The sequence below is a fragment of the Gordionus sp. m RMFG-2023 genome, chromosome 3 (genome assembly GCF_954871325.1).
Source record: "Gordionus sp. m RMFG-2023 chromosome 3, tfGorSpeb1-WG-v2, whole genome shotgun sequence".
Lineage (NCBI taxonomy): Eukaryota > Metazoa > Nematomorpha > Gordioida > Chordodea > Parachordodidae > Gordionus > Gordionus sp. m RMFG-2023.
In genome coordinates, this window is record NC_088777.1 from 17151873 (window position 1) to 17223961 (window position 72089).

At 26.7% G+C, this 72089-nt stretch overlaps 4 protein-coding genes and 1 long non-coding RNA gene across 5 annotated transcripts; 4 read left to right on the forward strand and 1 right to left on the reverse strand.

Annotated features, from left to right (window-relative positions):
- Positions 1-3508: 3508 nt before the first annotated feature.
- On the reverse strand, positions 3509-3756 carry LOC135926436 (uncharacterized). Its single transcript, XR_010571872.1, has 3 exons — positions 3725-3756; positions 3615-3677; positions 3509-3575 (listed from the first exon to the last, which is right to left on the reverse strand). It is a non-coding gene; the product is annotated as an uncharacterized LOC135926436 (long non-coding RNA).
- Positions 3757-8758: 5002 nt separating this feature from the next.
- On the forward strand, positions 8759-18925 carry LOC135926768 (uncharacterized). The gene is made up of 7 exons (XM_065462699.1): positions 8759-8803; positions 8854-8926; positions 8969-9139; positions 16170-16344; positions 16871-16970; positions 17942-18082; positions 18762-18925. Exons 5-7 carry the CDS (start codon positions 16952-16954, stop codon positions 18923-18925), a joined length of 324 nt encoding a protein of 107 aa, XP_065318771.1. The 5' UTR covers positions 8759-8803; positions 8854-8926; positions 8969-9139; positions 16170-16344; positions 16871-16951.
- A 17664-nt stretch (positions 18926-36589) lies between these two features.
- LOC135926769 (purine nucleoside phosphorylase 1-like) lies at positions 36590-44749 on the forward strand. The gene is made up of 7 exons (XM_065462701.1): positions 36590-36615; positions 36663-36865; positions 36913-37016; positions 40154-40329; positions 42583-42767; positions 43645-43785; positions 44604-44749. The coding sequence occupies exons 1-7, from the start codon at positions 36590-36592 to the stop codon at positions 44747-44749; spliced, it is 981 nt and encodes a 326-aa protein (XP_065318773.1).
- An 8756-nt stretch (positions 44750-53505) lies between these two features.
- On the forward strand, positions 53506-60784 carry LOC135926770 (purine nucleoside phosphorylase 1-like). The gene is made up of 7 exons (XM_065462702.1): positions 53506-53543; positions 53581-53780; positions 53823-53926; positions 55076-55251; positions 57698-57882; positions 59911-60051; positions 60633-60784. The coding sequence occupies exons 1-7, from the start codon at positions 53506-53508 to the stop codon at positions 60782-60784; spliced, it is 996 nt and encodes a 331-aa protein (XP_065318774.1).
- Positions 60785-66267: 5483 nt separating this feature from the next.
- LOC135926771 (uncharacterized) lies at positions 66268-68584 on the forward strand. The gene is made up of 4 exons (XM_065462703.1): positions 66268-66346; positions 67147-67466; positions 67582-68281; positions 68394-68584. The coding sequence occupies exons 1-4, from the start codon at positions 66268-66270 to the stop codon at positions 68582-68584; spliced, it is 1290 nt and encodes a 429-aa protein (XP_065318775.1).
- Positions 68585-72089: the final 3505 nt, after the last annotated feature.

Below are 72089 nucleotides of genomic sequence, written 5' to 3' on the forward strand. Positions count from 1 at the left end.
ATTAATTCATACATATGCCTCAATTGTTAATGTTTTTAAAAACCCCATAAGGAAATATAATTCTAAGCAACTAACATTAACAAAAGGTCATGAAACTAATATAACTCTCTTTTACCATTATAGACAAAGTTTTATAGAATGGACTAATAAGGAAAAATTTATAGGCCTAACCAAATAACAACTCTTGTAGAAGAGAATATAAACGACCAATCCAAATCATAAAACTATATGGTGGTTATAGCTTCCTCTTAGATGACTTGATGGAAGCTAGATAAGTAATCGAGAAAATTATTGTGAGATATTAAATTTCTAAAAGATTATCTTCCATTTTTAATCCTATATAAACTACTGGACAGTTGATCATTGTTGCTCATCTTAATTATGCAATCATATGCTCTCAGCAGCTGTAGTAATAATCTTAAATTACATAGCCACACAAATAATAGATGCTGGTTAATTTGCAGTCATAGCCATGACATACACGATGTTAATTCATATCAAAATCTAGTATGTTAGATATATTGATAAAGCAAAAACACCTAAAATCCTGGAAGAAATTATGAAAATATATTGAAGCCTTGAGTTATTTACAATTTAAGTGTGCCAAATTAGAAATAAATAATTTGGGAGCTAGAAAATAAGTACCATAGTGATATGATGAAAGCAATTAAGATCTTATATATTATTGTATTGTCAATGTATTCAAATATTTTTAATTAAATTTTTCAGAAACTTTGGTCATATCAAAAGAAAGCATTTACTGTTTTTTTCTGATTTTTTCCTATCTCAAAAAGAATTTTTTTATAAGCACCATGTCTTTTAGCTAATTTTGGATATGAAAAAAAATTTATAAAATAAATATTAAACGATATATTTACTCGCAGATACTAACGCCTAAAATTGCATTTCAAAAATTATAAGGTTAAATTATATATAAAATAAGTTCTCTACGCCGGCTAGTCAATATTGCATATTCATCTATAATGTGATCTATAGGAATGGTATTAATAATATTTTTTTCTATGCTCAATAGAGCCAACGAATTTAATCGTTCCTGACCCATTGTCGATCGAAGATATGTTTTCACCCGTTTTAATGCTGAAAACGATCTTTCACATGAGCAGGAATTAAAAGGTATAGTTAACGCAATTTTAAGGCAATTAAATATACGAGGGAATATATCTATGGGTAAGATTTTTATCAAATCTATTATTGATTTACACGTAGATTCGTGTTTTTTATTATAGGTTAAAATATAAGCCTTTAATATTATGTATTCTTCCATTGGATCAGGAAGATTATAATGTAAGATAAATGGTTTAATGATATCATTATTTAAAAAAAGGGGGGAGGAGGGATGTAAAGCATTTATAGCTATTAAAATATCTGTGTTTTCTTGGCAAAATCTTTTTTTAATTCATTTATCATAATATCCAAAATTGGATAAAAGACATGACACTTATAAAAAGTTTCTGTTTAATCAGAATGATTAGAAGAAACATTATCATCTATTTGAATATAATTATTCAAAATGGTAGAAGGTATATTTGCTCTTTTATTTGTTATTTTTATATTATATAAATTGCAAAATTTATTTACTTCGGTAAATAATGAAGAAAAATACAAATTACATCTTAAATTTGACAAAGAACTGATAAGAGACTCAATAAGAGCCAATGCTGTTGATATGTCCGAATCTGATTTTTGCAAAAAAATAGAAATATTGGAACACATAGATAATAATTTTCGGAATATAAACATACACATAATTGTATCATATTGTAAAAGAATATATAAAATTCCCTTTGCTTTCACCACATCACCATGGTCTATATTTTCTAGATAAGAAATAATTGCAAGGAAAGTCATTTTTACTGCCTCTATAGTTCTAATATGGGATCCCCAACGTGTAGAACTCAAGGCATCAATATTTTTGGATTTTAACCCTAATCTTAATTGCAAATCAAGAAATTTATTGTGATGGATAACAGATATTGAGAAAAAAGCATGAATACCTTCTAATACATTAAAAAACTTTCTAGATTGAGGTACTGATTTGCAGGCAGAGATCAGTACAAGGTTGAGTTTATGCGCATAGCAGTGCACATATATAGCCATTTTGTGATATGGCGATATCTTTCCTGGACTCCTGAAAGATGCCCTTTCATAACACTTGCACCATCATATGCTTGAGCAACTCAAATTGCATTTATGGAATTGTTGTTTAAGGTTGTTATTAATGTCTTCGTTAATGACTCTGCATCTAAGTCTTCAACTTTTTGAAAAGATATAAAAGATTCCTTTGGTGTTTTTTATTATCAACATATCTAACACATATACTAAATTGCTCATATGAGCTAACATCACGAGTGTCATCAGCCATGACAGCAAAATTGCCTGCCTCCCTTATTTCTGATTCTATGTACTTTACGATTAAGTTTCCAGCTGCAGATAGCATTTGATTTTGTGATTGAGGTGAGCAATAATGAGCATTGCCTGGTGGTTTATATGCTATTAAAAATGGATCATACTCTTTCAAACAGTTTAATATTTCACAATAATTTCCTTGATTATTGCTTGTCTTACTTTCATAATGACCTCTAAGGGGAAGTTCCAACTTACCACATAGTATTATAATTTTGAATAATCGTTTCAAATATTCTCTTCTTTCAAGTATTGTTGATTTAGTTAGAGCTATAAATTTTTCTTTAATGGTGCCTTCTATCAAAGATTGTTTAAAATGGTTCCAGAGAATTACATTCGTTGCATGACCATTTGTTGCTCCGTGAGTTGTTAAGTATTCTTTTACCTAATTTTTAATAACTTTGATTAAAAAGTTATCCTTTTTGAGGTTGAGTGGGAAAATTACGACAAGGAAAACAAAAAATAGAGTTTCTGGTTATGCTATATTCAATCCAGGGAAAGGATTTGTACCACTGAGTTTGAAAGCATCCTTTATCTTTACCCATTCCAATATATGGATAGGCACCTAATATAGGTTGCATAGGACCAGTTGTTTTAGTACCCAGATCTAATTCTTCTGAAAAAAGTGATAAAAATTAATAAATGAATTAAAATATTATTGGTTTTAGAAAATTATGACAAATATTATATATTTGAAGAAAAACATTGTTAAAATAAAAATAATACTTGTATAAGCTCTTCTAAAAAAGTGACAAATATTAATATAAAAATTAAAATATTATTGCTTTTATGAAAATTATGACAAATATTATATATTTGAAGAAAAATATTGTTAAAATGAAAAAAATACTTGAATAGTTGTTATTTTTAGATTGGACCAAACGTATAGCTTCTATTATTTTATAAATAAATATAAAATATCTTATAAACAAATTAATTTACTTATTTTCTTTCCTTCTGTATCTACATTATTTATAATCATGTCATTCACAATACTTTCTTCATTATTTAATAAATCTAAATAAGGTTAATTTTAAAATGTATTTCATCAAATGTAATTTGTTGTAATAAAACTTCTTTATCCAATATACCTTTATATTTACTGCTATCAAGAATCTGGCATGTTGTAGTATCCTTTTCAGAATCCATGCCTAAAATTTTATATTTAATTATATTTAAAAAATTAATACATTCAGAGATATCTGTACATTGGATCTCACATATATCTTCAGATTGAGCCACACATAGTGCTTCTATTATTTTATAAATAAAATATCTTATATATAAATTAATTTTTTACCTATTTTCTTTCCTTCTGTACTTACGTTATTTACAATCATGTCATTCACAATACTTTCTTCATTATTCAATGAATCTAAATAAGATTAATTTTAAAATGTATTTCTTTTCAGTGTATTTATTTTTGTAAATATAATATATAAAAAGTAATATTCCATATTATAGTATCCATTTTTCAAAAATATATATAAATAAGCAAACTATTCTAAATTTATTTAGCATTTTTATTAAAATATAGTTTATTATTAAGTTAGGATAAACAAATAAATATATAATTATCAAATTATGAAATTATGAAAGAATGATTGAGTAAACAATTTAGCCAATATTATCTTTATTAATGTAAAAAGAATAATAGTGTATGATTTTTTAAGATATTGACTATTTATATAGAAAATATTTACTATGTTTTATTTAGCTAATATTTTGACATCACCTTATGTGATTATAATAGAAAAATTTTAAAAAAATTTCCCATTTCTAGTGTCCTACTCCTGAAAGGTGAAAATTTATTAAAAAGCAATTTTTGCTTAACTTGAAAACTAAAGAAATCAATATTGTTTAATACTTTGGTGAAAAATGACTTAAATAGAAATTCTATAGAAATTCTATAGAAATTAGGCAAATTTGGGAGGAAATAGGAAAAACATATAACTTCAATTATGATCAAGTGAAAAAGAAACCTTCCATTAAAATAGATAATTAACTAATAAATTTTTATTTTTTAAAACTTAAATGTCCAAAGTGTTTTGTTATTAATTTGTGAAAATTTTAAGGATTTTTTCAAAACATTTTGGACACAGACTTATATATAAATTTATTTACCTATTTTCTTTCTTTTAACATTTTTGTTTTCAATATTTATATCTTTTAAAACTACAATTAATCGTCTTTCAACTAAATCAAAGTTTGAATTTTAAAAACTGTATAAAAAATACTTTGTTCATCACCAGCTTTGTTATTGAATCCTCTTCTTTGGTCCTCAAGATTATTGCTACTTTTATCTTTAGTTTTTTTCATAAAGTCTTTAATGCTTAAATTTTTAAATCGCAGTCATTTTATTTAAATAGTGATTTTAAACTCGGCTTACAATATTAAATTTGTTAATTTTCAATTAATAAATCTTTATATTTATTTAATTAGGGTTATATAATAATTTAATTAATAAGAATCAATTAAACTTCAACTGTTAATGCTAAATTGATATTTAAACATTATTCATGGTATTGATATTTTATTTTTAACAAAGAATTTGATTGCAAGCTGACATAGTGAAAATATAATTTATATGTATTAATCTAATCTAATAAAATTTAGATAGTCTTATTAATTTTTAAATAATAAAATTAAATCTATATATTACTTAATAGAATTATAATAAACAGGGGACAATCAAAAAAAGTTCTTTTTAGTTTAAGGGGATATTAAGGAACCATTAAAAAAATTTTTATTTTGCTTCAGGGGGCTATTCAAATTTTTCAGGGGGCTTGAGCCCCTGCGCCCCCCCCCCTAGTGACGCCACTGGTTAATATGTAAATCAATATTAAGTGCTTTATCTATATGATTTCATAACTGTTAATTTATTATATTTGTTCAATTTTTTTTTAAATCTTGAACCTGGCTAGAAGGCGCGTACCAAGCAGGAAAGAGAGGGAGAGAAATCCCCCCTCCCTTTCCCCCTCCCATAGAAGATTAAAAAATATATATAAAGTTTTACTGAATTGGGAATTGCTATCAAAAATTAATATTAATTTAAATATTTATTCCTTGTTTTTATTTTACGAAAATTTAAATTTTATTTTCTTTCATTTTTTTTAAACCTTAAACATTGATGGATATCAGAAATTTTTCAATCAAAATAAATTTTTATTTAATTTATCTCTACTAATAACTACGATTAGGCAAAACTTATAGATTTTATGAAATGTTCAGATATCCAAATAGACCATATTTGCGGATTAAAATTATTTCTGAGACTTCTTGTGAAGAAACTTCAAAAACATGATCGATAAAATGGAGCCTATGATGCGGTTACCGAATTTTTGGATCTAGAAATGTTGCAGATTTTTATCATGGATTTGACTGAGTAAGAGCGAATTTTATTATATCACAACTTGGAAATTAACAGATAATATCAACCAAGAGGCGAAATTATATGATTTTGAAGTTCGCAATTAACTTTCATTTAGGCAAACCAAAATTAAAATGAGGATTCCTATAAAATAACCGTTTTCTTCCACTTTTAAATAAATTTTTGTCCCAAATCAATGAATGATATCGATTGAATGGACTTTAATATACATCGAGATCTAATCCACAACTAATTTCTAATAAATTTTTAATGCCCTCCCCCCCAAAAAAATAGCATTTCAATATAAAAAAATTACCCCCTCCCCCCTTAGAAAATTCCTGGCTGTGCGCCTACCGAATTGAATTCTAGTATTTTATAGTCTACAAATTAAATTATAATCTTAAAATAAGTGTTACTCGATTAGCCGATTTTTTATAATGGCTAACTCATGGCAGAAAAATATTGCCCAAAATTTTGTCAATAGGTGTCCAATTCTTTGTATCTATGACTTAATTTCCAGTTTTTTAAAATCGGCTCAAATCGAACCGTTCTATTAAAAAAAATGCTTTTCGAAAAAATATTATTTTAATTTATAAAAAAAATATACAAACGAAATATTATTTTAATTTCTAAAAAAAGTTAATAAAAACTTAAAAATTTTAAAAAGTATATTGCCTTGTCTCACGTATTTAATTATCCTTTCAAGTATAAACAATGTGTTTTATAAGATATTAGATCGAATTCAATTCATTTCTTAATAAAAGCTATAAAATCTTATCTTTACGTAAAAAAAATTGATAGTTTTGAGTCGTCAGTGGCCTAGTCAGTTCGTGAGGGTATCACAATCCGATATTTCTGGGTTCTCATAGTATCTTTTTTTTCTAAAGCCAACTAGGTGGTTCCGTCCGTGATATATAGTAGATCGGACTCGACCACGTGATTTCGTTAATATGTATTAAGGTACAAGGTGTTATTGCATTTTAATAAATTTTGATCCTTGTTTTGTAATATATCATTACCCAAAATGTAAGTAGAATCCAGGAACTAGAAATTATTATTAATAACAATGAATTTACATATTAGAAACTATTATCACTTTATATTTATATGCACTTCAAATTTAACATATTAAATATCAAAGTTATTTATACTAGAGATCTGCAAAGTTCGGCCCGGCCCGTACCCGGCCCGAGTCCGAACGGGCTTCGGGTCGGGCTCGGGGATAATTCTATATAAAATAATCGGGTTCGGGCCGGGTCCGGGTTCGGACCTTGGAAATTTTATTAAATATATCTAAATTTATCAATTTTATATTGAATTTTTTATGTAAAATAAAAATTTTTGATTTAATTTATTGAAATTAAACGCTATATAACATATGTCTTTTATTTTAAGTAATTATAAAAATTAATTTATATATTTAAATAATATCGGGCCGGTTCGGTAAATTTTTTAAAAATAAATTCCGGGTTCGGGCCGGGCTGTCAAAACTTTTTAAAAAAATTTCGGGTTCGGGCCGGGCCGGCAAAACTTTTTAAAAAATTTCGGGTTCGGGCCGGACCGGCAAAACTTTTTAAAAAAATTTCGGGCAGGGCCGGGCTTGAAAAATTAGGCCCGATGCAGATCACTGATTTATACCCCCCCCCCCCCCCAAACAAAAAAATAAATATTTGGAAACATTTATTTTTGTCAAGTCATTTCTATTTATTATTTTTAAACTATTTATAAAATTGTAATTAAAAATTGAAAATGGTTATGGAAAATGGAACTAATATTCCCAAGTAAAATAATTAAATTTTTATTTATTTCTTCATTTTCCATCATTTAAAGCTGTATGTGCACGGTAGATAAAGACATTGCATACAACGAGATATCGGGCATAACAGATCAAATTAAAAAATGCTTACCTCCAGATTTTATTCCGACTGTTGGAATTATCACTGGAACAGGGTTAGATACCATCACATCGCGAATAACAGACAGTGTAACTATCCCTTCCCAGAGTATTAAGGGTCTTAAATTTAGCAAAGGTTTAGCCAAATTAAAAAAAAATCTTTAAAAATATTTTTATTAGTTGTAGGTCATTCAAATATGATAGTCGCGGGAAAAATAGGCTCTCATAAGGTTGTGTGTTTCGTAGGACGGTGTCATTTTTATGAAGTATAGTTTTATTTGGTTATACAATATCTATGAAATATTTTCATAAACTTTTTTATGTATTATCTCACAAAAACATACATTGCCAAAATTAATAGAAAAATTTAAAAATTTCTCTATTTTTTACTCCAAATTCTATATTTCTTAGAATTTTATATTTCCTGTATTTTTATGCCTAAATTTTAGTGAGCCTATTTTTAAAAAAGGCTAACTCCATTTTTTAGCTAAAAGTATTTGCCTAGGCTTCGAAATTTAACTAATAAAAATACCTAAACCTTGGTACCTTCTGTAAACAAAATCTCAGGTTTGAGTAATATTTTTCTGAATAAAATTGAGTTAGCCTGTAGAAAAATCTGCTCAAAACGAGCCGTTTAACCACACTACAAAATTTATAAAATGTAAAACAGATATTAAGAAAATTAGATTTACTTTTTATTACCAAAATCTAAAAAATCGATTATATTTTCTATATTTTTTTTTCGCCATTTACGCCAAAAAATAAAAAAAACTATTTTTTACGCCAAAATCAATAAAATTAAATAAATTATTTTTTTTAATAAAAACATTTAGGATTTTGAACAATCATTGTGAGTTATAGATATCAATACCCGGGCCGTATTTTGTTTTATAATATACCCGGGTCTTATAAAAAATTTTTTAGAAATACTCGGGCTGGACTTAATAAAAATTTGTAAATACCCGGGCCGAGTCAAATATTTTAAATCGCCATTATCTATAAAAATTAAAAATAAATGAAATATATTTAAAAATTGTGTATGAGAACAATATGTCACATTCATCATTTATCATATTTCCTATTTCAATTTTTTCGATCCATAGAAAATATTTCTAGTAAAATATTATTCAAATTGATTAGTCAACTAATCATTATTTTATTTTAGGTAATTTTCAATCAAATTAAAAGCAACAAAGATACACTCAATATTTAAAATATAAGGGAAAAATTTATTTCAGGTAATATCATTTTATCTTTCTTTTTCTCTGTCCTAAATTCAGGCTATTACGTATGTTGCAGGGAGAGGGCGCCAATGACTGATGCTTATATAAAAAACTAAATTACAAGAGGAACAGGAAATAATGGAATTAGCATCGACCAATCGAATTAAAAGTGTGGTAATTCAAACTCATTCCTTTTACAACAAATGGGGATATAAGATCATTTGAAAAGTTATATTATATGGATTTCATATTTTTTGAAAAGGATCCGTAAAGTGCCTAATAGGTATATTTTAATTTTTTAAAATACCAAGGCCGTAGAAAAAATTACATACCCTGACCGAATTTGTTTTTAAAGAAATCTGGTGGGTTGGAGGGGGAATTTTTTTTAGAAAATTCAGGTCTGGGCAGAAAATTTGTTTTTTTTTAAATCTGGACCGGCCATGAAAATGGTACCTTTCCAGGTCTCTGAAGATATCCTTATATATATATGCAGGGATAAAAAAATACTGTTTTTCGGGGGAATAGATTTTTTTCGTTTTTGAAAATATTTTTTTATAAATATTTTTTGAAATACAAATAATAGACAATCAAGTATTCATGAATTCTTTCATTGAAATCTATATAAACTTTATCAACTCCGTCATCGGTTAGAAGTTTGCCCGATTCTCTGTTTCGTAACTGAATGTTGGAATATTTAGTAAAAGAACTGCCATATTTTGAAGATGGGCCACACTATCTCCATTATATTTTTACTGAATGACACGTCAATGAGTAACACGTCCTCTCATAAGCTGATAGCAAATATTCCAGTTTTAGCTAGCAAATATTTCAGTATTTGCTCATACATTGTAATATTTTAGCCCAAACAAAGGAAATTTCTACTGCTCCAATTATATCTATAATAAAAGGTCTTGACTCTACTATTTGAATATTTATCAATCTGTTACCAATTTCTTTTAGATCTGGAAGATATATCAAGAGCATATTATTGCTAACTATAATGATTTTATTGTCTCACTTATGTTCGAATTAGTAAAATAGTGCAAAGATTTCTTAGATTTTCAAGTCGGTATGCATAGGTTCGTCTTTTTCAAAAAATTTAGATCAAAATTTTCTTATCTCAAAATGTTAATTCTTCGGTAGCATCAACAAGTAGATAGCTCTGAGTTCATTTTTATAATACAAATCCAGTAACTGAAATGAGCGTTTTATTTCATTGGGATTTGAAAATCAAATAAACAGTTCCCCATGGCATAGGTGTATACTTTTTAGAGAAATGATTTTGCCATGTCATCACTTCTGTTGATCTTCTAATTCATTTTGGTAGATGATAATTCCAAAAATAGTTTACCAGTTTTGCACTTTTGGTACAGACTTTTTATTCTTGAATTCAATCAATTTTATATCCAATCCTTACATAGCAAATGCACGCCATTAGCATATGCCCAATAAAAAAAAATATGGGGATAATAATGATAATGTCTGTTAGACGCATTGGTGGTAATCACAACTTGGTTTTACCCAGTTCTTTTATTATATCTAACAATTTTTACCAATAAACTATCATATGGAAATTACTAGTTACATGATTTTATGAAAAATAGGTCTAAATGTTGATCTTTGCCCAGAAACTGGAAGTTTTTATCAACAATATTTTTTTTTACATTTTCGTGATATTAGCCAAATATTTTTTATTTTCTATTATGTAGGATGATAAATGCTCGAGCAGAAAATGATGGTATTTTACTTTGAACATCCTAAGCATGCACTTCGACCCCTTGCCATCTTGTTCACAAAATTCAATACAACCAATAATTCTTTTCTTACCTCTTTATCATCATCAAATAAATTTTGCACGAAAAGTTATTAAAATTCGCCGATGTCATAAGTATTAAACAGATTGCAGATGTCAAGGATCATCTTGCATACTGGCTATATACAGAAAATATTCCGTTTAATATGCTAGAAGGCAAATACATCAAAGATTTTATGGCTAATCTTCGACAAGCTTTTTAAAAGTACTTGCTCTTAAGGATTAAAATTCTTGCTTATATTGGATCGTGCTGCCACAAAATCTAGAATGAATATTGAACATTTTGGTCAAAATCACAAAAATGTAAAGAAATATAGAAAATATTTGGCCAAAATGACAGAATATACTTTAATCTGCTACTTGAGGAAGAAATGTCTTTTGAACAAAATTTACATAAATTTCCAATATTTCCCTATTTTCCATAATAAAAATTTGTCATATATATTACATGATGAGATTTGTAACTCAATATATTTTAATTTAAAAAGGAGTAACAAAATTTAGAAATTAAATATTAAATTAAATATATTTGCTATTTTAAATAAAAATTAATAAAATTTTAGTTATAAAAATAATAGTTATTTTTTAAAAAAATTTGCATCGTATTTAACATTCTTACTCACTCAATTTTTACCGAAATATATTATAATATTTTTGCATGTTAAATAATAAAGTTTTTGTTATCATATGAAAATAATAGCTAGATTTAAAAAAGTTTCTATTGTTTCCTAAATGTGTGGTATTGTATTTTTTTCCGTTTTTTTTTTTTCAATATTTTTTTGTTACCTTTTTAAATATTTTTTCATTGTTTTTTTTTGTTTTATTTTTCATTTCTATATATATATCAGAGACCTGCTGGCCCGATCATAAGCCCGTATCTGATTTTAATTTTTTTAAATATTTTCGGGGCAGGTCTAAAAAATTATTTTTAAGATACATTGTCGGGCCTAAAAAATTATTTTAAGATACCCGGGCCGGGCCTAAACATTTTTTTTATAAAATACCCGAGCCGGGCCGATCCTTATATTTTATAACCAAATATTTTAAACAGCCATTATTATTTATAAATATTTTAAAAAAATATCATATTTTTAAAAACCGGCCGGGCCGGTGTTGAAATAAATAAAACCTGGGCCAGGGTGCAAACCTTTGCAGTCTCTGATATATATATCGTATTAGGATCAGAGATCTTCATGGACCGGGCAGGCCCGCGGCCCGCAGGCCCATACCCGGCCTATAATATCATATTTTCATGGGCTAGGTATGGGCGTAATATCATATTTTCTAGCGGATCTGGGCCGGGCCTGAGTTTTAAAATTTTTTAATGGGCTTGGGACTAAAATTATTAAATTTAAATTTAGATTATTTATAAGAGTTGCTAATTTAATGAAATATTGCCTTTTTTTCTTTTAATAATAATAAATTTTTGGAAAAAGGTAATAGTAATCGAGTTTGAAACGGTACAAATCGGGTAGAAATCAATCCCGTTTTAAAAATTTGAAAAATCTCAAATTTTGAATATTGTGGTGGGGGGGGGCTAACTTCACGCTATAATATAAGGTTTAAAATTTGATTTCCGAAATAAATAATGAAGATAAAGCTTAATTTGAGGCATCATTAGGAAGAGAAAAAAATTCTCTACCGTTGTGCGTTATTTTTAAAAATAAATGTTGAGTGTTTTTTATTTTTGGCGCCATTTCTTTAACGGTCAATAGCTGGAAAACGTTAATGGTACAAATCGAGTTTGAAACGGTACAAATCGGATACAAATCAATCCCGTTTTAAAAATTTGAAAAATCTCATATTTTGAATATTGGGGGGGGGGGCTAACTTCACGCTATAATATAAGGGTTTAAATTTGATTTCCGAAATAAATAATGAAGATAAAGCTTAATTTGAGGCATCATTAGGAAGAGAAATAAATTCTCTACCGTTGTACGTTAAAAAAGATTTTAAAAAAATAAATTTTGAATGTTTTTTATTTTTGGCGCCATATCTTTAACGGTCAATAGCTAGAAAACGGTGATGGTACAAATCGAGTTTGAAACGGTACAAATCGGTACAAATCGGGTACATATCAATCCCGTTTTAAAAATTTGAAAAATCTCAAATTTTGAATATAGGGGGGGGGGGGGGCTAACTTCACGCTATAATATAAGGTTTAAAATTTGATTTCCGAAATAAATAATGAAGATAAAGCTTAATTTGAGGCATCATTAGGAAGAGAAAAAAATTCTCTACCGTTGTACGTTAGAAAATTTTTTAAAAAAATAAATGTTGAGTGTTTTTTATTTTTGGCACCATATCTTTAACGGTCAATAGCTGGAAAACGGTAATGGTACAAATCGAGTTTGAAACGGTACAAATCGGTACAAATCGGGTACATATCAATCCCGTTTTAAAAATTTGAAAAATCTCAAATTTTGAATATTGGGGGGGGGGCTAACTTTACGCTATAATATAAGGTTTAAAATTTGATTTCCGAAATAAATAATGAAGATAAAGCTTAATTTGAGGCATTAGGAAGAGAAGGGGGGGGGCTAACTTCACGCTATAATATAAGGTTTAAAATTTGATTTCCGAAATAAATAATGAAGATAAAGCTTAATTTGAGGCATCATTAGGAAAGAAAAATTCTCTACCGTTGTACGTTAGAAAATTTTTAAAAATAAATGCGAGTGTTTTTTATTTTGGCACCATATCTTTAACGGTCAATAGCTGAAAACGGTAATGGTACAAATCGAGTTTGAAACGGTACAAATCGGGTACATATCAATCCCGTTTTAAAAATTTGAAAAATCTTAAATTTTGAATATTGGGGGGGGGGGGCTAACTTCACGCTATAATATAAGGGTTTAAATTTGATTTCCGAAATAAATAATGAAGATAAAGCTTAATTTGAGGCATCATTAGGAAGAGAAATAAATTCTCTACCGTTGTACGTTAAAAAAGATTTAAAAAAAATAAATTTTGAATGTTTTTTATTTTTGGCGCCATATCTTTAACGGTCAATAGCTAGAAAACGGTGATGGTACAAATCGAGTTTGAAACGGTACAAATCGGTACAAATCGGGTACATATCAATCCCGTTTTAAAAATTTGAAAAATCTCAAATTTTGAATATTGGGGGGGGGGCTAACTTCACGCTATAATATAAGGTTTAAAATTTGATTTCCGAAATAAATAATGAAGATAAAGCTTAATTTGAGGCATCGTTAGGAAGAGAAAAAAATTCTCTACCGTTGTACGTTAGAAAAATTTTTAAAAAAATAAATGTTGAGTGTTTTTTATTTTTGGCGCCATATTTTCAACGGTCAATAGCTAGAAAACGGTGATAGTACAAATCGAACTGAAAACGGTACAAATCGGTACAAATCATTCTCTATCGACCTATTCACTTTTTATTTTTAAGTTCAAAAGTTGGGGGGCTGTCGTGAAGTTGACTCCCTTTGTTCTTTGAATATCTCAAAAACGGTGATGGTACAAATCGAACTGAAAACGGTAAAAATCGGGTACTAATCACACCAACTGATAAACCATTGAAAATCAAAAATAGCGGGGCCAACTTCACGGACCTACATTTTTCAATGAACATAAATCAAATTTAAATATCAAATAATTTAAAATAACTATTTTTACTTAATAATATTGAGAAAAAAATATTTACTAACTTATTACAACTTAAATTTTATTTTTCAATTGCTAAATTTAACAAATATATCTATAAAAGGGCGTTAAATGCATAAATATAAATATATCATCTTAGGATACCAGAATGAGAATTGGTTAGCGTTTTTTTTATATTTGGGTGTAAATACAAGTGACATTTAATTAATGAGTAGGTTTAGAATCGAAAAATAATAGAAAATTTTTAGGGCGCATATTGCTGGCGTTATTGATCAAAATCCTTCATTTTTAGTTTATACGTCTATACTTAGGTGTTAAGCATTATCCTAAAAAATATTTTGAAAATATTATGATTTGACGACCGTATTTGGTAGTAATATTAATTGAAAAATGTTCATTTTTGTGTAATTTATCTATAAATACGTGTAAAACATTATCCCAGAAAATATTTCAAAAATATCGTGATTTGACCGATAAGCGATTTGAAACCAACCCAATGACTATATACTGCATTGCTGGGGTTATCCATGGAAAATTCTTTATTTTTGGTTTCACGTGTACATATACTTGGTAAGCATTGTCCTAAAAAATATTTTGAAAATATTATGATTTGACCGAATGCCGAGCTCAAAACCGACAACTTACTAAATATTCGATCGACCGAATTTGGTAGTAATATTAATTGAAAAATGTTCAATTTTGTTTTATTTATCTATAAATACGTGTAAAACATTATCCCAAAAAATAATGAAAATATCGTGATTTGATTTGACCGATAACCGATTTGAAACCGAAATACTGCATTGCTGGCGTTATCCATGGAAAATTTTTTATTTTTAATTTATACGTGTACATTAATGTGTAAGCATTATCCTAAAAAATATTTTGAAAATATTATGATTTGACCGAATGCCGAGCACAAAACCGACCACTTATTAAATATTCGATCGACTCAATTTGGTAGTAATATTAATTGAAAAATATTCAATTTTGTTTTATTAATTTATAAATAAAACATTATCCCAAGAAATATTTTAAAAATATCATGATTTGACTGATAAACGATTTGAAACAGGCCCAATGACTAAATATTGCATTGCTGGCGTTAACCAAGGAAAATTCTTTATTTTTGGTTTAAGGTGTTAAGCATTATCCTAAAAAATATTTTGAAAATATCATGATTGATCGAATGCCGTGCTCAAAACCGACCACTTACTAAATATTCGATGAAATTTGATAATAATATTAATTGAAAAGTTCATTTTTGTTAATTGCTTTTTAGCAATGCATTTTAGCAATGCAGTTTAGCAATGCATTAGTCATACCCGTCTAGAAGTGACCAATTCAAAATATACATAAGTAAAATGATTAACCATTCATTAACAAATTTCAGAGAATCGTGTTTTCCACCAAAATTAAAACAATATGAGAATAAAAATATTGTTTTTCTGGGTATTTAATTTATAAGTATCATGTGCACATGCTAAAACTAATTCTACCAAAAAATTTGTAACCAATTTGGCGAAGCTAGGACTAAAAGAAGGATTAAAAAAGGAAAATTAAAATAATTATAGATATTAAATATATGTAGTATAGTTGTGTAATGGCTATAAATTGGTTAATTCGTGTCGATTTACAAGTGTTTCCCTAAGAAATAAGCTAAGTACTCAGGTACAAGTTAATTTACTTATGTTTTATTCAAATATAAGCACCAAGTTCATCTAACTAAAATTTAGGTAAGCGTCTAAAAATAGATTAATTACCAAAATTTAATACATCGAAACGATTATAAATGTAAAAAATACATTAAAATAAAAGGTTACAATGCCGGTAAGAATTATGAAATTACTCGGAGTTAAATATTTATTCGAACAAATTGTTGTGGAGGAGTCAATCCATCCTATAATTTGGGCGACGTAATTGTTATTAAAGATCACGTTAATTTAGTCGGCTTGGCTGGGCACAATCCTCTGGTAGGAGAAAATGATGACCGGTAATATTTTATAATGTCAAATATATAACGAGGAACATTTTATTTTTAGTTGGTTCAGATAGAAATTGTAAGTGATATGTACTAAACATTTACTTAACCTGATTATATTCTAAAAATTATAATGCAAATATTTATAATAATTTGCTCTAACTTCACTTATAAATCTAGTAACGACACTGTCACCTTGGTTACAAACTAACCCAAAAAATAGCTTGTTGAGTTAATCTTAAATGATTATTTTTTAAATGATCGACGATATAGGCAATTTGCTAAAATTATTGCGATTTATAATAATAAACTGATTAACAAAGGTAAAAAAAATACTAAGTTACAAAAATATTCTATAAATAACAGAGAATTCTTAAATTTACATTTTGTCATCGAAATAATTTTAACACTTTAAATGAATGACCATGATAATATATCTACCAAAAATAACATAGATGGGGAACTAGATTTCCGCATTTATTCAATGCGTATGATTTCGATCTTCGAATGAAAATTGCTAAAGTATGTAAAAAATTAGATTATCCATACAGAGAAGGGGTTTATTGTATGAACACTGGACCTACTTATCAAGCCAAAGCGGAAGGAGGTATGCCTTAAGATGGGCGTAGATTTAGTTGGTAATTAAATATATTTAATATTTTTGCTGATATTATCCTTTTATTGTCAAATTTAATATAAAATTAATTAACCTTTTTATTTATTAAGAATAATATCGCGTTTTAGCGCATTATACTTGATTACTTATTTGGTTTATACATGTTTTGGAAAATATAAAAAATATATATTATTTTCCTCAAAATAAACATTTAAAAAGCTCAATAACTCTAAGAACTTTGTTTAATAAAAAGATCTCTTGATTGCGTTATCAGCTTTTACACGGGCAGAATTTATTTAAACTTTATGTTATAAAAAAATATCTTTTGATTGAATTGTTTATAATCACTGTGGGTCTTGGAATATTAAAAAATTTTCTAAACTATTCAACATAAATATCTCGAGATAAATAAAACCTTAAATTATCGAAGAAATTTTGATATTATATTTACTATATGTCAGGGTTAAACCGAAGCGGAATAAGATATTTTTATGTAATATAAACTTTGAATTATAAGTTATGAAGTTATGGTTCTTAGATTTGACCGATTTCACACTCTGTATATATAATTATTAATAATATTTAAAATAAATAAATTTAATCTTATTTTTGTTTTTTTGTAAGATTTTGAAGAGGTCAAGAGGGGAATTGGAATTTATTAGTTTTTTTATAGATAAAAATAATATTGTTAAAATTTTATAACGCCTTGAACGCAGAAAAGAGTCTAAACTAGAACTAACTGATATATATTTCAGCAAAACTGTGATAGAACAAGATTACAACTTTATAGGGGTAAATCACTCCATTTCTGACGTAAACATTGTGTTATCATTGAAATGTTTCGGTTTAAGACTGAACTAGGACGAAGTCTTTGTTTAGCTAATTATACTTATAATGCGTAATTTACACTATTTTAATTTCTGATCGGAAAAATTTTTTTACATTAAATGATTTATTCTATAATAATAATTTTTATTTAAAAATGTTTACAAGGGATGAGCACTTTACCCGAAGTCACAGTGGCTGCTCATTGCGGAATGAAAGTTTGCGCTTTTAGTGTGATTGCTTCAGCAATCAAATATGATGAATTCTCTTATGAAATACTAAAAGATGACGGGGACGATAAAACCAAAAGTATAACATATTACTAACTTCTTAATTTTCCACGTAGCATTTAATAATCAGATAGAGTTATGTAATTTATAAGAAGTTATTCATTGTATAATTCCTAAATAATGCTATTCAATTCTAAAATGTTATTTTTTTTTTCGGTAAATATTGAGTAAATGTATATAATATTTTAGTTTTATCATTAATTACTCGAGTTTAATTTTATTTAATCAAAAATTAATTGCGAATATCAATTCAGATTAATCGAATAAATAATTAGCATTCTAATATTATTCATTAGAGATTCGTTCTAACGAATATTATTCCGAACATTTTTAAATCTTTTGTTCTCCTTCACTAATAATAGAAAAATATAATTCTATAATGCCAAGAAATTTGAATTATTATTAGATTGAATATATTTAGTGACGGCCAAGGACCATAGACCGATATCCAATGAATGGATCAATTTTTTAAGTACTTCGAAACTTTCATACATTTTGTAAGTATAGCACTACTATAAGGGTCAGGATAATGTTATCATTTAAAAATTGTATTCTAATACGAATATTAACGAATCACTTAACAATCTAAAATAATTTATTAGAATATTCGTTAAGGATCACTTATTCTAAATTAAATATATGTTTAAAATTAATTATAAACCTTTAATTATATTTTATTATTTTAAAACATGAAATAGATGATGGTTCATCAAAGAACACCAACGAATATAAAGTGACTAAAAATTTGGTATCTATTGACCATGTAAAGTCTGGTAAAAAGGGTGGTGAAATTTTGGGACAAATCATTAATGATGTCTCGATTAATATAATATTTTGTCATTTCGTCGTTGTCATATTTTGATCTTTTTGAATTAGATTCTTGAAAAGTCATAGTTTGTTATAATTTTAAATGCAAATTATTTAATCAATGTAGTTATAGATAAATATTTAATTTACTGTTGATTTCAAATTATATGATAAATAAAATTCGAAAATTATAGTCCAGAATTGTGTGATTTTTCAGGGCCCTCTAACATGGGGGGGGGATTATAAATCAATTGCTTCTTTTTTAAGGTTTTGGACCTTGGGATACCTTTTTGTCCACCCCCTTTCCGCTTAAAATTATAAAAAAAATTGATGAATCTAATTAAAATTCTTTCAATAAAAATTAGACAATACACATTTAAATGCAAAAATTTTACAATTAAAAAAAAATAACTGATATTCAGAGTTGGGCAGTACCGTGAATACTTGTATTTAAGATACAAGATCCTTTTGTATCTTGTACTCAGTTTGGCATTTTTAATAAGATACTAGTATCTGTATATAAGATCCTTTATTCTGAAAAGAATCTTGTATCTTTTTCATTTTCATTTTCTTGACAAAAGATACAGATACAGATTCTTTTTAATATTCATGTTTAAAATTTTACATATCACAGTATATATCTTATTTTCTTCGAGAATCTTATATTTATTTCTTTATTTTTTTTCGCCATATTTTAAATATAATGACAATCAAAATTAGCTGGAAAATTTCCAACTTATATTAAGGTAGATAGATAAAAAATAACATCACCAAAACGAAATAAGTTAAGATTATATTAATGTAACTCAATAGAATATCATTACCAATTTTATGTAATATTTTTTAATTTGTAGGATGATTAACACTCATGTTAATGAAATTTAAATTATGGAAATTAGTTCCTTTGAATCAAATCCCAATCTTAAAATTTTATATGGAAATTTTTTAAAAATAAGTTAATAAAGACAATGAACATGATAGACGTAAAACCTTTATATACAAAAAATGATAAAGGTTTAAACACAAATTTTGTTAAATATAGTAAAGTATATTATTTATGAGTTGTTAAAAGGGATATAGGTTATCTTAAAAATTAAAGTTTACAATATTGTTTACCTTTATTAAAAGCTGCACAATGGGCAGAAAATGAAAATATTTTCTTATGTTTTAAATATAATGAGGCGTTTTTGACATCAATATCACATTAAGAACGATTGAGTCAGATGATAAAAAAGATACTTTTGAAATATATTATTAAAAGAAGCCCTAAATGTAGTATCAGGTATATAATCAATCTCAAACTATAACAAATAGATTTAACATCTATAAAGAAAATGATGATTATTTTCATAGGTGAAACAAATGTTATTGAACTGGATGTTTTAAATTATATTAAAGGAAGTCGAATTACATTATAAATGCTTAATTATTATCCATCCATTAAGAAAATTTGTAATAAATATATTACTACAATACCTTTATCAGCTATAATTGAAAGTTTATTTAGTTTTGAAACAATATTAAGTACTCCGAAATGGCAAAGGTCTAATGTAAATTATTTGAAAAATTTGATTATCTTATAAAATAATGAATCTATTTTAAATAATCTTTTGCAAATTAATACAACTTCCATTAAAAATACTAGTCTCCCTTCCCTATCTATGCTTAGAATGGGCTATTATATATTAAAATGCTTGATTATTATAATTACATCATTAGATATTTTATTAATTATAATGGGTAAGATGTAAGCTTGGAAACACGAGTATGAACAAGGACGCAGGTTCAATCCTGGTAAGAACCATAAAAACTTTCAAGTTTTTCTTCGATGACTGATGTGTAAAGAGATATGGTATGATAAATTTCGGAGCTTAGAGATGACACCCCGGTCACTGACAGGCCTGGACAGCCGGGTTCTAAGGATACCTGTCCAATAAACAAAATGAAGAAAACAAATGGAAATATGAATATGAAAGATAGGGCGTTCCCTCCAAGCGACGCGTTGGGTGTAGACCTCCATCCTGTGAAAAGTAAAGTAAAGGTCAAAGCAAAGAAAACAAGATTAGCAAGTTTGAATATTGGGACGCTTAAAGGTAAGACGAGAGAATTGGCATCAATGTTGAACAAGAGAAAAGTTGATATAGCGTGCATACAAAGACGAAATGGAAAGGTCAGAAGACTTTAATGATTGGAGATGGGTATAAATTGTACTATAATGGAATTGTTAGTAATAGGAACGGTGTCGGCATCATATCCTCAGTCAAGATCTAACCTCCTCAGTTGTAGAAGTCAACAGGATCTCTGATAGACTAATGAAGATAAAACTCTGCATTGGTCAATCAATACTACACATCCTTTCATTATATGCTCCTCAAACGGGTTGCAAGGAAGAAGAGAAAGATGATTTTAGAGCTATCCTCGATGAAGCTATAATGGAAATCCCTAAAGATGACCTAGTCATAATTGGTGGTGACTTAAATGCGCATGTGGGGAAAGCAAGATATAGCTACAAAAGGCATCATGGTGGTTTTGGATATGGAGAAAGAAATGATGAAGGAGAGCATATAATGAAATTTGCGCAAGCTTTCGACCTTGCCTTAACCAACACCTACTATAGGAAAAAGGATAGTCATTTAATAACATACGAAAGTGGTACAAGTAAAACACAGATAGATTACATACTAATCTCTCGCAGAAGATTAAAAGATGTAATAGACTGCAAAGTCATCCCAGGAGAAGATATAGCCGCACAACACAAGCTACTAGTCATGGATTTACACATCTCAAATAAATCCACTCAAAACAAGATAAAACTGGAGACAGATGCCTTTGCAATCAATGCAAACATTGAAACAATAGATTCCTCACAAGTCAGTGAAAAAATGTGGACTGACCTTTCATCCAGATTAATAGACACTGCCAAATCGACACTAGGCTTGACAAGAGGAGGCAACAAATCATACAAAGAACTATGGTGGTGGAATGAAGAGGTACAAACCACTATACAGGAGAAAAAAGCCCTTTATAAAATATGGTACAAATCCAAAAACGCAGATGACAAGACAAGATACAAAAAATCCAAGAGATTAGCTACAAAGGCGGTTGCTAGAGCCATATGGCATACGATGACATGTACGAAGATCTACATACCAAAGAAGGGCAAAATAAAATATACAGATTAGCCAAACAATGAGAAAAGAACTCTAGGGATAAAAACGGAGCTCCGAAAGTAATCAAAAATAAAGATGGGAAATTGATAATAAAGGAAAAAGAAATAATGAGTAGGTGGAGAGAATATTTTGAAAAATACAGGGAAAAGAACAAAAAGCTACACATGGTCTTTCTCGATCTAGAAAAGGCATTTGATAGAATCCTAAGAAAACTTATCTGGTGGGCGCTACGCCACAAAAATGTTCCCGAAAAATATATAAGAATAATACAGGATATGTATATGGGCCATACAACAATGGTCCGTAGCACAACAGGTACTTCAGCAGGCTTCACAATAGCCGAAGGAGTTTATCAAGGGTCGGCTCTCAGCCCACTTCTCTTCATTACAGTAATAGATGTATTAGCACAGTCTATACCTCAAACAGTCCCATGGAATATGATATTTGCAGATGATATTGTGATACTTGCCGAATCTAAGGATGAAATGAAAGAAAGACTAGTGAGTTGGATAAATATCCTAGAAACGCACGGATTAAAAGTAAATAGAGAAAAGACGGAGTATATGGTGATAGGAGGAGATGAAACAGAGAGTATTGATATAAATGAATGGCAGATATCGGCAATTGAAAGCTGCAAATATTTGGGCTCCACTATACAAACAAACAGCACAATAGAAAAAGAGATAAAGAGTAAGATTAATCAAGGGTGGCTAAAGTGGAGATCATTATCTGGAGTGCTATTTAATAAAAGAATCCCACACAAATTAAAGGGAAAAATTTACAGTTCCATAATACAACCAACTATTCTATATAGTTCGGAAACATGGCCAACCATAGAATCAGACGAGAGAAGTCTACAAGATGAGAATGCTGAGGATGATTGCTGGGGTAACAAGAAAGGATAAAGTGCGCAGTACAAGAATACTAAGTAGTTTAAAGGTAGTGCCCATTAAGACTAAGTTAATGGTAAACAGACTTAGGTGGTATGGGCACACAATGAGAAGGCCTATGAACTACATAGGAAATAAAGTTAAGAGTTTGGAAGTGATGGGCAAACGTAAAAGAGGAAGGCCAAAACTTCAATGGGGCCATAAAGTTAGAGCCAATATAAAGAAGTATAAATTAGATAAAAGAGATTGTATTAATAACATAAAGTGGAGAGAGATGTTGAAGGAGCTTACCACCAGAAAAGGTGAAAGCTAAAGAGAAAAAAAAAAAATTGTAAATATTCATTATTATATGAGTATGTTATGTTCTTCATAAATAAATAATAAAAACTGTAAACTACTCTAATTTAATTGATAATGTTAATTTAAAAGTATCTTGTATTTAAGATACTCTGATTAGTCAAGAGATACAAATATCTTTTATCTTGTATCTTTTTGATATTTTGAAAAAGATACAAATATCTGTGTCTAAGATTCATTTTTCCACAAAGAATCTGTATCTAGATTCTTTTTCCGGAGTACCTGCCCAACTCTGAAGACATTGATCCTTCCATTTGTTTTTGGCATAGAAAAATTTTATAGAATTTATTGGGGTTTAATTCAGGGACGAGAACACTCTTTCTAAAAAAATGGGTTCGGGTTTGGGGTTGGGTTCAGTGAAAAATCTCTGAACCCGGTTCGAGTTCAGGTGGGTTCAGGGTTCGGAGAGACTTATTAAAATTAGTTAAAATAACAGAAACATAATTTTTTTTTTTTAATTTATTTTAATTAAATAATTTATCATCATAATTATAATACTACAATACAATTTAAAAAATTACTAAATATAACAAAATTAGTTACATAAAAAAATGATAAAAAAATATTTTTTTAAAATTAATACATAAATTTTTTAAAATTAAAAAAAAAACTTGAACCCTGAACCCTAAATTTTAAAAAAGGGTTTGGGTTCAGCGAAACATTGAGGGTTAGAGATGGTTCGGGTCAAAGAACGCTACTTTTAAAAGTAGCGCGCTACCGCTATCGCTATATGTTAAAAACTAGCGCGCTACCGCTATCGCTATTTGTCAAAAAAAGTAGCTCGCTTTTAGCTACTATTTTTTAATAAGCTACTTTTTATACAAAAAATTTACAAACATATTTTTTATTTTTTGCTTATAATGTTATTGTATAGTAAATATATAAAAATCAACATTTATAAATATTAAAATATAGTTAGTTTTGATTATAAAAAAATTTATGTAATAAAAATAAATATTTATGGTAATTTGTTGCATTTTAATAATAAAATCATTTCAATATTATCATCCCCAAGTAGTGTTGTTAAAACGCCGCGAGTCGCGACCCCGACCCAAAGCTCGGGTCGTTTTATTCGACTCCGACTCAATGTTTGGGTCGTTTTTTTCGACTTCGACCCGAGTTCAAGCCGAAAAAAACGACTTCGACCCAAAATATGGGTCGTTTTTTTCGACTCCGACCCAAGTCCAAGCCGAAAAAAACGACCTCGACCCAAAATATGGGTCGTTTTTTACGACTCCGACTCAAAATTTGGGTCGTATTTTTCGACTCAAACTTGAAATTTGGGTCGTATTTTTCGACTTAAACTTGAAGTTTGGGTCATATTTTTCGACTCAAACTTGAAGTTTGGGTCGTATTTTTCGACTAAAACTTGAAGTTTGGGTCGTATTTTTCGACTAAAACTTGAAGTTTGGGTCGTATTTTTCGACTCTAACTCAAAGTTTGGGTCGTTTTTCTGACTCAGACTCAAACATCGGGTCGTTTTATTCTTCAATCCGACCCAAAATATGGATCTTTCTTTTTAAAGACGACTTAAAGTTAGGGTTGCTTTTTTTCACCCCTAACCCAATATCTAGATCATTTTTTTCGACCAAAAGTCAAATAACATTTAGTATATATTAATATTATAGGCGGGAAAGTTACTTAAAGCTTCTTTAAATTATAATGCTCTGATTAACTATTCATCATAGTTATATTTTAAAATTTTTAAGTGATGTACCATAGAAAAGTGCCATTTGTCATGATAATTATTTTTGAACTTTTTTAAATGAAATAGAAAAATATATATTGTAGACATGTTAAATCAAAATTTCAGTGATGATGTACCATAGATAAGTGGTAATTGTCATAATCGCTATTTTTGAACTTTTTTGAGTTTCTTTAAAGCAAATTGCTAAAAATATATATTCTAAACATGTTAAATTAAAAATTCAGTGAGGATGTATCATAGATAGGTGACAATTGTCATAATCGCTATTTTTGAACTTTTTTCAATTTTTTTTTAAAGGAAATAGCAAAAAATATATATTCTAACCATGTTAAATTAAAAATTCAGTGAGGATGTATGATAGATATGTGACAATTGTCATAATCGCTATTTTTGAACTTTTTCAAATTTTTTTAAAGGAAATATCTAAAAATATATATTCTAAACATGTTAAATTAAAAATTCAGTGAGGATGTATCATAGATAGGTGACAATTGTCATAATCGCTATTTTTGAACTTTTTCAAATTTTTTTAAAGGAAATAGCTAAAAATATATATTCTAAACATGTTAAATTAAAATTTCAGTGAGGATGTATCATAGATAGGTGACAATTGTCATAATCGCTATTTTTAAACTTTTTCAAATTTTTTTAAAGGAAACATCTTAAAATATATATTCTAAACATGTTAAATTTAAAATTCAGTGAGGATGTATCATATATAGGTGACAATTGTCATAATCGCTATTTTTGAACTTTTTCAAATTTTTTTAAAGGAAATATCTAAAAATATATAATTATATTCTAAACATGTTAAATTAAAAATTCAGTGAGGATGTATCATAGATAGGTGACAATTGTCATAATCGCTATTTTTGAACTTTTTCAAATTTTTTTAAAGGAAATAGCTAAAAATATATATTGTAAAGATGTTAAAATAAAATTTCAGTGAAGATGTACCATAGAAAAGTGACAATTGTCATAATTGCTATTTTTGAACTTTTTCAAATTTTTTTAAAGGAAATAGCTAAAAATATATATTCTAAACATGTTAAATTAAAATTTCAGTGAGGATGTATCATAGATAGGTGACAATTGTCATAATCGCTATTTTTAAACTTTTTCAAATTTTTTTAAAGGAAATATCTAAAAATATATATTCTAAACATGTTAAATTAAAAATTCAGTGAGGATGTATCATAGATAGAAGACAATTGTCATAATCGATATTTTTGAACTTTTTCAAATTTTTTTAAAGGAAATAGCTAAAAATATATATTGTAAAGATGTTAAAATAAAATTCAGGAAGATTTCAGTGAAGATGTACCATAGAAAAGTGACAATTGTCATAATCGCTATTTTTGAACTTTTTCAAATTTTTTTAAAGGAAATAGCTAAAAATATATATTCTAAACATGTTAAATTAAAATTTCAGTGAGGATGTATCATAGATAGGTGACAATTGTCATAATCGCTATTTTTAAACTTTTTCAAATTTTTTTAAAGGAAATATCTAAAAATATATATTCTAAACATGTTAGATTAAAAATTCAGTGAGGATGTATCATAGATAGGTAACAATTGTCATAATCGCTATTTTTGAACTTTTTCAAATTTTTTTAAAGGAAATAGCTAAAAATATATATTGTAAAGATGTTAAAATAAAATTTCAGTGAAGATGTACCATAGAAAAGTGACAATTGTCATAATCGCTATTTTTGAACTTTTTTCAATTATTTTAAAGGAAATAGGAAAAAATATATATTCTAAAAATGTTAAATTAAAAATTCAGTGAGGATGTATCATAGATATGTGACAATTGTCAAATCATAATCGCTATTTTTGAACTTTTTCAAATTTTTTTAAAGGAAACATCTTAAAATATATATTCTAAACATATTAAATTTAAAATTCAGTGAGGATGTATCATATATAGATGACAATTGTCATAATCACTATTTTTGAACTTTTTCAAATTTTTTTAAAGGAAATATCTAAAAATATATATTCTAAACATGTTAAATTAAAAATTCAGTGAGGATGTATCATAGATAAATGACTTTAACATGTTTAGAATATATATTTTTAGCTATCTCCTTTAAAAAAATTTGAAAAAGTTCAAAAATAGCGATTATGACAATTGTCACCTATCTATGATACATCCTCACTGAAATTTTAATTTAACATGTTTAGAATATATATTTTTAGCTATTTCCTTTAAAAAAATTTGAAAAAGTTCAAAAATAGCGATTATGACAATTGTCACCTATCTATGATACATCCTCACTGAATTTTTAATTTAACATGTTTAGAATATATATTTTTAGATATTTCCTTTAAAATAAAATTTTGAAAAAGTTCAAAAATAGCGATTATGACAATTGTCACCTATCTATGATACATCCTCACTGAATTTTTAATTTAACATGTTTAGAATATATATTTTTAGATATTTCCTTTAAAAAAATTTGAAAAAGTTTAAAAATAGCGATTATGACAATTGTCACCTATCTATGATACATCCTCACTGAAATTTTAATTTAACATGTTTAGAATATATATTTTTAGCTATTTCCTTTAAAAAAATTTGAAAAAGTTCAAAAATAGCGATTATGACAATTGTCACCTATCTATGATACATCCTCACTGAATTTTTAATTTAACATGTTTAGAATATATATTTTTAGATATTTCCTTAAAAAAATTTGAAAAAGTTCAAAAATAGCGATTATGACAATTGTCACCTATCTATGATACATCCTCACTGAATTTTTAATTTAACATGTTTGGAATATATATTTTTAGATATTTCCTTTAAAAAAATTTGAAAAAGTTCAAAAATAGCGATTACATGACAATTGTCACCTATATATGATACATCCTCACTGAATTTTTAATTTAACATGTTTAGAATATATATTTTTAGCTATTTGCTTTAAAAAAATTGAAAAAAGTTGAAAAATAGTGATTATGACAATTGTCACCTATCTATGATACATCCTCACTGAATTTTTAATTTAACATGTTTAGAATATATATTTTTAGCTATTTCCTTTAAAAAAATTTGAAAAAGTTCAAAATCAGCGATTATGACATTTGTCACCTATATATGATACATCCTCACTGAATTTTTAATTTAACATGTTTAGAATATATATTTTTATCTATTTCATTTAAAAAAGTTCAAAAATAATTATCATGACAAATGGCACTTTTCTATGGTACATCAATTAAAAATTTTAAAATATAACTATGATGAATAGTTAATCAGAGCATTATAATTTAAAGAAGCTTTAAGTAACTTTCCCGCCTATAATATTAATATATACTAAATGTTATTTGACTTTTGGTCGAAAAATGATGATCTAGATAATTGGGTTAGGGGTGAAAAAAAGCAACCCTAACTTTAAGTCGTCTTTAAAAAAAAAGATCCATATTTTGGGTCGGATTGAATAAAACGACCCGATGTTTGAGTCTGAGTCAGAAAAACGACCCAAACTTTGAGTTGGAGTCGAAAAATACGACCCAAACTTCAAGTTTGAGTCAAAAAATACGACCCAAACTTCATGTTTTAGTCGAAAAAAACAACCCAAACTTCAAGTTTGAGTCGAAAAATATGACCCAAACTTCAAGTTTAAGTCGAAAAATACGACCCAAATTTTGAGTCGGAGTCGTAAAAAACGACCCATATTTTGGGTCGAGGTCGTTTTTTTCGGCTTGGACTTGGGTCGGAGTCGAAAAAAACGACCCATATTTTGGGTCGAAGTCGTTTTTTTCGGCTTGAACTCTGGTCGAAGTCGTAAAAAACGACCAAAACTTTGAGTTGGAGTCGAAAAAAACGACCCAAAATTTGAGTGAGCTCTGTTCGAGCCGACCGACTCGGCTAAGCCGATTAACAACACTATCCCCAAGTCTAGAGCGACGATCAGAAAGTATAAGTTTTGCCTTATTAAATAATCTCTCGACACTAGCACTTGAGGGTAAGGGCGTATTTAATCTTATATACATATTTTTAATATAAGATAGATCATCAATAATTTTATTTGCATGTACATCGTATGTCTGGCATCCTATTATCATTTTGAGGGCTAATGCCACAGATCTTCTTTTTAAAGTTCTAGGGTCTAGCCAATGGCCTGTGATTCCCAAATAAGTTCAAAAATATTTAATCAAATCAATTTATAAATATAAATAAGTTTTTACCTTCTGTTATGTGTTCAACTATCTACCGTGGTACATATATATGATATCTCAGATAACTCTACTATTAGAGCATCTTTCATCATTTTAAAGTTATCTGATATTTTATTCATTAGTGTCTGGCGGCATAAAATTGTTGTACCAGGGGATAGAGTTTTAATCATCATGGTAAATGATGGATTATCAACTAAGGACATTGGCTGAACTGTATAAATTATATAAACAATAACTTTATCAGCCAATTTCTGAGAAATATTGTCATTTGCATTATTAATTAATTTGGTTTGAATTGAATTAGTCTTTTTGGATGTAGAGTCGCCTATACCAAAATTATTTAGATGTTTCTCCATTTCCTTAAAACTCATGAATAGTCTTATAAAATAAATATTATTAGAATGTAAAAATGACAATTTACCTTTAGGTATTTCTTGAGGTTATAGCTACTGGATTGATTTGAGGAAATATTTTTTTTTACATTTTAAACAAATAAATTTGAAACCAGTTTTGGTTATATATTTATTTTAAAAAAAATTCAAATCTAGGAAATGGGAAATTTGTATTATAGCTATTAATAACATTTTCTTCCCTGGTATCTTCCATTTCATTAATATCATTGTCTGAATCACTTTCAACGATTTGGATATCCATAGGCGATGGCATTTTAAATTATTAACACGTGATTTAGGTTTTTAATACAAATAAAATATAAATTACAAATTTAAATTATATTTTAATTTCAAAATTAAATAATAAATCATAAAAATTATAATTAATTATGATATTATATTTAAATTTTCATGTTTACACTTACCTTCATTATATTTTTTTAAAGTAGCAAAGTAGTGGCTACTTAGCTACTTTCAAAAAAAGTAGCGCGCTAAAAAATTAAATAATTACAAAAAAAGTAGCCCTAGCCGCTATTAGCTATAGCTACCAAAAAAGTTAGCGCGCTACTTTCAACTCTGGTTCGGGTTCAGGGTTTGGGTTCAGGTTCTCGTCCCTGGTCTAATTCAAGAGATCTTTATTATTTATTAAAAAATACAAAGTTAAAATGTTTAAAAATGTGCAAGTTAAAAGGTCTGCAAGGGGTGATTTTTGTCCACAAACCGTCTGTCCATAATTTTAAAGACGTCTTGATAAACTACCTTTGTTTTCCTCCAATCTCGGTTTGATAAGGGCGACATTTGGATGATTTCTTATTAATTTAAAGTGCCAAAAAATGTTTTCTTTTGTATGTTAAACGGAACAGCCCGATTTAAGTCGATTCTTAAAAGCGTCCCGATTAAGATTTTGGATAAAATAATATTATGCAAGCCTGTAGATTTGCTCATTGATGGCAGAAAAGTTTGGACCTCTATTTGCCAAATCTCAAGGCTTGCATACATATTGTTTTGCCTAAAATCTTAATCGGGCCTTTTTAAAAATCGAACAACACTATAATAAATTATTATAAACATTATATTTATACATTTGATGTTAAGAAATGCAATCAAATTCTGTGTTACAAATGGAATATCATTTATGATGTCTAAATTAGGTTTGTTGAAAAGTCCGTTTTGGGCCTATTTTTAAAAGCTATTTGATAAAGATTTTAGCTAAAATAAAGTTATATAATCTTCAAGATTTGACAAATAGAGGTCAAAACCTTTGATCAAAATATCCAGGCTTACAGAATATTATTTTGTCTAAATCTTAATCGGGTCACCTTTAAAAATCGATCCGAATCGGATTTTGACAACCCTAGTCTAGATATAAATAGATATTATAGGCATTAACATTTGAAGCACTTTTTCCACCCTAATCAAGAAATTATATCGAATATATTTTAAACTAATATTTTTTAAAAAAACGTATAACTTTTTTAAAAGTATCTTTTTTCAAATAGTTCGTTTTAAACGTATTCTATAATACTTATTTAGCAAAGTTGCAGCCTTTCTACACGGTGCTGATGAAGAAACAATGCTTTAGACTTTTTATAGCAAAATTTACAATTAAATTATTAGACACTTGATGACTTAAAAATATTCTGGTAAAGTTTTGTTTTGATAATTCAATAAAAAATATTTTACATGTTTTAATTATCTTAACATAAAAGGGTGTTTTCTCTAAAGGAACAAGATGAACAAAAAGATATTTAAATATACCTTCATATATTTTAGAAAATTACTGTTGGATTGATTGAGACCCTGCACAATCAGCGTTTGTGGTTTTATCACTTATTAGTTATTTTTTTAAAAAATGAATTAAAGAGTGACAATTTTGATTTATCTCCTCTGAAGTAGGATTGTATTTGGAGAGCAATTTCCCATTTTATCGCCTACAAAGTAAATGTTTTTAGAATCTCATTATGTTTCCACCAAAATATATGAAATATTGCAATTATTAATATATAAGAAAGGATGATTATAATTATTAAATGTTTTTCATAAAAATTAATTAAATAAGAAAATAAATTATAAATGTAATTATGGATTATAACTGCTAATTCTTATACCTGAGAAAATATAATTAATTATAATTACTAACTTCCTTTTTTTAAAGTTGAAGTACAAAAAAGGAATGTAACATATTTAATTAAATATTGCCCAACCTTGCTGCTATGGTTGTTAAATAGTCGAGTTCATTCGACTCCGACTTAGAGTAGGTAGTCGATTTAGTCGACTTAATTCACAACTCGAGTCGTACGAGTCATGAACTTGGGGACGAATGGTTCATAATTATTATTTTATTTAAAAAATATATATAATATGTATGAAAAGAGGTGGAGTAAACAAAAAAGGAAAAAATAAATAAAATTTCTTACTTTCATTTCTAAGTTTTTAACGATAAAAAATATATTATAAAAATAAAAAGCTAGCACCATTTTATATAAAGAATAAAAAATTAATATTATTTTATTTTAAAAATATGTTTTTATGTTACTCTTATTTTAGTTATTTTTTTTTATATTTATTTTTTTAATAATTATTAATTTACTTTTAATTATAAATGGCTATTTTTTAAAAACTTTTTAAAATGATTTAGAAATTTTTTTAAAAAAAGTTATAAGCAAAATAAGAAAATTTATATTATAGAAGAAATGAGGGTTTTACAAAATATTGTCGGATGTACCACCTAGGGATATAACGGCAAGTAAAAAAAATGACAAATTAGTGAGGCAAAAGTTTCCCAGATTTTGAGTCTTTTTTACTATCAACTCTGATTTGGAGAGTTGAATGAACTTTACTTTTTAATTAACAAAAGGTTAAATTAAGGATTCTAAATTTAAATTATTTAGACTAGAGGTGGGCGCGGGCCTAATTCTTCATTCACGACCCGCCCGCTCACAACAAGCAATATTTTAATTCACGCCCGAAAATTCGCGGTGTTTTTAAATTTTTAAAAACTATTGCTATAATTTTACACTTTTTTGAATTCATTCTATTATTTCTCTAATTTCATAATCCATATTAATAACAAAAAATAAATATAATCTATAAATCGAAATTTATTTAGAAAAAGAAGAGTGTCCATCTTTTTTTATTTCAATTGTGTACGATAAGAGATTGGCTACAGTAAATAACTTTTCACTAGAAGCCGAACTTGCAGCTGACAAAATTTTACTCGATAATTTTCTCAAAAAAGGAAATGAAAATTCCTGCTTCCAAAACTTCAAAATATTGTCGTTATTTATCTTATATGAATCTTTTAAGTTCATCCTCAGAACTTTCATCGGTGATGTTGATGCTTCATCAGAATCATCTAGAAATTCTCTAAAAATTTTTTTTAGAATATACTGTCTTTTATGAGTGTAGGGTGAATTAGGAAAGTGATAGTTGGTATTGACCATTTAGAATATACGGTTTTTTATGAGTTTAGGATAAGTTAGGAAAGGTATAAATGATAGTTGGCATCGACTTATGCATATCATCTAATTTTATATCATTTAGAATTTTTATGATTGTTTTATATATATCATTTTCTTCTTTTATTTAAAACTTAAGTCTTTTGAAATTCGGATCTAGAATTAAGCCTACCTTATGTAGTGGCTGCATAATAATCTTTTAAAATAAATCTTGTTCTGTATTTTAAGGTTTTGATTATTATTGTATCACGTTTAGAAGGTTAACAAAATTTTATTAATTTTTGTTTCCATAGAAAAACTTTATTTATTGTGGAACGAGAATCTGCTCTCAAATTATCCGAGCATTCTTTAAATATTGATAAAAATTTATCTAACTCGCGTATGATACTGATATCAATTGTGACTAATCTATTTAATTTTTGCTTGCTAAACAAGTACACCTGTATTTCAGAATATGATTTTAAGAAACTCTGTATCATGATATATACAGAGTTCCATCTCGTTATTCTCGCTATTACATCTTGTTTAAGGTGTGGCTTAGTTTGATATTAGCTGTAGATTTTTTGAAATATTGTACTATTTTTTTATACCATTTATATTTAAGGCTATTTCAGTTAAACAATTGTCAAAAATATAATGCATAATATTGTTTAGTATTTGGCATATACATGCTAGCGTTTCGTCATCTTTGAATGCACTTATAAGATTTGCTCCTTTATCACTCACAACTATACATTTATTTAAGTAATTTTCTACCTCTGTATATTCTCCTAAAATTGAATTGACTACACTTTTAATTTTGACTTTTTTTTCATCCATTGCCCTTGTGACCAAAACAAATGTTTTCAATTTAAAATCCTTAATGATAATATGTCCTGTAATGGTTAAAAAACTTATATTTTTATAGTCATCCGTCAAATATCAGTGATTATGGACAAGTAATTATTATTGATCATGCTTTTAATCTTAAAATTTATTTTATGGTATATTTTTGGACCTATAGTATTCATGAGTGTTTTCCGGTTCACAACTTTTATATTTTGTTATCCATATGTAACACCAACATTTATCTCTTTGCCTAGATTTAAAATCCTTCACTTTCTGTTGCATTTAAAGATTGAAGATCTTTACAAATAAATTATAACTGACTTTTCTGTAAAAAGTTTAAGCAAAATTTAGCATAAAGTCTCGCGATAAAAAACACCTAAACATAAAAAGAAAATAGGACTAACAAAATGATACCGGATGTTGTTTATAAAATGCGGAAGATTTTTAGTTTTCATAAATTATTCTTTTTTAAAAAAGAACTAAATTAAATAAGAAAATATCTATAATTATAAAATTGCAAATTTATATTTATAAAAAAATAATTTTAAAAATTAAAATTCCGTGATTCACGGGAAATTTATGTTCACGCCCGATCACGCCCGGGGAAAATTTTGGGAAGGCCCGTCACCCCTTGGAATTCAAAATTTATTCACTCTCACGCCGAATTTCACGGCCAACGCCCACCTCTAATTTAAACATCTTATTTGATTTTAATTCTGATTAAAATTAAAATCAAGTAACGTGACGTGATTTATAAAATATTAGCCAGGCGGGTCTTCCTATATTTTTAATTTTTTTTTATTTCTAAAAAAATGAAAATTAGGGATTATTTTTTTAATTTAAGGTAATTATGAAATATTCGTCCTCAAGTTTATAACTCAAGTCAGTTTTGGGTCAACAGCTTTCGATTAGGCAACTTGACACAGTAGATTAACAAAACTATTCGCTGCATTGTTATACAAATAAAATTTCTCTTTTACGTGTCTATTTGTTTATAACTTTATCATATCCTTGTTGTGGTTTATTCTTATTGAAATAATGATTGCTACATGTTTATTTGAGTTCCATACAAATAAAATTAGCTAAAATAACGGAAAATTTTATATTATTTCAATAAAATATTTTCAAGATTTTTGAAAATAAAACTTTAAAACATGAGATGTGGTAGATTACGGAAGCAGTAGAATTGTTAATTGAATTGGGTTTGGTAAATTTCGACTTAAAATTTTTTGATTAATCAAAGATAAGGATTAAATATAACATTCCTGATCTAAATTGCTATTGCTATTCATCTTTATTTAAACGAAATATCTTTGCAACAAATTGTTGATTGAACCTAATCTATCATTCTGGATCTCCATTTCTGCATTTCGATTATTGTCAATAAGTTTTCTATGCTTAATTAAAAATTAAAAGGTGTCAAAAATTTTTACCAAAATATTCAGAAAGATTTTATATTTTAAAATATTAATATATTTTTTTTAACCGGGCTCTATTTTTTCGGACAGATAAACTTGAATGAAATATTTCATCCGCCCAAACTTTTTTTTAATTTTATCAAAAAAATTAATTATCGATCGGAAAACTTTTTTTAAGGGCCGCAACGGAAAAACTTAAAAATTAATCTTGTCAGTTTATCCGAAAAATCATTGAATATTTCTCTAATTATACCTTTTGATTAATTTTGTCAAAATAACTTATAAAACATTATTATAAGAAATTTTGTATTAATCTCTTTGTTATATATTGTTTTGGAGGTAAGCTTAATACTTCCAGTAGATTGCTTAAAACCAGAGACCTACATAGGTACGCCGGGATTTAAAAAATTTTTCACCCCGACCTGGATTTTTTCAAAATATATCACATGTATTCTTTAATTTTTATAGCTAATAATGACGATTTAAAATATACCGACCCGGATATTTAAAATTTTTTTTGACCTGACCCGGGTATATTAAAAAAGCTAAAATACGGCCCAGCCACATACCCAGGCCGGGACTGCAGGTCTTTGCTTAATTTTAAATAAATCATTATACGGCCAGGTAATTTTGGCTGATTTAAACACTTTATTTAAATGATTTTCCAATTGATGAATAATTTATACAATTTAAATATTTTTTTAAAAAAAATCTGCTCGATGCGCATTTTTACTTTTGGGCCCACCCCGGATTCTAATAATTAGACGTAAAATATTACACGAGAAATGATTCATTTTTTAAAAAAAATGATAAATATTATATAATATCTAAAAAAAACACTACAAAAAAAACAAATTTTTAAATTAAAACGTAAATAAAAAAAAGGAATAATTATTGCCGCGCCCCCACGTATTTATTTTCCTTCCAGGTGATAAGCGTAAGCATCTAAATAAATTATTTATTTATTTTTGGATTGTGCCTTCCTGAAATGTAAGTCTGACATATCATTATTAATTTCACAATAAATTTTTTTCTTAAAATAGGATTTCCTCTTTATTTTTATAAATCCCTCATAATATTTAACTATTTAATTTCTTGTTATTTGTAAATACCCTCCATATTTTAAAAATAATAATCAATATAAATCTCCCAAAATTAATAATTCTATCAATAAATTTTTGCCACGTAACGTTTGCTATTTTCCAGGAAAAGATTATTATAAATATTTATTTTTGACAAGTCATTTCTATTTATTATTTTTTTATTAAGTAATTGATAATTAAAAATTGAAATTTCCACTAATATTCATGGAAAACGGAACTAATATTTCCAAGTAAAATAATTTAATTTTTAAAATTTTTATTTATTCATTTTGCTTAGAGCTTGTATGTGCACGGTCGATAAAGACACTGTGTACAACAAAATATCGGCTATAACAGATCAAATCAAAAAATGTTTGCCTCCAAATTTTATTCCGACTGTTGGAATTATCACTGGAACAGGACTAGATACCATCACTTCGCGAATAACAGACAGTGTTACCATTCCATACCAAAATATAAAGGGTCTTAAGTTTAGTAAAGGTTTGACTAAATTTAGAAAAACTTTAAAAAAAATATTCTCTTCTTAGTTAAAGGTCATTCGAATATGATAATCGCGGGGAAAATAGGTGCCCATAATGTTGTGTGCTTCGTAGGACGGTGTCATTTCTATGAAGGATATCCCATGAATGTAGTAAGTTATATGCTAAATTATGATTTTTTTTAAAAAAACCAAAATTCACTTTAAATTTAATGTCTGTCTCATCCTCATCGTGAAGGTTACAGTCCGGTCTTTAGTCCAGACTGAACCAAAGTCCTCAGATAAAAGACCGATCCAGCCCATGGTCTTAAATAAAAAAAACAATCTTTTAATTTTATTACTTTAAATTTTATCTAATTTAATTATTGATTTGTCATTATATTTAAAATAATATTTTAGGTTAACAATATCAAATCAAATATGAATAATATAAATATATAATTAAAAAATAAAATATTGCTTTACAATAGGGGATCGAAAATTTTTTCTTATTATTTCCAAAATGACCTTTTTTTAGCGACTTCTTTTTTTAGCTGATATTTTAAAATTTCCAAAATTATTCAGGGGGCACGAGCCCATGTGCCCCTGATATGATGATACTTTCTATTACAAAATGAACGAACTAAAAAAGAAAAAGAATCGCAAATTACTAAAAAAAATCATAAGTAAAATAGTAAGACAAACTAAATATTAATAAAAGACCAGTTCGGGCGGAAAAATAGTTAAAACCCGGTCCAGACTACTCGAAAAAATACAGGTCCGTCAATCGGTCTCAGGCTAGACCAAGATCGTTATCTTCACTAATTACAAAATTAATTGTTTACAAAATTTGATAAATAATTTTATCAAATATCAGTGTACAAAACAGGCATTCTACCAACCGACCATCTCAGATTTTGTTAAAATTTGGTAAATAAGTTAATGAGTTGTAATTGACGAATCAAAAATATTAGCCCCTTAACTTTAATAAAACTAGAGATATAGAGTCTCAAAGTGGTTTTGCTTGGTCATTTTTCGAAGAAAAAGATTTTTTTTAAAATTGGGATAACTTTAATATTAGTTGCACTATATATATCTTTATGGCTTATTTTATACCCCTAAGTAAACTCTTGCACGTATTTTTAATAAAATTAAGTTTTAATATATAAATTTTTTTTAAATTGCGGTTAAAAATTTGTAATTAATTTTTTAAAATGTTAGTATAATTTTTTTTTTCCATATCTCAGATATTTTTTAGAGTAGCAAGAACTGTTCATATAAAAAATTTCAGAGTGGTAAAAAAAAATCATTAAAACAAAATTACCGCTAATGTCGCTAATAATTTATTTTTGTAAATATAAGTCAACTATATATAATATTTAACAAATAAGCAAGTAATTTAAAATATTTTTATTATTATTACGTTATACCACGGCCCAATATAAAACTAGGAAAAAGATTTCGCTATTCCAGCAGAATGGCATTTCTTTGCTACTGCGCATTGGAAAAGTGCTTGCAGGGGACTATTAAACTCTTGGCTGCGCAAGCCAGTTTACAACCTTAAGTAAATCATATAAAGTCTTACAATTTCTTCAAATTCTTTGAATATAAAAAATAATTTTATTTTTCCTATGAAAAATACTAAGAGTAGCTAGAACTTTTAAAAGGTATAAGCAATATTTGAACTGTATACCTTTTATCTATGGCTTCCAGGATTGAATCAATAATCGCCTTACAAAACTTAAAATTATTTAAAGCCAATTTTTTAAGTTTTGATATTATAATGGTTATAGTGGGAGTGAGATATCCCAAATGCATATTTTCTTCGCTCTCTAAAATTGAAAGAGCCGTAGCTATCGAATACATGGTTAAATAATAAGATTCTATATATATAGTATTTTAATAATAAAATCTATAATAAAATTAAATAAAAAAAATTTAAATCATTTCATGATTAAGTTTTTTAAATGTTTAAAATAATTATATATTAATTCATTCTTTACCTTCAAATGTTTTTTTAAGTTTGAGATACTTGACATTGACGATGAAATATTTGCGTTGGGACATAATTTACATTTACAAAGTGTAGACTTGGTACCATTAATTTTCTTAATTGGTTTAAAATATAATTCAAATTGGGGCCAGGGAAGGGTTAAATCTTCTTCATCTGAAGAAGTAAGTACCAATAATATTCTTTTAAAATAAATAAATTAATAATATATTATATTTACTTTGAATTTTGATTGAATATTAATTTCGACTGATAATTTAACAAATGTTGGAAGTGGTTGATATGAATTAAAAATCGGTTTAAATTATTAATATTAAGAATTAAAAAATAAATAAAAGTAATTTTATAATACAATAAAATATGTTATTCTTTTTATTGATATTTTTAAGAAAAAATATAAAGTAACGAGTAAAGTAATGTTTTGCGTTACCGTTACTCAAAAAAGAAACGCGTTACCGTTACTCGTTACCTTTAGTTCCCTTTCTTCAAAAAAAGTAACATCGTTAGTAACGACGTTACTTTTTTGACGTTCACTAATATTTAGTGCATCCAATACTAAAGTTATCACAATTTAAAAATATTTTTCAAAAAATGATTAATCAGAGCCACTTTGAAACCCTTTATCTCCGGTTCTAGTAGAGTTGATTGCGTTTTAACATTTGTCAATTGCAACATGTCATTAACCTATATACTAAATTTTTAAATCTGAGATGGTCGGATTGTAAATTGTTTGTATGGAATGACCCCCCTACCAAATCAAATTGGTAAGCCCATATCCTCCTACTTCCCCATCAATTTCAATAACGATTTGGCGTCACCCCCCTCCATCGTGATGTGATTAAGTGCCTGCTCCAAGATACCTTATTAAAATTATTTATTTAACAAATTTTAAAAAATCATGCTTCTCCTAAATTTAAACAATAGGAAGATAAAAATATTTTATTAAATGGGTAATTAAAATAAATGTAATCTGTGGGTGCCTGAACACGCGACCAGATTCGGTTTAAAAAAATGTTAACTAATTTATTGAAGTTTGGACTAAGAAAAGTATGAATAAATGAACTCTGCTAGCCTCGATCCACAGGCGTGTGCCGGGCGAGCGAGTTAATTTATTTATATTTTATTCAAAGTTGGGATATATTTTCAAAAACAACCTAGGCTGAGATATAAATTCTTGATAAAAACTAAAATAACTTTAACCGACTAAAAATCAGTTAAACAGCTAAAAATAGAGAAATTATCCAATTATAATGTATAGAAACGGTGATAAATGTAAAAAAAAATATAATAAAAACAAAAGGTTACAATGCCGGTAAGAATCATGAAACTACTCGGTGTTAAATATTTATTCGTAACAAATTGTTGTGGTGGAGTCAATCCATCCTATAATCTGGGCGACGTAATTGTTATTAAAGATCACGTCAATTTAGTCGGTATGGCTGGGCACAATCCGCTGGTAGGGGAAAATGATGACCGGTAATTTTATTTCAATAATTTAAATATATAGCTAAGAACATTTTTTTTTAGTTAGCTCAGGTAATAAATTACCTTGATTATTTTAAAAATTATGAGATATTTATAATAATTTGTTCTCAAATTATATATATTTTATTCATATTCGAATGAATATTTTTTGATAAGCCAAGTTTAGAAGATTTCATTTAAAAATTGAGTCATTATTTTATCCAGAAAAATATTATGCAAGTGAAGATTTTGCTCATATATGGAACAAAGGTTTCAACATCTATTGAAATATCAAGGCATCGGCATTCTAATTGAGCTCATTTTGAAAAACCGGCTCAAATGGAGCAATTTAGCATCTTAAACAACAAAACATATTATTTTGAAAAATACCTTATTTTCGTATATTTTTTTTACTTGTATCTAAATATTTTTTTATTAAAAAAAGAAACCTTCAAGTCAAAATACTAAGATTTAAAAAATCCGGTCAGGGCTTACCATTTAACTTAGTCAGGGCCAAAAAATAACTTACAAAAAAATATTATAAAATCCGGGCGGGGTCGATTTAACAAAAATTAATTTATATCAATTACTATAGAAATATCATATAAACATTCTTCATTTGCTTCTCATATTTTTTAATTTTTTTTAAATAAAAAAAAATTGTTTGACGAAATTTAGTAATATAAAGAAGACTCTGTCCATGTTAATTTTTTTTAAAATAAAAAAAAATTAGAGAAGAGGCTGGGCTTGAAAAAATCAGGCCTTATATAAGATTAAATTAAAAAATACTATTTTAAATTTTTTTTCTTAATTCGTAAAATTAAAAAATTGATCACATAGTGGTATAATAACACTCTCATATCAAACTTAAACTGGGTAAATTAAAAACAATTTCTTTTCTACCAAATGTATATTATAATCTGCCTCTATAGTGGCGATGGGCAAATTTTGGAGAACCCCCCTTTGAAGATAATATTTTAGATATGTATTATCTTTTCCTTTTATTAATTTTAGATAGAATTTCCTTTTATTTTTGCTAATTTTACAAATTTCTATTTTTTAATTTTACACAAATTTTGGTCTTATTCCTGCCGTAATCTGTTAGAAGTGTTCTGGTCAAAAATTCACAAGATATATACCTCTGGGCAAAAAGACACCGGACAAAATTTTTTAAAGTTAAGAAAAAAGTTAAGGTTTTAAAAAATATTAATTTCTTCCTCATGGATGTTTTTCTTCATTAAAAAAATATTTAACTTATGATAAAGGCAACCGCTGTGCACTTTTGCACAAATTTATATAAAAAAACCATGTACATATATGGAATACTGGGGAAATGTTTAGATTTTGGCAAAATCGATTGCTAAGGGTTTTTCATGACAAGGCTTGATGTGAGCTAGAGGTAATAAGCAAATTATGTGCAATAGACACTAAATTCATTTCAGACTAAGATATAAGCTTGTGAACCGCGTTAGCGCTTAGCTTAAAGCTATGCAACATAAGGATTAATGCTTATATTAAATGAGTAATATAAATTTTATTAGACATAAAACTCACTACATTTGTTAATAAGTTTTTTTTAGTTTTTATCAAACTATGCGGCTCAGGCTAAGGCCTGATACCAGGTTTGTAACCGCCTTAGCGGTTAGCTTAGGGCTATGCAATAAAAACAAGTGTTGATGTTTATATTAAATGAGGGGAAATACTAATTTTATTAAACACCACTACATCCGGTAAAATCTAAAATATACTTCAGCCAATAATTTTCTTCTAGTTTTTGTCCAACTAAGCGATGATAAGGCTTACCAAGCACATGAACCGTGTTAGCGGTTAGCTTAGGGCTATGCAGCCGAGATTACGATTAATGTTTATATTAGATGAGAAACACTAATTTTACTAGAGATTAAACCAACTAAATTCGATAAAATCTAATAGATACTTAGTTTTGTGTAAAATAAATTAATATTTTTTTTAAATTCTCGTTTCTAAGCATTAATATTTAAATTAAAATGAAGCTATTTTTTCCGATGTCTTGTCCAGAGTTTTTTTGGTTGATATTTGTCTCTAGGACTATGTCCGGGATTTTATTTCCCTCCTCTCCTTTCATTTAAAAAATTTAGTAACGCCACTATTACTTAGGTTACAACCTTCTGCCCAGAAAATAGCTTAATTTTTTTAAATAATCGAAAAGATTTGCTGAAATTAGGATCGCGATATCGAAATATTAACACATGATTATAATAATATATTTTACCAAAATTAACATAGATGGGGAACCAGATTTCCTCATTTATTCAATGCGTACGATTTCGATCTTCGAATGAAAATTGCAAAAGTATGTCAAAAATTAGATTACCCATACAGAGAAGGAGTTTATTGTATGAACACAGGACCTACTTATCAAGCCAAAGCGGAAGGACGTATGCTTCTTAGAGTGGGCGTAGATTTAGTTGGTAATTAAATTTATTTAATATTTTTGCTGATATTATCCTTTGATTGTCAAATAATATGTTGGGCTTTAAATTTAATATATAATTAATTCACCTTATTTATAAAGGATAATATCACGTTTTAGCACATTATACTTTAAGACTTTTTGGCTTATTTACGATTTGAAAAATTTTAAGTCATATTGTTCCCTTCAAAATAAAAACTAATACTCAATAATTAATCATTTAGCTTTTGTAGGGTCAGAATTTTTTAAAACTTTATGTAATAAAAAAGTTTCTCGATTGCATTGCTGATAATCACTCTAAATCCTCAAAGCATGTCTAGATTTTGGTGGCTTAATTTTTTTCAAGAGAGCAAGCATATTATTTTGACATTGGATATATGTATATATATAAAACGAATAAAACGATCTTTTGCTTGTTTATCATCACACTAGGTCTTAAAAAATTGTTCAATATAAATATCCCGAGATAAATAAAATATTAAATTATCGTTGAAATTTTGATATTGTTAAATAACCGAAGCGGAATAACCGTAAAATAGGAAAGAATCTTAAACATTTTAAAAGCTGTACCCGAATCGGCATAAGAAAATATAAATGGATCGAACAAACTTTTTATAGCTGATTCTCAGAGACCTCTTTATTTGAAATACTATGCAATTTATATTTTGAATTATAAGGTTATGGTGGATTTGGCCTTTTAAACTCTGTATGTATATGTGTAATTGAAATAAATTAAATTTAACCTTATTTTTGATTTATTTGTTAGATTTTAAGAGAATCAACAGGGGACTTGGAATTTATAATTCTGATTGGAAAAAATAAAAATAAATGACATATTTTATAGTGATAATTTTATTTAAAAAAATGTTTACAAGGGATGAGCACTTTACCCGAAGTCACAGTGGCAGCTCATTGCGGAATAAAAGTTTGCGCTTTTAGTGTGATTGCTTCGGCAATCAAATATGATGAATTCTCTTATGAAATATTAAAAGATGAAGGGGACGATAAAACCAAAAGTATAACTTCTTAATTTTACACGTAGCATTTAATAATCAAATAGAGTTATGTAATTTAAAGGAGTTCATTTAATGCTATACAATTTTAAAATTATACTTTTTCCGTGCAATTATTTATTTGAGTAAATGTATCTAAAAAGTTATACAATTTTTCCTAAGTAGCTATTAATTTTTTGAATCTAGTTTTTTATTCAAATAAAATTTGCGAATATCAATAATTAGTATATTCTAATATTATTCATATATTCGTTCTAACGAATATTTCAAATCATTTTTAAAAACCTTTTCACTACTCGTAGAAAAATACGATTTCTATAACTCCAAGAAATTTAAATTAGTATTAGAATGAGTATAATTAGTACCTAGACCTATATCCAAAGACTGGACCAATTTCTTTTAAGTACTTTAAAACCTCCATACATTTTGTAGTATATCACTCACGACCATAAGGGTTCAAGATAATGTTATTTTAAATTATTATTCTAATACGAGTAATAACCAGAGTTGTTAAAGGATCTTGATACAAGTATCTAGATCCTGTATCTAGATATAAAAATGTGATATCTGTATCTAGATAGATTTTTGATTAAAATATCGATATCTAGATATTATTTTAGACGATGTATCTGTATCTAGATCCATTTAAAAAGTATCTTTTAACAACTCTGGTAATAACGAATCAGTTAACCAATAATATTCTATCCGAATATATTAGGTCTCAAATAAATTATTAGAATATTTTTTTAGGAGCACTAATTCCATTTTATAAATGATTTAAAATTTATTATAAACCTTAATTATTTTAAAACATGAAATAGATGGTGGTTCATCAAAGAAAACCAACGAATATAAAGTGACGAAAAATTTGGTATCTATTGACCATGAGAGCGTCGTGAAGTCGGGTAAAAAGGGTGGTGAAATTCTGGGACAAATTATTAATGATGTAATTATGAGTCTCGATTAATATAAAAATTTAATTTCGCCGTTGCCACATTTTGAATTAATTTTTTTAAATGTCATAATTTATTATATTATTTTAAATTGTAAATGTATATTTAATCAATTTAGATATAAATATTCAATTTACTGTTGATTTTAAATAATATGACAAATAAAATTAGAAAATTTTAGTTAGAATTGTATTGTTTTTCAGGGCCCTCTAACTTGAAGGTGGGGGGGGGGGGATTATAAATCAATTCCTTTATTGAAATTTTGTTTTTTAAGGTTTTGGACCTTGGGATATCTTTCTGCATGCTCTTTCCCGCTTAAAATTATAATTTTTTTGATGATTTTATTAAAATTCTTTTATTGAAAATTATACATTCATTTACATTTAAATGCAAAAATAATTTTAAAATTAAAAAAACAACTAATAATATAAGTATATTGTAGCGATTCGTGCATCTGCTCTCGGCATACTAAAATTTTAAAGAAATTATTGGGGTCTAATTCAAACCTTTATTATTTATTAAAAAATAAAAAGTTATCATGTTTAAAAAAGAAGCAAACTACAAGGGCTGGTCTTAGTCCACTAACCGGTCTTCCATAATTGTGAAAGAATGCCATATCATACAGTCGATAATGGTTTTAAAATATTTTTTATTCGTTTATTTAACTTTTTGTAAAAGCGGCAGGGATAAAATCACGTCTGCCGCGGACCGCTATCCAACGCCCTCTAATATTTTATGATTATTGTTTATTTTTATTAGTTTTTTTTAAATTATAAACTTATTATTAAATTTAAATGAACATATTTAAAAAACAATATTACAAGAGCAAAAAAGGCAAGTATTTAGTTATATTTTTTTAAATAATAAGAATTGCATGGTCAGGACAAGAATCTTTAAATAATTTAAAATTGTGGCGTATGATTTCAGAACTAATTTTTTGTTTGATTGAAAAGACCCTCGAAATTGTTCTTTTTGGACTCTTGGATGATGAGCTTGATTATAAATTTAGCCTCTTTTCCACATAAACGGTTTGTAAAAAGCACAATTTGTATGAATTTATTGTTTTCATTCAGCTAAGGCGAATATTTTTGAGATTTTCTTTCATCAGTAATTCCTAATGAATCGCAATTAGTATCGGCAAGAATGATTATAAAAATTTGTGCACATATCACAGGGAGTTTAAGTATGTCCATCAGGTTACGAATTATTTATAACTGAAGGAATCTGATATTGTTTCCAATAAAATCTTAAATATTTTTATGAAAAATACTTTAAAAATAAATAAATTCATATAATAAATTTTATTATCCTTGGAAAATAATTAGTACCTTTTGAAGATATATATTTAAATTTTTTATAAAATCTTTAGAAATGAATAAATTTTAAAATATAAATTATCCTTGGAATATAAATAATATAACATTTTTTAGATGGAAATTTTTTTCGATAATTTCCAAGCATCCTTTATATTATTATTTATTTATAGAAATGAGAGGGGGATGCATTTCCTCACATTTGGCAAATTCACAAGTTTTCTTAATATAATTGTAAGTCGACAAACATTTTGATCTTTTCTATACCCTCCCCTCTAGAGGTCTGCAGTTTTTAGCCAGCCCAGACCCGCGCCCATACATAGGGCAGGCCTGGTCGTGTTTTCTAAAATATTTTTAACATTGGGAGGGTAAAAAAATTTTAAATAATGTGCGGGCGTGGGTAAGTGAATTTAATATTTTTCAGGTGAAATGAGCAGAACAGACTTCAATTTATTAAAAATAATCGTTTTATTACAGAATGTTGCATATTATATATGTTTAAATTAAAAATACATAAAATAAATAAAAAGCCAAACCAGCCATTAAAATATTTTTTAAAGATTTGGCCGGAATGTTAAACAAAATTTATAGATAATTGTGGGGGGAAGGGGGGGGGGTTAAATTTTTTTAAAACAAAACAAGTGTAAATATGACACTTATAATTTATAAATTTACATTTTTATACAAAGAGTTTAAAACCAAAAATATTTTCTGAAAAAAAATTGTTACCAGCCAGACCACTCTTCCAATTAAATTTATGGGGAAAAACCTTGTGCTTCCCATCTCTTATCTAAATCCTAACTACGCCTATGATGAATATAATATATATCAAATAATATATTATACTTTTTTTAAAGGTAATCACCATTTTTACTTCCGTATTTATATGTAGTAAAATCGTAAGATTTGAAAATCGTGATTAGTCTTAAAAAATTTAAATTATAGTTGAAAATTTTGACTGGGCCTGACCACAAAAAATGGATTATTAAATCCTGAGAAAAAATCGCCAGGTATTGAAAAGGAATTTATTTAATGCCAAACCTATTGGGTACTTCTGTTAGTCTTCTTAGATAATTTTATGTTATAATGTATAAATATTGTAATGAATTAATTTTATTCAAGTTGCCCAAATTCTTTTTACGTACAATCAAATTTTATAAGAATATTATTTTACATATAGTTGATTATTATTATTAAAAGAAAAGCAAATTTATTTTAAAATCAATTTAAGTCTCTGAATATGCAAAAATATTAAAAGAGTAACAAACTTTTTTTAAATATAAATTTTGTTAAATTGCATATAAATCAGTTAAAATATATCTAGAAAGATCAAAAATACTCAAAGGAATCATTAAAATTAGTTTAAGACAAAAAAAATGAAAATGTCACCTGTAAAAGAATCATATGGTTTTAATTGATTATTTTTACTTCATTTATATTTTGAGGTGTCGAAAATAAAAGATTCAATTAAAACATTTTTAAAAAAAATTAATTATTTTTATTGCTTATATTCAAAATTTCCTTTCAATTGGGTCAATAAACATTAGTAAGGATATGAGATTTAATTGCGATTTTCTCAGTTTGAACAACTATTTTTAGTAGTGTCTAATATCTAGCTATCTTAGAAAAAAACAGCGGTAGAGCTCTCATTTTTAGAGAGTAGCTAAGTAGCGTGCTACTTTACTTCACAATTATATATGATATATACACTAAAAAATACTAAAATTTATTTATAATTTCATATTTATACTTTTAATATTATAATCTTTAAATTTAATTTTGAAATTTATATTTTTAAATCTAATTTAAAATATAAAATGCCACCAATAGAGATAGACATGGAAGATGATGTAGATGCATAAAATATTATCTAATAAATCAAACCACTTCAGCTTAAAAAACATCTAAAGATATTCATAAATTTTAATAAAATTATTTTTTTAAATTACTACAAATTTTTACTATTAGGCCAAGATCTGTTTTGATAATGTCATTTCCAAAAATATTTTTAAAGTGATTGGTGGTGACTTAAAGGAAGGAAGTAAAATTTTTTAAGGCATCATAATTTCTATTAAAAGCAGATAAAAGCAAACGCCATATTCTCTGATAATTCTTTTTATCACCAATAAAGAATTATTATATCTCTCAGTCTTTTAAACTTTATTTTATCAATTTTTTATATCATAGGATGAAATATTTTGACATTTATTGCCCGAATTATGACCACATGATCAATGCACCAATATAGAGGATCATAATTGATTTTTCTATTTATTGCAATTCTGTCATACTTTGATTTTTGCGGAAATTTAGTTGTGTGCAGAATTGGACAAAAAGTTACAAATAGCGTTACGTTAAATAATATATCTTCAATTTTAAAAATATAACGAAAAGCTTCTTAACCGTTATATTTGTTTGTGAACTTAAAGTAACGTTTATTTCTCGTTACTTCTTAAACATTTTTTACGATTTTTTTAAACAAAAATGATTTTTCTGATATAAAAATATATTAAATCTTAAAATGAAATGTCTGATTGCATTGGTTAAGATAAAATAAGGGAATTCAATAGAACTGATAGGATTTCTTTATTTTCAACTTTTAATTGTGGAATATAGTTTTATAATATATTTATTTTTTAAACAATGAAAGCCATTTAAAAAGTTTCAGCATAGGAAGACGATGATAGTATTTTAAATGAATTGAAAAACACATTATTTAAAAGTTTCATTTAAAAAGACTATCACTTTTTTTATTATAACATACATTATATTAATATACAAGATAGAACCGATTAAAATGATTTTTTTTCCACAGTTGTAGTCTAGAAATAAATTGAAAGAATCCTATTTCTCGATCCGTCATTTGAAATTAATATGCAACTTAAATATCTAATAATATAAATATTTATTCATTACAATACAAATTTACCTAAGCCCTTATTTTGATTTGCAAATTTGATTGAAGGACCAAACAGGAGACGTGATGTTTTATTTGAAAAGTATTCCATTATTGAATGTTTTAAAATGATAATCTTTGATTTTTATTAAATTACAAAATAAAATATTAATAAATTAGTTTTGGCATCTTATCATCTTTTTATTTTAGACTTTACAGAAAAATGAATTAATAAATTATTTATCACATTTTTCTATTTTCACTATTCTTATTTTTAATCATGTAACGAGAGCTTATTTGTAACTGTTGCATGTTCTAAATAAAGGTAACATGACCATTAGCCTTTTTTTAAAGTGACGATAAAAAAAACTTCACCGTTATATTTCATAAAGGTAACCGTTGACTTTTATTAAGTAACATGCCCAACCCGGGTTATATACATATCATAGCATCAAATAATCTCTAAGACACATATTAAGAATAGATTACCATGGTTGGATTTATTATTATTTGCATTATTTTAACGTTTATTAGACTCCTCGCAATCACAAATTATATCACCAGTATTCTCATAATAGTTTGACTAATAAATCTTTTTAAATAAATAAAGACAATTCATGTAATTTGTCACTGATTACATTTTCTAATTGTGAAACTTTCTTCAAGACTTTTCAGAAACACCTTAGATATTTATTTCATCAAATTTTTCTAATAAAAATATTGCAAATTCGGTATACGTTTGTTCACCAAAAATCTTTCGCTTAACTATTTATAATTTGATCAATTGTAGGACGAAATGCTTTAAAAATAGAGATTAATCGGCTTGGGGCGTTTATTTTTGCATTCATCACTATACATTCTCCTTGTTAGATTTATTCTAGTTTTTAATATTTCATTTTATATTATCCAGATGCTATCTGGCAGCATTAAATCAAAAATATTTTCATTTAAATTTCTAGCCATTTTTATGGCTTTATTTTGAATGGTGAAGGTAATAAAAGATTCAGAAGATTTTGTATCTTCAATCATTTTTTAATCCGATACTTCTTCTAAGTTTTTAGTTTAAATATAAAATGAGAGTCGCCCCATTATTTCAAAAAAATCAAAGCAGATTTAACTTTTTAAATATGTCCTGATTCTCAATCAACAGGGTTTTTGCCTTATAGATATCGGGAGTGGCTACTACCTTGTACTATATATTTCCAAACTTGCTCATAATCTCCCCTTTTAATATTAAATTTGTAATTTTACTTAGAACCGCATTAATAACTTATTAACTGTTGTCTTTGACATAAAATTTATAGAGAACTTCTTACCTTGAATCAGGAGCCCAATGAGACAAGTTTTATTGTAGTATATATTTTTATAACTATATCCATCACCTTCACCATGTTTATTTATTGTTTAAAAAGGTAGTTAATTAAAAAATTTTAAACATAACATATACAAAATTAAAATATAATACTAGATTGGAATATAACATTTAAGATAAGTCAATAGAACTTAGTGGTCCTTGATTGAAACGGAATTAAAGTGACAGATTTCAATTCAGATCCTTCAATAGTAAAAAAAATACTCATTCTAGTTGCTGTGATTTGTTTAGCTTTTTTCCTATGATTTTAAAAATTTTAGGCTTGAGGGTTAAATTAGTTAATTGTGTAGGAAACTATGAAAACATAAGTAAGGTTATTCAAATTACTGTAATAGGGTTAGAATATATTAATATGAGATGATTAGGGTTAGATTGATATTTATACTACAAAAAGGTGCAGACCTAACTTTTAATTCATGATCCACCGGCTCACGTTGTTTAAAAAACATGTTTTTACGTCTGCCACGCCCGCAAAAATCATTTTAAATTATTTATTTTTTCTGAACTTTTTAAAAACATAATTATTTTATTTTATTTTTCTTTTATATTTTACATTTTATTCTATTTACTTCTTCCTTTAACTTTTTATTGATTCACCTCTTTATTTCCATAATTTTACACAAATAACAAACAAAATAAAATGATTATAAAATCGTTGAGCTATACATTTTTGCAGTAATTATAATTTTTATATAATATTGTTAATATAAATTTATTTTATTTATTATCGTCTTTACGAAGCCATTGATTAAAGGGAATAAGGTTGTTCATTAGAAACCGAATGGACAATGGGCGATAAAATTTTTACTGGATACTTTTTCCAAAAAAAACGAATTTCCCTTGACCCAAAATTTTAAATTATCTTTATTTTTTTTCCTTTATCGATGAATCTTTAATTCCTTTTGTCAACTTACTTTTGGTAAAAGTAGGTTATTCATCAGAATCATCTTAGAATTCTCTAAATGTTTCAATATGAATATTTATTTATTTTTTTTATGGGGGGAAGATGAATTGAAAAATTTTAAATGAGGGCTGGATCATACTCTTTAAGCAAGCTAAAATTAATTTAAATATTTAGTTTTTTCTGTATCTTATGTTGGTTTTTACTTTTAAGCATGCATAGTGGAATAGTGGAGAAAATTTTTAATCAAAAAAAATTATTTTATATACTATTTTATTCTATATGTATTCAAAACCAAAAAAATATATCATTACGGATCACGGCCCAGTTTTTATAAGTGGTCCGCGGTTCGAATTTTAGAATATCTTCCGCGGATCAGTTTGGTATTTGAAAAGGCTCCAAAACCGATCCATGAACTTCACCATAGACGTAAAATTAATATTACGCGAGTACGAGAACATTTTTTTAATTTTTATAATCTATAAAAATTATTTAATCAAAAATTAGACATAATAATATGTCGTTTGAGATATAGAAACCATGGAGATTCGGAAACTCCTAATTTTAAATCATTTAGTGAGAGTGATTTTTAAATTTGAAAAGCCTGATTTGATCGGAAATCTATTCCAACATAGGTATTATATATGAATTTCATATAATTAGAGCCATTTAATATTGTATATTTATTAAATTTATATGAAAAATCATCTTTATAAAAATGAATAGAAATTAAGGATAGTTGTTATAGGTTCAGTCTGAAATTCGCAGTGTGGGTATTCTTAATGTGCTGGACTGGAATGTAGTCAAATCATATTATTTTAAATTTAAAAATAGTCCATAGTAAATTATTTAAAATTGAGTTTCTTAATCCCCATATATTACATAATCTCAATAAGGGTTGGCAAATCGGTCAATTGACCTGTCAAATTTAGTCAATTGACTGGAGAAGTATCCTGGTCTAATACGCTCAAATATACTCTAACATGAAGAGAAAAAAAATTAAAATATGTTTGAAAAAAACGATATAAATACATGTTATCATATTGATGCTTATTTATTGGGTCTCTAATATCAAGAGCATCTTACTAATAGTGAATTTAATCGAGTATGTGATATAATAGAAGTAATAGACATTTTACAAGATGGCGATGATTAAATATTTCATATGTGGAAAGCAACTTCCATATAATCAGATTCTGGCTTTATGTTAGTGGAATAAGCTTTGCTCACCATGCCCATTAATAGGACATTTTACTAACAATTCATACCTGCTTCTCCTTCAGAAAGAAATTGGTCGATTATAGTCTTACTAAAACAGAAATCGATTGAAGATCTCGGAAACAGGAGAATTGATCAAAGTATTAAAAAAAATGATAATATTGTATGAATCAGAACAAGACTTCCACGGAGGGGAAAACATTAGTTATTTAATGACAATGAACTTAAAAAAATAATATTATAGATTCATTTTACTATTATATGCAAAATAATTAATATTGTCTTAAAAATTTATTTAAATTTGACCCGTCAAATATCGGTCAATTGACTACAAACGTTTGAAACTTTAAATGAAAACAAATATAAAAAAATTTTTAATATTTAACATACGACTTTATTAAATTTTAAAATTTGCAAAAGTTTTATTTTCAATTTTTTAAAAAAGATTTTAGATATATAGCCTTAAAATAAAATCTATTAAGCTAAAAAAACATTTATAATGAATGCACAAATTTTTACAATGAAAAAAAATTATACAATAGAATATTGATCATTAGGTTCATTGAAGGAAAAAATAAACTATAAAAAAAAACATTTTTTAAATTAATAAAAAATAAATAATATTATTGCCGCGCCCCCATGTTGATCATACCGTACTATTTCTTTTTTTAATAAATATTTTATCGAATTTGTGACATGGCTCTAGTAGTCTAGACTCTAGGTAATAATTAGCAATTAATTTTCATCTCAAAAACTAGTTGGTAAATAAATTCCCTCCATATCTGAAAAAAACTATAATAATATGTTATTTTTGTTGTAAAAAAATAAATTTATTTATTTATTGCCCATCACATCATACGATACAATAATGTATGTAATATAATATTGATACATGCTAAAAATACATAATTTTCATACATGATATAACAACAGAATAAATAATATTATTTAATAAAAAATTTTGCACGTACGTTGAATATAAGTATTAGTAAACAATTTATCATTTTTAGACGAATTATTTCCTTGAACTGATTTTAAATATATATTCTAAAAAAATTATAATATCATCAATGGTTATAGAAAACGGAAACGCAACTAATATTTCCAAGTAAAATAATCTAATTTATATTATTCATTTTTTAAAGTTGTTTATGTGCTGTTGATAAAGACATTGTGTACAATGAGATTACGGGTATATCAGTTGAAATTAAAAAACGTTTGCTTCCAAATTTTATTCCGACTGTTGGAATCATAACTGGAACAGGATTAGATACCATCACTTCGCGAATAACAGACAGTTTAACTATACCTTACCAGGATATAAAGGGTCTTAGATTTAGCAAAGGTTTAATTAAATCCATTAAAATAACTAAGATTTTTTTTTTAGTTGTAGGCCATTCTAATATGATAATCGCGGGGAAAATAGGCCCCCATAATGTTGTGTGTTTTGTAGGACGGTGTCATTTCTATGAAGGATATCCCATGAATGTGGTAAGTATTATTTTAAATAAATTTTGTTTTATATCTAAACTTAAGATGCCGTTCTGGATTTTTTTTTGTCATTGTAGAGTAACTCTAGCTTATTCAACTCAAGGGAGGGAGGCATTTTTATTTTTTTTAAACATTAACAAGGATAAGAAGTAATATCTAAAATAACCCAAAAAAATTTATTGAAACCAGCATAAAAAAAAAGGTTCAACCAAAAATTTGCAAAAGATAATTACGGTATCTCAATAAATTAATATTTTTCAGGGGGCTTGAGCCCTTATACCCACGATACTGCTTATAGATATAAAAGGAATTTCGAAATAATTTTGATACTTTATTTTTAATCAGCTGATAAAAACAATCTTAATCGTCCCACCAGGAAATTTATCAGTTTTCTTTAAATATTAATTTTAGCCAAAAAAGGTCTCCCTTACACTACTCACCTCCCCCTCCCTAAAAAACGAGTACAATATGTTATAAATAATACTTCCCAAAAAGTATAATTTAATAATTTTGTAAAATAATGAGCAATTATAAATTTTGAGAAAAATTGCCTTTAGCGTTAAAAGAGCAATAACTTACATAGGATGTCTGCAATGGGCAGGCTTTTAGCCCGCCCACGCCCATTTATTCACCGGCGGGCAAATATTTTAAACATTGGACAGGTGGCGGGCTAGTTACAAAAATTTTTAAAGTAATGGGCGGGGAAATTTCTAATATTTTCGGGCGAAATGAGTAGAACACTTGTATTAGAAATAATAATTTTACTGGATGGGAGGGCAGGCGGGTTAAAAAATTAAAACAAAGACTGGGTAGGCTTGTTGGCTAAAACCCGTGTATTGCAGACCTCTAACTTACACTACTACTTTGGAAAAGGTTACGGTATTGCTCCTTTTACCTCATCCCAGCATGAGCATCACCATTTGGGATATCAAAAATTAGTGACTTATTTTCGTTAATCAAATTTCGTTGAATTTTTTTTTGCATGAAGATTAATTGCGATTTTTAAAAGGGTATTAAAAAAAATGTAATCTGCACACGCTTTGGCATGCTAAATAATTGGGCCAAAAAATGTAACTAACTTGGCGAAGCTAGGGTGAGGGTATATAAATGGGAAATCTAGCTTTTATAAAATATTATATTTTTAAAAAGGTCACAATGCCCGTTAGAATAATGAAATTACTCGGCGTTGAATATTTATTCGTAACAAATTGTTGTGGTGGAGTCAATCCATCTTATAATCTGGGCGATGTAGTTGTTATTAAAGATCACGTCAATTTAGTCGGCATGACTGGGAACAATCCATTAGTAGGAGAAAATGATGACCGGTAATTTTATTTTGATGATTGGCAACTCTGTAGCTATGGAGTGGGGAGGGGCTCTAATTTTTTTGACCTCCTAAACTTGGTCTCAAATTTTTTTTTCTAATGGCCCGTGAAAAAAGATAACCTCAAAAAATTTCTAAGGGCCTGAAAGTTGGGGGAAAACTTTTTTAAATATAAAAATCCAATAAAATTGATTTATTTAAATAAGATCATAATTTTTTTGATTCAAATCAATTTTTTTATAACATTAAAATATTTTTATATTACTTTTCTTATGAGCCAGGTGGGGGGGATCTCCCTCCCCACTGTAGGAAAATTTTAAAAAATATATTAGGTTTTCATGAATTATTGTGAAGTATTCTTTTTCAAATAGGTTATATTCTATTTTAATTATAGCAAAAAGTTAAAAAAATTTATATTTCTTCCTTATGTATTAATATTTTTATCCACGAAAATTTGTAGCATATTTTTCTAAATTCCTTTAAACCATAAATACTAATGTATATAACAAAATTTTGTCAACAAAAAAACCAAAAGTATTTAATTTAATATGAAAAAATATATAACCCAAACCAAGAAATTATAAAAACTCATTCTTACACAAAGACTGCAAATAAGAATCTAAAGATAGATAAGGAGGAAATAAAGTCTTCAAGAGGTTAATAATCATTTTTAAACAGAATTTGAATCAGAGACCTTCATAAGCCTTACCAGGCACGGCCCGGCCCATATTTAATGTTAAAAAAAATCCCAAGTCTGGCCTAAGCCTATAATAAGTTTCACAAAAATTTCCCAAGCCAATATAATTTTTTTTTATTTAATGAAAATAAACAATATTTAAATATATTTAGGCAATCATGTTTACAATAATAAAAATATTATTAGAAGGGAAAAAATCAATATTATATTAAATTAGCAACTGTTTTAAATAAGCTAAATTTAATAATTTTAGGCTCAGCCCCATTCCATTAAAGAAATTTTTTAAATCTAGGCCCAGCCCAGACCCGCTAGAAAATATGATATTAGACCCATCCGGCCCATGCCGTGGACCGGCCTGGCCCATGAAGGTCTCTGATTTGAATAGAATTTTTTTTAAGATTTCTTGCGCTACAAAAAGAAAAATAACTGCAAAATGTATGCCTTACACGATGGGGATTTCGACATCAAGCTGTTATTCGCAAGCCTCGACTTGTAGCTAGGCAAACAATATTTTCAATATTAACATGGGAATTAAGGATTATTATAAAAATAAATGTTTTTATTTCACTTATGGATACATTTTTTTACTCAAATTAATGAACAATTTGTGATACATCAAATGGTTTGGTCAAATTTATAAATGTTTTTATAAATCTGTCTTAGTATATATTAAATCTTAATATTGAAATTAAATATTTAACTCAATTTTATTCAGAGGATATAAATGAATCTGATAGTTAATTAATTTAAATCATGACATGAAAGATTAATTTTAATTAATAATCCTTCAAAAACGCTATGGAAGCATTGCATACTTTAAAATATAATTTGTAATTTTTTCCATATATATTAGAATTACTGTATATTCTGACGGCAGTACCAATTAGTATACAAGTATAAATGAGAGAATATTTTCTTTATTATAAAGAATAAAACTTTATACCAGAAAATCGATTGAATGGACTAGCTTTATTTAATATTATTTTAAAAAATTACCCCTCCCCACCCCCGTAGAAAATTCTTTTCTACGCCCCTGAATATATAAATGTTTTATTATTTTAATTTTTACTAATATTTTTATATAAATTGCATGAATTAGTGTTGTTAAATATTTTGATATTAAAAAGATTAAATCACAATAATGTTGTTAAACGGCACGATTTGGTTCGATTTTTAAAAACGTCCTGATTACGATTTTAGCCAAAATAATATTATGTATGCCTGGAGATTTTGATCATAGATGGCAGAAAGGTTTAGACCTCTATTTGCCAAATATCGAGGCTTACATAGTATTTGGTTAAAATCTTAATCGGGCCGTTTTTAGAAATCTACCCAAATCGTGCCGTTTAACAACATATTATGAATTTTATTTAATATCAAAATATCGAATATAACATTTAAATAAGAGCAAATCCTAATAGCTAGGTTCGGAACGTAAAATGGTTTGATTATAAAGATCTAGACTCAAGAATCACAATCTCGTTTCGACATTATATACAATATTTATTTCCTTTTAAAATTTATGCCCCCTCTCAAAAAATGGTTAAATCGGCATTTTACAATATTTGTCCAACTTTTAAAATTTTGCTAACATGTTTGTTGGCATTCTAGTGTCACTCTAAATTAATCAATAATTGTCATTTGCATGAATAGAATTTTTGTTTTATTAACCTTAAAATTAAAAAAGATATTTTTTGAAAGAGGTGAATATGAATGCTTATGATAAATATTTACCAAAAATAAAACATAGATGGGGAACCAGATTTCCGCATTTATTCAATGCTTACGATTTCGATATGCGAATGAAAATTGCGAAGGTATGCCAAAAATTAGATTACCCATACAGAGAAGGGGTTTATTGTATGAATACTGGACCCACTTATCAAGCCAAAGCGGAAGGTCGTATGCTTCTTAAGGTGGGCATAGATTTAGTAGGTATAATATAAAAAATATATATATTATTTTTTTGATATTATCATCTTGTTGAAAACACATGATGGCTAGCTAGGATTAAGAAAACTATTTTAAATTAAAATAGAATTAAATTGAGTTATTATATATGCACAATTTCCACTTTATATGATATTATTTTAGAATATAAAATAATATGAAATAAGTTAGTAAAAATCGCCATACTTTTATAAAAGGTATGTAGAAATCACGATATATTTTATAAAAGGTCATACGAATATTATAATTAATTTTATAATATATTTTTATAATTAATATAACTTATTTATATTTATTATAATTATAATTATTATATTTTAATTTCATTTTATTTTAATTAATATTAAAATATATTTTTAATGGTCAAATTGGCGATTAAATAATATTTTAGGTTTTAAATTTCAAACTATTTTTTACTTACTTATAAAGAATAATATTATGTTTTAGTATTTTATACACGGTCTTTTTAGTTAATTCATCTCTTGAAAAATATAAAAACTTACATTATTTCCCTCAGTATAAAAAATTATAACATTAAAATTTTTTAAATACATTACAAATAGTGAACAAATAATTTTTTGCTTATTTTATATTTGTCAGAATTAAGTTGTCAAATGAACACTAATTAAAATCTTATCTATTTTACTAATCATTTTACTTTTTATTAATCATTTTATTTTTTACAGGGTTAGAAATTTTTTAAACTGGTGTCAATAAAAAGATCTTTAGACTGCTAATGATTCTAAATCTTAAGTGCAATCTAAGATTAAACTCTTTAATTTTTCTAGCATAATATCGACATTTGAATTTAATGACTAATTAAATCATTTTTTGGCATTGTTTATCAGCATATTACTAAATCTTAAAGGGGGGAGGGAGGAAATAAACCATTAAATCGAAATGAATTCGTATATTTTTTAATACCGTAACTCGTACTTGAGCCCTGCAAATTCTATATTTTTGACCCGAGTCTGGCACGAAAATTGTGTTATTTCGCAATATTATTTCAAGACAAAGTCAGGCTTAGTCATAAATTTTTAAGTGAAAATTTTTAATTAAACGTGTTTTTATAAAATTTACATTAAATAGAACACACTAATTGAGTTGTCTTAATACCAGAAAAGGTATTATTTTATTCTTATAAACATTTAGATGGAACTCCGGTTCAAAGGGCTCAGGTTTCAAATTTTGTTAATAAGCATTGAAAAAAATTTTAAACAATAAATATACTCTAAAATCAATATGTTTTGAACAAAAATATATATAAATTAGTTGCACCTTTTTAGAATTGGCTCGTGGTTCCAAGCTCTTATTGAAATAAATGAAGACATTCAACCTGTTTTTGTTATGTGTTAAATTAGAAAAGAAAATTGAGATAGATTGGAAATAAGTTTTAAGAGTCGTGTGTGTTAGAGAAGGACTAAGAGGTTGAGAATAATTGATTTATTTAAAGATAATATATAATGAATTTAATTAATTTAAAATTACAAATTTTTATATGAAAAATATAATAATTTCGTTAATACTAAAAATATTATGATCATTTCTGATTTTTTTTCAATATATCTATGCATATAATCTTTTCAATTTGAATAATAATATTACAAACTATAATTTCTATACATGTTCATATAATTATAATACATTTCATAACTTTGAATAATCATCTATAATTGAACTTATTTCATATCAAATCTATTTTCTTTTTTTGCTTAAATATTAAAAATAATCGTTTGCATAATAATAATCATTTGCAATGCAACAATAAGTTCTTATTTTATTGATTTATTTTAAAAAATATTCAAAATCATTTATTAAATAATTCACAAATATACCAGAACGAATCCGTATATTTTTCTGAAAAACTGGAGAAAAACAAAAATTTAGAGCCAGAACTGGACCGCTTTTGATTGCATAATGGCTGAATATCTTAATCATGATCTTATATATTTACTCGTCACACTTTTGTTTTAAAATTTGATCAAAAAGTCTATTTTTAATTAATGTTTACAGGGATGAGCACTTTACCCGAAGTCACAGTAGCGGCTCATTGTGGAATAAAAGCCTGCGCTTTTAGTATTATTGCTTCGGCAATCAAATATGATGAATTCTCTTATGAAATATTAGAAGATGACGGGAGCGATAAAACCAAAAGTATACCATAATACTAGATTATAATTTTTCACATAGCAATTGATAATCAAATAGTTATATAATTTAAAAGATATTATTTATTATAATCCACAAATAATGCAATTAATTTTTAAAATTCATATTTTTTACATGTGATTTTAATCTTAGTTACCATACCATAAGTGCTCCGATGTTACGAATTGAATATTTTATTTACTCGAATAATATTTGCAAATATCAATTCATATTATTCAAATAAACAATTTCTACTCATACATTATCCTATTCATTATTGTCAATCTTATTTTAAACGAATATTCGGATATTTTTATAAACGTTTAATCATATTCTTTAGAAAAATACGATTTTTTTAACGGCAAATATTTAAATTAATAGTGGAATAAATATAATTATTGAAAGTCAGGGACAAGAGAGCGATATCAATAAATCGATCCTATTTTTTGAGAAATATTTAAGAAAATTTTATTACTTAAAAATTGTATTCGAATACGAATAATAACGAATCGAGTAACAAGAAAATTATTAAATTTTTTAATATTGTTAGAATATTCATTAGTATTTTTTATTTATAAAATATAAAGTGGAGAATGGTGCATCAAAAAAGACAAAATACGAGTATAAAGTGGCAAAAAACGAGATATCTATTGACCATGAGAGCGTCGTGAACTCGGGTAAAAAGGGTGGCAAAATTCTGGGACAAATTATTAATGATGTCATTATGAGTCTCGATTAATGTTAATACATTGGAATGATCAGTTCATTTCGTCATATTGATGTTTTTTGAATTAATTTTTTTAAAAAGTCAAAGTTTTCAACAATATAATTTATAATTATTTTTTTAATCAATGTATTTGATAAATATTCATTTTTTTATTGCATAATTAAAATAGTGTCATAAAAAAATCGAAGATAATAATTACCGTCTAGAATTGTTAGGCTTAATACCAATGCATGCTAAGGCTTTTGTAGGCTCTGGGAAAATATATATGACGATCCTTTAAAAAACCTTAATTAACCTAAGTCTCTAACCAAAAAAAAATTAGAAAAGAAACCCAGATAAGCAAAAAAATGGGACTACATTTGACATAAAAAGAAAAGAAAATAAATACATAACCAAAATTTGATCTAGATTGTTTATCCACTTGCTCTCCCTTACCTATTGTCCGTTCCTTATCATATTTTACCTTAGATAAATGCAAGAAATTGTCTTGGGAAATTATAAATTTATATGATAGAACAGTTATTATTTGGATGTTTCCATATTTCAAGCAAGAGCCAGATAAATATAAAAAAAGAAATGTATCTAATAAAATTATCTAAGAAAAATGAAGTGGTTATAAGTTTTAAAAAATTAGAAAGCTACTAACATCGTTACAATGGGACAAACAATTAGGTTTAACCTGTAAAATTTATCAAAGCTTTATCTATAATTGAGCTAGATAGTTTATTTGAAAATGAAAAGTTTTGACTGACCACATACCCTTATTTAAGAATTTCTTAATAAATATGAAAGATTAGAATATAAATTATACAATATGTGAATAAGGAGTTAAAGTTAATATCCCTTGATTATATTCCAAAACCTAATTATAATTATAATTTAATGATTATTAACATCTCAATTTAAATTTTTTTAATGAATGTAAATGAACTTTAGGTAAGATATACATGTCATAATTATACATATTTTGCGAATTTTGAGGAAAACTGGTCCTAATAGATAAAAAGTCATGGGGGAGGGAGGGCAGTCATTCTTTCCTACATAGTATTAATTGAAAAAAAAAAATATTTTTTTGATATTTTTTCAGAATGTGTTTTGTAAAAATTAATATTTAATGAAAAAATGTTGGTTATTTTTTATTAATAATACTAGCAAATTCAAAAGGAAAATGTTCTCCTATTTCTAAAAAAAATATTTTCTAAATTTAATTTTAAAAATGATAATATTTGCCAAAATACATTTTATCCTTCGGATATAAATAATATTTTTCAAGACTGTATGGTATATTTTATTTCTCTTTAATCTTCAAGCCTTTATATTTTCGTGTTTTACAATAAAAATATGGGGCATCTAAGACTCTGAAATAGTTACATAAAAACAAATAAAATCGCTTTTTATTAATAAAAATATTAAAATTTAACCCCTAGTCTGATCGTTAATTTTGAATCTGGAACGGCAAGATTTAATCTTATAAGACTTAATTGATTTTTAAATATATCAAATTAATCTAGATTATAACATTTGCCCAAAACTAAAAAATCTTCAATGATTTTAATCTCGGAAGATTTTTTGAGAATTTTACTTAAAATTCCAAATCTTTTATAATTAAATATTTATTTCGTGATTTTATGTATAAAAAATCTCATGATGAAATCACAAATTTTTGTAAAAAAATCTTCATAATGCATGCATAAATTTTTGTAAAATATTTTTTGATTTTCTTTAGGCGGCGGTGTCACAAATATTAAAAATAATTATTTTTATGGAGAAATGAGCAAAAAAATTGATTGGTAAAGGTTTGCCTTTGTTTTCGCACAGAAACTCTTATTATGAGCACAAAATACGTTTTTTTAATATTTTGTTATCATTCAATTCGAATAAAATATGTCAATACCCCTATCTTTCTAGAACAAATTCTTATTCCAAACGAACATTTATAAAAGAAAATATTTTTTTTATTAATCATAATTTATTCATTAAAAATTTATTAAAATGATTTTGTGATACAATGGTATTGCATAAAAGCATATTATTAAAATGATCGAAATAATTTTAAAAATTAATTTATAGCATAAAAATTAAAATATTTAAAAAATTTATTTAATAATTAATGAGCGTCATGGCTAAGTAAAATTTATATATTCCTACATGGGTCAAATATCCTCACAATCTTGAACAGATATCGATTGATTTAAAAAATATTATGCAATAATTTTATCAAAATCTTAAATTATTGTTTATTTACCTTCAGTGGCGTAGCCAAGATTTTATCATGGGGGGGGGGTTTAAAAATTTCGCCCCCCAAACCTATTTTTTTGAACACTTAATTGCTTATATTTTTGGATTTGTTAAAATTGTTTTATATTTTCATATAACAAAATTTTATATTATTTTATTATATATTTTACATTCCTTTATTTATTTATATTTTTATTAATTAAAATATTTTCAAAATGTTGATATTTTATATAATACAGATTTTAATATTAAAAATTATAATGTATAAAGACTCTATTTTAAAAAAAGTAATTTTTTACAATTATATAAAATATGTGTAATTCTTATGCAAATAATGGTATTTAAAAAAATATGATGATTTTATCTTATAAATAATACTTTTTTTACAAAAAAAGTTGATTATATATTAAAACTAATAAAATCTTATTGCTATTTTTTGATTTGAATTTAAAAAGAGATCTACTTTTCTCAGAGATTTTGCTAATTCACCTAGAATCAAATTTTTATCTAAAATAATCTCCTTGTTAATATTCAATAGGGCTAATCCATTTAAACGTTTTTCACCGGTTGTGTTTCTTAAATAGGTTTTTAACCTTTTTAAAGTTGAAAAAGACCTTTCATTAATGCAGGTACTAATTGGCAAGGTAGCTAAAATTAATAATGTTTTGATATTAGGCAGGGAATCTAAAATGCAAATACACATGGAAAGGGCCTACAGAGCATGTTTTGGTCTCAAAGAATACCCTATTCTGTCAAGATTTTTATACCAAAATTTGACATCACAAAGTAACTTATCATATGAACCTAATAAATCATCAGCATAAAACTCTGAGATTTTTTAAATATCCTCTCGTGTTTCAAGTGTAATCAACAGTTTAGACTCAACCGGCAAAAGAAAATAAAAGCTTTTTAAAATATAATTATGACTAATAAATCTTTCTTTTAATTGAAATAAAAATGTATCGATAAGGGGAATAAAAATGTTTATTTTATAAAAATCCTCAATCGTAGATGCATCAATATTTGATCGATTGGATTGTCTAGAGACTACTCTAGGTTTAAAATTTTCAATTCCAAACATATTAGCAATCTCCTTTACTTTAACATATATCTCATGAAATTTTTCATCCACATTCTCTCTGATATTTGTTGATATTTCAACAATATCCTTTGCTCTATTCATAATCTCCCTTAAATCCAAATCAATTTTTTGTAGCATTTTGCTAAAATCATATGTATAATTAAATAAAAAATAAACATATTGAATTGAAATTAAAAACTGTGGCTTAATAATAGCCTGCAAAAGATTTTCGGCATCTGCTGAATCTTTTTCCTTGCTTGATATATAAAATTCTAGTGCTGCAAAGACAACATCATATATTTCAATAAAGAGTTTCACCAACTCTTGTCTTTCGATAAATCTGGTCGGACAAAATCTTTAGTTTTTTTTTTGATTTTTTAAGTCAATATTATGATACGTTTGAATAAATAACTTCCTTTTTTTGGGTGGTGTGAAATAGCTGCAAACCAATAAATATAAAAATAATCAAATGTGTATATCTATTATTATTTATAATAGATTTAAAACATAATCAAGCGTTTATTAAGAATTTTTAAATTAAAATTAAAAAAATAAAAAAATTTCATGGGGGGGGGGGGGGGGTTGAACCCCCAAAACCCCCCATGCCTACGCCACTGTTTACCTTTGTATTTGAGAAAGGTCCAACTAATTATGTACATGCACATGCAATTTACATCTTTTAATTAATATTTTTTATATCAATGAACATTTCTTTTTAGTGTTTTCATGATAACATGGTAATATTCGTTAATATCAATCTTAACTTCCTTCATTAAAATATTTGATTCTATATTACTTTCCAAATCTTATAAATAAAAAATAATTCTCGTACATAAATAAGAATATGAGTATTCTTTTCTATAAAATGTCACAACTTTCTTATTATAGATATTTTTTTTAAATAGATAATTTCTATTATTTTTGATATATTTTTATGCAATAACATTGATGCACAAAATTATTATAAGCTAATAAATTTATTTAAATTTTTTTTTGATATTCCACTTTAGTCGACTAAACGGTTCCATGTCAATTCAGCGAAACTTTTATCGCGAATGGATTTTATAGCGAAACTTTTATCGCGAATCCATAATAGCGAATACTATTCCGCGAATGCATCGCGAAACAAATATCGCGAATTTTTTATAGCGAAACCTTTATCGCGAAACCTTTATAGCGAATACATTACCGCGAATACAATATAGCGAAACAAATATCGCGAATTTTTTATAGCGAAACTTTTATCGCGAAACCTTTAATGCGAATACATTACTGCGAAACTTTTATCGCGAATCAATAATCGCAAAAATTTTATAGCGAAACTTTTATCGCGAAACATTTTAAGCGAATACATTACCGCGAAACTTTTATCGCGAAAATTTTATAGCGAAATTATTATCGCGAAACCCAAATCGCGAAGACAATGTAGCGACAATTATTTCGCGAAACATATATCGCGAAGATATTATAGAGAATTTAGTATCGCGGTAATTGCTAATAATGACTAATTTATTTTGAATCATTTTTTTATAATTATATTATTTGAATAATATTTTTTTAATTCACATAGTTTGTAATTTTCTTATAACCTTAAAATTTTTCTACAATGATTAATTAACTTAGACTGGTTTATGAAATTTGTTATTGAAATACACTTTTTTCGCTATCCTATCCTTTTCTTCGAAGTTCTTAATTTATAATAATCGCGCACAAGGAACTCAGCTTTATCAATATATTAATCATTGAGTTTATTAGTTAAATCTTGATATTTATTGGCGAAATTGATATCTGGGTAGCATTCCTATTTATTGTCTGATGACTTAATATTATCAATCAATTTTGGCCAGGGTTAGCAAGTCAGTCAAATGACCAGGCAAATGACTAGATTTTGACGGGTCAATTGAACGGGAGAATATTTGACCTGGTCAAGTGGTCATATATTCTATAAGATCTGAATATAAAAATATGTTTGAAAAAGAAAAAACGATATAAATACATGTGAAATGTGATCACAATGCTTATTGAGTTCCTAATATTAAGGAGAGCATTTTAATCATAGTGAATTTAATGAAGTATGTAATATAATAAAAGAATTAGGCATACAAGATAGTGATCAAAATATTTCAAGCTATATCATAAATTTCAGAAATAAAAGCGGCTTGTTTAATAGAAAATCATGGGGATAGCAGTAGAAACAATCAGATTTCAAACTCAAGCAGTGGAATTAGCTTTGACCACCGTGGCCATTAAGAGAAGTGACATTACTAACAATTTCTAGATCTACTTCTTCTTCAGAAAGAAATTGGTCGATTTGTGTCAATAATCTTACTAAAACGGAAATCGATTGAAGATTTAGACAAAAAGAAAATTGATTAAAAAATATTAAAGAAAATGATGATATTCAATATAAAATAATATTTATTTGATTTTAACTATATTTGATCGGTCAAATGCACAACCGTGGATCAATTTTGAATGGCAATTCAAAAATAAATTACATCTAAGTGAAATAAGGGATTTCCCCAATTTAAAATATTTATTAATTTTATTATTTTCAATCTTTATAGATATCTTTTTATCTTTTCTGTTTATTTGAAGGGGGGGGGGGCGTGATAAAATTTTTAGTATAATAACTCGGCATTAATTTCAATTAATTTAAATATAATATTTTGATATGGGTTCTTATTGAATCTTAAATAATTTTAAAATATAATAAAAAAAATAGCTACACTAAAAATTAACAAATAATTAATGACATATTTGATAAATTATAACTATTTAAAAAAAAAGTATTGCCGAAATTTAAAAAAAAAATTTTCCCGTCTGGCTGGTGCCATTCCTTTGGTTATAAATTATAAATATTTTCGCCATTCTTTCCTCTTTATTTCGGAGTCTTATAAAATATGTTATCAAGCAAAAATAAGGAGATCTTAACCTTTAAAAATTATTTGTTCCGCCTGGATAAAGTAGTCTCAGATACTAATTATTATAGATGTATCAATCAGGATATTTTTAAATGTCCCGTACGACTCACAAAAAAATGGTAAAATAAAAGATAATAATGAAATACACAATCATCCAGAAAATCCAATCGAAATGGAAACCAAGAAAATAATCAATTCAATTAAGAATGAAGCTTTGAATAATACTATGGAAACTCCAAACTTTATTGTGGCGAAACACGTATCTCAATTAAGTGATTCTATATCAATGGCACTACCATCACCGAATCTTATGAAACGTATAATTCCCCGAACGCGGAGTTCAAACAGTTTTGCACCTCCGAATCCTAGCAGCCTTATTGAGCTAGTAATTCCGCATGAATATTCAATTACAGATAAATATGAAGATTTCATACTTCATGATGATGGTCCGGTAAGATTTTCTATAAATTTTTTGAACAAATATAACTAAATCCTTCATTTTTGTTGCGATAAGCTGCCCGATAAGAAACACTTTATTATAATTGCTTATTTATCATGTGTGTCAGGTTCCCGACCGTGTTATCATATTTGGAACAAGAAAAAATTTGGACTTCTTAGCTTCATGCGAACATTGGTTTTCTGATGGTACATTTAAATCGTCGCCACCTTTATTTATGCAAATTTATACAATTCATGGGATTAGAAATAATAATGTTTTACCTCTCATATATATATTGACCAATAGAAAGGATTATGAAACTTATAAAAGAATATTTACTATTATAGGTGTCAACTTAATATCAACTCCAAAAAAAATTATGACGGATTTTGAAATGGCCAGTGTAAAAGCTTTCAATGAAGTGTTTCCCAATTCGCAACACAAATGTTGCTATTTCCATTTTGGCCAATCCTTTTGGCGAAACATTCAAAAATATCCAGAAATATCGCATAAATATAAAACAGATGTAAAATTTAATATACAACTTAGAATGATGGTTTGTTTGGCGTTTATGCCACCCTTAAATGTAGTTGAAACATTTGAATTACTAATAAACTCCGAATTTTATTCTAATAATAAATTGTTACTTCAGCCTCTAATTGAAACTTTTGAAAAAGCTTATATTGGTAAAACGTTTGGAAGAGGCAGACTACCTGCTTTGTTTAATATTGAACTCTGGAATTGTTACCAATCAACACTGAACGGGGAAGCGAAAACCAACAACGCGGTTGAAGGGTGGCATAGATGCTTCATTTCCCTCCTAACAAGTTACCATCCAAACATGTGGAAATTTATATCAAGTTATCTATATATCTATTATTTTAAAATGATTTAAAAAGTATATAAAGATTTACTAATAAACTATATAATTTTTCCTAGGCTTAAAAAAACAACAAGGGTTGACAGAGTTAAAAATTGCTCAATATAATTCTGGTGAAACACCCTCTACCCCGAGAAAAAAATATCGAAATCTACATGCGAGAATAGTAACAATTGTTTCTGACTTCGAAAATCGATCAAGATTAGATTATCTTAAAGGAATCGCTATTAATATAACATTGAATGTTTAATTTTTTAAATTCTTATCTACAATAATAAAAATTTTGTTTGTTTTTATATAATAGTCTCAAAATTTTTATATTTTCATTATTTTTTTGTGACAAAAATATAGGATACTTTTGTATAAAATTTAGCTGGTTACATAAGACTCATTCATCAAGATATAGATTTTATGAGGGTATTTACAAATTCTTTTATATGTGTGTGACACATTCTTTATCTACCACATCGATCCCACGATTAATATTTCAAAAATAACTACCTTTCGTCATGCATTATAAAATTATTTTAAAATTCATATTCCTAGCCCTTGAGTCATATAGTTGTTTCCCCTTACAAATATGATCATTTTTGAGGAGCAACATTATTAGAAAAGTATTATTAAAATAATACTCAAGTATTACACTAAAGGGCAAAGTTTAAAACGAGGATTACATTTTCCTTTTATTTATTAAAGCATATAAATTTATATCGGGGTGTTTTTGTCAGATTTTTTTCCCATGGTTATTTTTAACCAGTCTTTGTTCAAATCAGTGATTCTTTTAAAAATTTACACTTCAGTTATATATTTAACAAACAAACCTATTGGTTTAGACGATATGTTATGACAATGCTCTACTTTTTCCTTCACATATTCAATAAAAAAAAAATTATTTTTTAAATAAATGATATCAACCCTCTCAAAACTTTTAACCTCCTGCCAAATATAAATAATTTTAAAAAAAAATACCTTTCATCCCTTTCCAATTTTTCAAATAATGATAATTATTTCATAACTAACTATCCCCCCTCTAATTTCAATGATGCTCCTCTAATGAGTTCGCAGTCAAGTTACGATATTGACCTTGCTATAAAAATTTGGGAAGAAATTGGTTGTATTAATTTTGTTATATAGCTTTAAAATTCCTTAAGGTTATTAATTATTTAAATATTGGAATTTGGTTAAATTTTTTTAATATACTATATTCTCATTTGATTTGATAACAATGTAAATGAGCTTGGGTGGCTTCATGTCATGTCATGAATAATAAATTAAAATACATCATTTTTTTTGGTTATATTTTTTAAAAATTATTTTCTAAATTTTTTTAATAGCTCAACCTATTCGCGGCTTGATGAAAATAATTAGCTATCCTAATTGATTTTACCATAACCAATCCATCTCATTTTGATATAACATTTTCCAAAGTTGCCGCAAGTTATGTCATCTGTCGGAAAAGTTTCCAAGCTTAATTTTCTTTTGTATAAAATATCGAGTTAGCCTTTTATCTTTATCCTCATATTTTGAAATAAGGAAAAAAGTTGATTTTATAAATAATGATAATTTCATTTAATTTTTTTATTATAATTGCTTTCTTTAGATTCTTTGTTCAATCTAAATTTGATAATTTTTGAAATTCTAATAACTTTTGGTTCATACTCAGGGTTGCCAGGTCAAAATTTTCAAATTGAGGGAGATGTGGGAGAAACATGAAAATTGCGGTAGAAATATAAAAATTGCTAAAAAAAATTTTTTTGCGGGCGGACTTCGGCCGGGATTTTGAATTGATTTAATTATCCGCCTATTATTTTTTATAATTAGTTATATAAATACAAAGTCGGTAACTATTTTTCAAAATACAATAAAATCTTGATTTATTAAATTATATTAATTTATAAAAAAAACCAACGATCTTTTTTAAATATAAAAAACGATTTTTATTTTACAATTAAAAATATATTTTAAGCGAATGTCCCTCAAAACGACCGCAATTGGAAATCTACCGTGTGTGTGTATAACATTATAGGGATAGGCGCTTAATTATCAAGTATCACGTTTAAATACATAATAAGGTACTCCAAAATAAGATATAATACAGATGCAACTACAGTTGCGGCAATTGTACTTATCTTGTAGTACAACATTCACAGAGATACTTATCATCACAATGTTGGTAGAATCTTTTTTCCATAATATTTAACGACTCTAATATAAATGAAAATTATACTTGTAGAACAAATGAGCAAGGCTATCATTAATGTTTTAAGACCTAAATCCAGGAGGTCAATTTTTGACGATTTGAAAGATGGGCATATATATGCAATTCTAACAGATGCATCTAAAGGGATTTCCCTTGATCTTCCGCTATTTCAACAAAATTAAGGTCATTTCAATAAAACTATTAAATTTTTTCCCCTCAAATAGTGAAAAATCCAAAGACATAGCTATCCATATAATATCAGATTCGAGATGATCAATAAATTGCATGTCAGCTTTCTGATCTGATAATGCCTCAGTGAATTTGGAAAAACAGAGTGTATTTACAGAAGCGAGTATACACAATGTTGGTTGCGATATGTTCCTAATATCGGCCATCGATAGAATTTTAAAATTTTATAAACCTTTAAAAAATATTTCTTATTGAATGGCAGAGGTATATTTAGGAATGATTTCACATGTAGAATGTGCAGAGTTGCAATCGGAAGAATCTTAACAAAGATTCACAAAATTATGCTGCAGATGTGTCCATCTTTACAGTTAAAAATTGACAATAAATTTTATGGCGCCCTTGCTAAAACATAATTATATTTTATTTGAGATTTAAATAATAGAACTAAATGTTTATCGTCGTTATTGAGATTATAATATTCCTGGCATGACATATTATACATTATTTAACCATTAGCTCGTTCTCTAATGTTGTTAAATCCGATTTCTCTCCTTTTTTCCAGGCAGTCCTCTTCAGGCTAAAAATGCGCTCGGATGAGTAGAATGAGGTAAGGAGAAGTTTTGGCGAATCATAAAAAATAGAGAGAATTAAAATCTTTTCAAATAAGACATCAATGTCTTTCGGTATTTTTAATATATTTATTAAATTACAAAAACCTTAATTGATGGTTTCTGTTCCAAGGTCATAATATTTATACAATTGTAAATAGAGTTATTAAAATCAAATTTTGATTGTAAATATTCTAAAATTGTCTGAATAAAAATATCTGCATTATTTAAATATGTATTAATTAGAGTATTATTTGAACATTTTAATATAATATTTTTAGCATTAGCGCCATAAAATTTATTTTCAATTTTTAAATATAGAGATGAACAGAGCTGTAGCATAATTTTGTGAATCATTTTTATTAAAGAATATTCTGATGGCAACTGAATATTAACTGCATGCAGTAGATTTCCTACATGTGAAAAGAATCCCAAATATACTTCTGCCATTTCATATTAGAAAAATTTTTTAAAATTTTAAGACAGCCTTTAAAATCTTTATTTAAGAAGTATTTTTTTAAGGGTTTGTAAAATTTTAAAATTCTATCGATGGCAGGTATTAATGACAACCACCTGATAGGTATATATCGCAACAACTCACACCATTCCAAGTCAGACCACTTCACCAACTCTTTTAATTCATTAACTCTTTTAGTTGAACTAAATTCGTTAAAATATTTCATCACAATTATTTCGACATCCACAGACAGTACATTCATTGCCTTCTTGCAAGAACTATGTAGTATATATGGCATATA

Excerpts from the sequence above, each read along its gene's own strand:
- LOC135926769 (XM_065462701.1), top strand. The coding sequence starts at position 36,590 with ATGGAAAACGGAACTAATATTTCCAA. Across the intron at positions 36,616-36,662 it reads AACGGAACTAATATTTCCAA|AGCTTGTATGTGCACGGTCG; the intron begins GTAAAATAATTT and ends CATTTTGCTTAG. Across the intron at positions 42,768-43,644 it reads AGTGGGCGTAGATTTAGTTG|GGATGAGCACTTTACCCGAA; the intron begins GTAATTAAATTT and ends AATGTTTACAAG.
- LOC135926770 (XM_065462702.1), top strand. The coding sequence starts at position 53,506 with ATGGTTATAGAAAACGGAAACGCAACTAATATTTCCAA. Across the intron at positions 53,781-53,822 it reads GGGTCTTAGATTTAGCAAAG|TTGTAGGCCATTCTAATATG; the intron begins GTTTAATTAAAT and ends TTTTTTTTTTAG. Across the intron at positions 60,052-60,632 it reads CGGGAGCGATAAAACCAAAA|TGGAGAATGGTGCATCAAAA; the intron begins GTATACCATAAT and ends TAAAATATAAAG.
- LOC135926771 (XM_065462703.1), top strand. The coding sequence starts at position 66,268 with ATGGGGATAGCAGTAGAAACAATCAGATTTCAAACTCAAGCAGTGGAA. Across the intron at positions 66,347-67,146 it reads CACCGTGGCCATTAAGAGAA|ATAATAATGAAATACACAAT; the intron begins GTGACATTACTA and ends GTAAAATAAAAG. Across the intron at positions 68,282-68,393 it reads CTTCATTTCCCTCCTAACAA|GCTTAAAAAAACAACAAGGG; the intron begins GTTACCATCCAA and ends AATTTTTCCTAG.
- LOC135926768 (XM_065462699.1), top strand. Across the intron at positions 18,083-18,761 it reads CGGGGACGATAAAACCAAAA|ATGATGGTTCATCAAAGAAC; the intron begins GTATAACATATT and ends AACATGAAATAG.